The following is a 69,584-nucleotide window of genomic DNA, read 5'->3' as shown; positions in this document are numbered from 1 at the left end:
TTTGTCCCACTGCTGATCCCCTCTGAGGCGTCTGCACAGGCCTGCAGCCTAAAGGCCCCTAATGGGAACAAAAATGTACCGCGACAACCGTGATCACAGCATCGGAGTGTTTTAATCATCGGCCTACAGGTGAGAAAAAACGTAAACAGGTGCCGCATGTCATCCACGACCTTCACACATCGCTGGTTATCAAAGGAGAGCAACTATGGGAAGCATTTCTGAGATGAAGGACGCACACGCGGCCCACATTCCAGCCACAGCCTGCGCACCTCGCGCTGCGTCGCAAGTGAGGCGACTGCAGGCTTTCTATCGCAGTACAGTAGCTGCAAGGCGGTCTGCAGCCGTCCAACATGCCACGTGTCCGCAGGGCCGGCCAGCCGCCATCTGCCTCCAACACAAGACGGGCACTAATTCAGCTGGGACAGCGAACAGCTGCTGAATAAGTTCTCTTGCACCATAACAAGGGGTGTTTTCAGGGGAATGCAGACCTGCAGGAGGATAAAAGCGAGTTGGAAGCGTGTGTCTTTACAGGTAAATCCGTCAGCAGGTCTTGGAAGGGCCGCTGTAATAGACGGTTAATGGTTAAGTGTTGCAGTCCAACGTGGTGTTTGTTTAAGGAATGTAAGAGTGCAGCTCTGTCTTCATGGCACTCTGCTGAGAGAACAGCGGGGGACAGAAAAACAAACCAGCAACGCTGGGGAAGTGAGAATGACAGAAACTGATGCATGCCAGCATCTGTGTGTGTGTGTGTGTGTGTGTGCACGCAGAGGCACACACACAGACACACACACACCATGCTGCTTGAATCTTAATCGAATCCTCTTATCGCTGCTCCCACCTTTGCTCCTCGCTCTCTTCCTACACATCCTTGAGATTTCAGACTCCAGGTGAACTTCAGTGTCACAGAAGCTAAAGCAACGCAGGCGCTGCAATCTGTTCGTCCTCTCAGCCGTGTGTGTTGGTGTGTATGGGCCTGTCGACAGGATGTGCAGTGATTGCTGAGGGGGCCAGGCCTGTTCATCTGTCTGGTGTGATCATGGCTCTCGGTTCCTGGGCCCAGGCGCGAGCGGGCTCCCTGTGATCTCCCAGATAAGAGTCATCCATCTGCTGTGTGGATCTGTCAGGGCCCAGGCAGCGCCTCTTATCGCTGCACTCGCCCATTCCCCTCAATCATGCCCACTTTGTTCTCTTTTCTCACTCTTCGCGGTTTCCCCTCCCGTCTCTGTGCCGCTCCGGCGCTGCGCTTCATCTTGATTTGCTGACGAGCAAACGATCACATTTACGTGCACTGTAGCATTAAAGAGACCCGCCGGTCTGTGTGGGGGGTGTGCCTCCTCAGTCTCACGCATGAAAGAACGCAAGCCTTTATATACGAGACAAAAGCTTGTACACATGTGCAAACACACACACACACACACACACACACACACACACACACACACACACACACACACACACACACACACGCGGTTAGTTGGCATTCAGGGGCCCAGCTCAGCCTCTCAGATGATCTATAATAGAGGAGAGCAGCACAAGCCTTCCTCCTCCTCCTCATCAGTCTTACAGGTGAACAATGACCCGTTTTGTTGTCCTTTCATTTTTCATTCTGCCGCTAAAGGCTCCGAGACATCAGAACCTCCTGAAAATACAGAACATGAAGTGGCACGTGTGTGCAGTAGCAACAGGAGCGTAGCCACGCTGCACATCACCAAGGCCCCACAGACCACCAAACAGCCTGGAGACACTTTTTCAGTCCTGGCAATCTGTTCTTACTTTGTCACAATTAATATTGTAGGAAGCAGCCCGATAATTAATTCATCATACCTCACGAGACACCTCTGAAGCTGCTGCTCCCAACAGGAGGCAACGCCGTGTTTAACATGGGATCACTTGGTGGGGTCGATGGGCTTCGTCATCAGTATTAATAGTAAAGGCTCGTCCTGGGCTGCATGCTCCGGGTGCTGCCGGGCCCACGACACGACAGGTTTTAGCTAGTGGAATATTTATAGCTGTGCATTAAAAGCAGAATCAAGGGTTTAGGTGTACCGTTGCAACAGAGCTGCTGCTCCTTTGTCTGGGCCTGTCCAAAAATGCCCCCCCCCCCCCCCCCCCCCAGGCTATGATCACTGCTGCACTTAAACTCACAGGGTTATCACACTTGTGTCTCCGTATCAAAGACGGAAATCATTAGGGGCAGCTGTTTCACTTCATTCTATTGCCCTCCCTCTCTTGGCGTGTTCCAGCTGAACACGTCAGGGTCACACGGCTATGTTTCTGACACGACTGAAACTCTTACACACCTGAAAACCTGCCTCAAACGTCAAACACAAACTGGTTCCACCAGTGGTCCAGCTAGTCTAGGAGCTTAGCGACACTGCCACCTGGTGGTTAGTTTAGGCAAACGTTTCTAATGGATGCACCTTAGTACAGGTGCTGGCCATAAAATTAGAATATCATCACAAAGTTGATTTATTCCAGTCATTCCTTTCAAAAAGTGAAACTTGTATATTAGATTTATTTATTACATGCAGACTGATATATTACACATGTTTATTTTTTTCATTTTGATGAGTATGACGGACAACAGCTGAAAATCTCAAATTCTGTATCTCAGAATGTAAAAAACAGGTTCAATATTGAAGGCCTCTGGTGCCACACTCTAATTAAATAACTCAGAACACCTGCAAACGCCTTTAAATGGTCTCCCAGTCTAGTTCTGTAGGTTACACATTCATGGGGAAGACTGCTGACCCGACAGTTGTCCAAAAGACGACCACTGACACCACAAAGGTCATCGCTGAAGAGGCTGGCTGTTCACAGCTCCGTGTCCAAGCGCATTAACAGAGAGGAGAAGGGAAGGGAAGGACAAGATGTGGTAGAAAAATGGGACAACAATGGGATAACCGCACCATGGAGAGGACTGTGAAACAAGACCCATTCAACAATGTGGGCGAGATTGAAAGTGTGGACTGAAGCTGGAGTCAGTGGCTCAGAACCCACCTCTCACAGACGATGGTATCAACTGTTGCATTGCTTGTGTCAATCCACTCTTGAACCAGAGACAGCATCATAAGCATCTCACCTGCTGCTGAGTGGTCCAAAGTAATGATTCCTGATGAAAGTAAAGTTTGCATTTCCTTTGGAAACCAAGGTCCCAGAGTCTGGAGGAAGAGAGGAGAGGCCCAAAGTCCACGTTGCATTAGGTCCAGTGTGGAGTTTCCATAGTCAGTGATGGTTTGGGGTGCCATGGCATCTGCTGGTGCTGGCCCATTGTGTTTCTGAGGTCCAAGGTCAACACAGCCATCTACCAGGAAGTTTTAGAGCACTCCCTGCTGCTGACCAACTTTACAGAGACACAGATTTCATCTCCCAACAGGACTTGGCTCTTGCACACAGCACCACAGCTACCGGTGCCTGGTTTAAGGAACATGGCATTCCTGTTCTTGATTGGCCAGCAAACCTGCCTGATCATAGAACATCTACGGGGTGTTGTGAAGAGGATGATGCAATAGGCCAAACCCAACAATTCAGAAGAGCTGAAGGCCACTATCAGAGCAACATGGGCTCTCGTATTATTATCTCATCATACATCAGTGACCTGATTGTTCCATACGTTCCTAACCGAGCACTTCGCTCTCAGACTGCAGGTTTACTGGTGGTTCCCAGAATATCTAAAAGTATGATGGGAGGCAGATCTTTTAGTTATCAGGCTCCTCTCCTGTGGAACCAGCTCCCAGCTTTAGTCCGTGAGGCAGACACCTTGTCTACTTTTAAGACTAGGCTTAAAACATTTTTATTTGATAGGGCCTATGGTTAAAATCTGATGTTAGCCTAGATCGGGACAAGTGGGGGAGTAGAGGGAGGTGGAGTGTACAGTCGGTCTTTCTTCTACAATCTGCTCTTTAACTGTATTATTTCCTGCTATTTCAGCTGTTAACTTTATTTTCTCTCTAAGTGTTTTTCTCCCCAGAAGAAGCTACAACGATGTTCTGCTGAGCTGTGGTGGCCTCATGGAGGGGGCCATCGTCTAGCACACTGCTGCTAACCACTTAAACATTCTCCCTCTCCTGATAATAACTTTTTACTCTCTTTGACATTGAATGTGCTACTACTAGTTTACCCGTTTAATTATAGATTCACTAGGATAAATATAAAGTTTATCTCTCACCAAATAGAATATTTACTAAGAAATCACAATATAACCATAGAAACATTACTTGGTATATATGATGTGTGTGTGTGTGTGTGTGTGTGTGCTCTGTCTTCTCCATCCCCAGTGAGTCGTGGAGGATGGCTGCTTATACTGAGCCAGGATCCTCTGGAGGTTTCTTCCTGTTAAAAGGGAGTTTTCCTCTCCACAGTCGCTACATGCTTGCTTAGTATGAGGTTTGCTGTAAAGACTCTGACACTAGTCAGTGACTCGATGCAATATGCTGGGTTCCTTATACAGGAAACTTTTGACTGATTGGCTTAATGAACTGACCTGTGTTGGAATGTTTACTGTGTGAAGGTCCTTGAGACGACTCGTCGTGATTTGGCGCTTTATAAATAAAGTTGAGTTGAATTGAATCATAACACCTGAGCAGCGCCACAGACTGATGGACTCCACGCCACGCTGCATTGCTGCAGTAATCCAGACCAAAGGAGCCAAAACTACATAATGAGTGCTGTACATGCTCATACTTTTATGTTGGCCAACATTGGTAACATTTGCCTTGGTCTTAACTGATATCTTAATATTATTCTGAGATACTGGATTTAGGATTGTCATTGGTTGTCAGTTTATAATCAACAATAAAGAAATAAACTTCTGAAATATATCAGTCCGTGTGTAACGAACAGATTTATTATACAAGTTTCTCTTTTTTGAATGGACTTACTGAAATAAACCAACGTTGTCCTGATATTCTAATTCTACGACCGGCGCCTAGAAGGAAATCGCAGAAAGAGCCAGATCAAACAGTCTGTTTAATTAAGACTGATCCAACAGGTGAACATTTATGCAAATAAAATCAACCAAAGCAGCAAACGAGTCAGTCTACTAAACCACACTGGTCTAAGAAACAACAGCACACAAAACATAAACGTGTAACGTTTGAAAAAGGAGATCCAGATAAAACTAATCATTAATGATGTTCCGTCTTATCAAAAAGACACTGCAGACGTAGTATTTACAGGGCCATGACTAAACAAACAAAAACTATTCGTCAGTGCACTCCATGATGCTGTGAATAACTCCGCTAAGCCGCTTGTAGCTGCTAATATTATCCCACCCTACGGTCTATGCTAAAAGGCATGCCATCTTGTGATTGTGTGGAAAACAAAACAATAAATACCAACATCTTCATAACTTTAAAGACATTTACTTGAAAACGAGGTTGGGATATTGATGTTTGCAAATAAAAATAGGAACATAATCTTTGTCGTCGGGGCACAGAGACACGAGCCAAACTAGAGCGTAGTGAAAACATACCAGCGATGGGTTAAAGGGCACGAGACGTGACAGCACTCGTAGAAGACGGAAAACACAGGTGGGCTATTAAAATAATCATTATTCCTATTTACTACAGTAGAGTACACGCTTGTATATACAACCAATGAGGGTGTACGTGTTCCAAAATTAATATTTGTTTTAAATACAACTCACCACCATCATCATCCCTGAGAACACATTTGGGTTCAGTACTCTGTGCATCTGAAATGTACTCATCACACATTTACCCATGATGCATTTCTGCAGCCACGAGTCGCTTCTGAAACAAAAGACCGGGTCTGATCACGGCGAATGCCTCGGAGGACTTCAGTGTTTGGAGAGAGGGTTGAAAGGTGAACGAGTACATCAGAAAACACACGACCGCCTGTAGAAAACGGAGGGGAGACATGCTGCCTTGGCTTTACTGCTGCGGTTGACCCTGATCTGAGAAGCTTCTGAGTGTTTCCGTATAAAAACAAAGACCAATAATCTGAGCATAAAAATCAGGAAGAACTTTTCACCAGTTTGTTTCCGTGAACGCAGCCTCCTCTGGTCCCTGCGGCAGCTCGCCCTCTACATCATACAACATTAGCCACAATATTAAAACCACTGACGGGACAGTGCCAGGGGTCCGGCGGCCATGTTGGACATTAAAAAAGGACCAAAACAAGACCAGCAGGAGGTTTTAATGTTGTGGCTGATTAATATGCAGCTTCTTTATCTTCAGCGTCGCTCTAGGCTGCTGCCTCCTCCTCCTCATCCTCCTCCTCTTCCTCCTCCTGGTCACTTTCATCAGAAGCTGTAAGACAAAAACAACCCAGCAGAAATTCTAATTATTATTTAGATCCATAAATGTCAACGTTTAAAATCAAACTCTGGTTTAAAAAGAACGATGAATTACCATCAATAACTATTTCTCCACCAGCATCGTCTTGCTCCTCCTCCCCTTCCTCCCCCGCGCTCTCATCTGAAAACCCAACAGTGTTATTTCAACAAATGACCACATGAATGTGTTGGCAGCACTTGTGTGATGACACAAAGAAAGTTTGGTATGATTGAGAACTTTATAGTAGAAGTTATTAAAGTTTGAATTGGATGTCGGGGCGCCATGGGGATTTAGACCAGGTTCACCTACTATTTACAAACAGTTCTTTCAGGGCCGGCTTCATGTCCACTGTAGAGATGTAAGAAAATATCGATATGGCAAAATATCGTGATTATTTTACAGCGATATATCGATATTCAAAAGCTGTGTATCTAACTTTTGGAAGAATTTACATGCAATTATTTGTGTATTTTCTTTTCTTTCGGTGTAATTCAAACGCTGACCTCTAGTAGGCAGCAGTGTGCGGTGGGTTTTGTTTCCACCACTGAAACGTAAAGCTTGGTTTATGCTTGACGCGTTCACTTTCCGCGCGGTGATGCGGCTCGTGGATGGAACGCGCTTCACAACTCGCAGCGTTTATGGTTCATGCGGCTCGTCTCTGCGGTGAGCCAATATTCTCCCAAACTGTAGGGGGCAGCATGGAGCTCTACGGCATGCATCCAACACTACACCATAGTAGAAGTAGAAATGACTGTTTACAACATGGCATTCCAGATTTTTAACAGCGTCCTCGTCTTTTCCGACTGTGCGAGCTATTTCTCTCCAAGAATTATTAACAACATGTTGATCACGGTGATCTCTGAGAGCTGAATCATACAAATGTCTGTATTTACCAACCTCTGCCATACTAGTTCTTGTCGGTCCGCCATGTTTTTCCGCGTCCGACCGTCCGCGTGGTTAGAAAATTTCCTAGGTGCACAGTGCGGAAATTTTGGGCCGTGCGGAGGCGCGGTGGAGGGGCGTGGTTGTTAAAATGACGGAATTTCGCAGCGCGGAGCCGTGCGGACCTCGCGGAGCATAAACCAACCTTAAATCCCTCTGTTATGGTCCAGACACCTCATGTTAAACATGTTATATATCAGTTTGGACTCTTTATTGCATTCTTCTACATTAATTCTGTCTAAAACAATCGCCAATATCGTCCGACTGAATGTGTCGTCTTCCCTGTATCGTGATACGTATCATATCGCCATCATTTCACCTACACACATCCCTAATCCGTCGTGTTCAAATTGGTGCAGATCAGAGAATGTAGGTCAAATTTAACACCAAACGTAATGGGAGGGATGTTTATGTGCAGTTTTTTGTTAGCAACGTTGCCATGGAAACTCAAAAAGCTCAGATAAGTAATAGCACACTTCCCCCGACTGAGCCGGTAATTTTGAGGGGTGCACACTTTTGTTTGAGCCGCATTCACGAGCACAGAGTAATAAAAATAAAGAGACCACTTTGTCAGAGAAGAACAAGCCTCTTAAGAAAACAATATTTAACACTTCTGTTGCTGCACTGACCTCCCCCTGCCGCTCTGTCCTCCTCCTCCTCCTCTTCCTCCTTTCTGCCCTGGCCTTGTTTCGTCTCACCAGCTTCTTCACCGGTATCTTCGTCTGAGTCGGAAATCACCACGCAATCGTCTCCGTTCCCATTATCGGCAGCTCGGGCCTCGGTGCTGCTGCTGCAGAACACAAACAAGGACAATTTTAATTCTTTAGGAACTCCGCAACCATCTAAAGCCACCATGGGTCTAACCATGGTTTAATCCTGGAGGTCTTACCTGCCGTTCTCTCTGGGTTCCCAGAGGGGAGTGAGGTAGTACCTCAGCGGGTCCCTGTAGAGGTCATCTTTAAGAATCTAAACAGAGCAAAAAAATGTTTTTTATTATTTTTTTTGCAAGTCTTTAAAGTAACGAAGCACCACGGACATTCCCAGTACCTAAAGAAAAGTGTTTAGGAAGCATGTAGGGTACGTGCAAAATGTCTTCTTACTGCATCTTCTTATTAACCTGTCAGCAACACAACTGGGTTTGTAACTTTAAAAGGAAAATAAAACAGAATCTGTGATATTTTTAAGCTACAGAAAGAACTGTCAAGTTTTCAGACACATGCCGAGATCAGACGTGTCGCTGCTCTCCCTCGTCTACAGCAGAGATGCTCTGTACTCGTTGTGTCTGCGTTTAAACAAACCTACTTCTGTTTAAGGACCCTCGCTTTAAGAAAAAACCTAATGTGTGTGTTTGACTCACCAATTTGGGAAATATCCAGAGTTCACATTTTAGAGAGCGTGCAGCTGCTGATTCATGCCACTAGGTGGCAGAGTTGTGGTTTTTGAAAGGGACTAAAACTCCTTTTATCCCACTAGAAACATCTTTTAACACCCTTTTAAAAAAAGCTTCATGTCGTTCCAATTTAGGATAAGAAACTAGTATTTTGTATTACTCAGATTAGTTTAAATCTCATGTAGAGACTGACTACTTAAACTTTGATCAGTCACATGAAAACGTGGATAGACAGTGCTGCTCTAAAAGCAGAGAAGAGCTGCTATAGGAGCCCAGATGCCCTAACAGAGCCACTTAACAAAAATGTGTTTTGTTTTTTTTTCTAGTAGGAGAAATGATGCTTGCAGATAAAACTAAATGGAAACTTCACACCAGAGTGTTCAGGGTCATGAATAAAACCTGTGGTACGATTGCTGCCGCAGTGTTTTGCATTTTCCATTTGTGCCAAGTTTTTAAAACACAGCCAAGTTTAGCATTCACATTAGGACCAAGTGTTTAACACGTGTGACCTGATCCACAGCGGTCCACTTGTGATGCATTTAGTTACCAAGTGTGATCACGCCATAAATAAAAACAAGAAAAAAGGCTAAGTCTTCTGTACCTGTGCTACATCGTCCTGTCCTGGGCTACTATGGTCACTGAACCAGCTGAAGAAGGTCTCATAAACTCCTCGTGATGACTTCCTGGGCTCACTGTTAGCCGTCAGGTTGTGTCCACGGTGCCAGAGTATGGGATTAGAGAAAGACTTGGGCGAGCCTGAAAGCATGGTCAGCAAAGATCAGAGGGCAGCTCAAAATATAAAAGCCTTGCAGAGTCTAAGCAGTCAAGTGATAGGCGATGGTATGCACGTGCGGCGAGTCTGATTTTTATCCAAGCTTTAATTTCATTTCTTTATCTCTAAATTGCAGGAATAAATTCCACGACGAATCTTGGACATGTACCTCCCATCCCAAGGTGCAGCTCCTTCATGATGATGTTATTTTGAAAATATGGGTTTCGTCTGAAGTGGAAGCGGATTCTGTAGCCCAGTTTGCTATTTTTGAAAGACTCGACCTTTAAAAAAACCAAAGAGACAATATAATTGCTGTATTTTGCAGCTTGTGGCTAAGATTAATACGGCACAATATCTTACCTCCAGGTCGGTCATGTAACTGAGAGCATCTTCATCCGTCTCATCAATATGAGCTGAGAGATGAGGGTGGTTTAGCAGCTAGCATATTAGTGTTAAGACAAACAATGAATGTTCACCTCAGATAATAGAAAAGCAGGAGGCGCATCTGATTTAAGGATACAGCCGTCACCCAAAAGCCAGGGATGGTTTTTGTGATGGAGCTTCTCTGATCTAGATGTGGACGCCTCTGACGGTTGATCTTCTGCTCCAGCCGTTGGTAAAGGCGAGCGCTCTTCTTCTCGAAAGCTTCGAGTCTCATCTGTACTTGTGCTAGCAGAGCCACCGACTGTCTCATCTCTGGGGCCATTTTAACCGACACAATAGCACACTCCCCATCTTCGTTGTCAGATGGAAAAGAGGTGCTCGGCGTTGAGGAAGACCCAGATCCAGATTCATCCCCTTCATCTGCCTCAGGAGCACCCTCTCCATCTTCTCTGTCAGCACGATGCACCGACGTGGAGCTGTCTGCAGCTGCTGCCTGTGTTTTCGAGCCAGCTTTTAAGGACTGGTGGCCTACCCGTTGTTTGTACTTACTGCCATGTCTGACCTGTTTACCCTTGTCTGAGGAACATGGTGTCTCCTGACTCTCTTTTCCATCTCCTCCAGTGAGACTGGCGAGGGCTTCAGCTGCTGCTATGGCTGCTGAGTCTGACTGATCCACGGGAGCTGAGAGACGCCGATCGGATCCTGCTGTCTTTCCTGCTTCCTCTTTTGACGCTATGGATGCGTGTGCGTCAGGGGCCTGCGGTTTGTCAGTGGGGTTGGCACCGTGACCGCCTGCTTTGGAGCTGTTGGCAGGCTGCACACTGCTGCCATCGGGACCGTCTGAGCCCTGATCTAGCTGCAAAGCAGCAGCTACACTATGTTTTGCCTCCGTTTCAGCTACTTCTCGGAGTTCAATCTGAATATTTCTGTGACTTTTTGATGCAACCTTTGTTGGAATGGCATCGTCACTTACTTTAGATGACTTTGGGGGAATCGTGTTCGCTTCATCCTGGTCGGGTGATGGACACCGTTTCCGCGACGCAGAGTCAGCGGACAGTTTGCAGTCCGTCACTTCACTCATGCTAGCAAGCTAGTTAGCCCCGAAGCTCTTCTAATAACAAGTGCAGTGGTTTACAGCGCAGATCTAGCTGCTTCGGTGTCCGTTTTGCGTAGAAGACTTGTTTTGTAAGCTACATTCTCAGGAAAGCAACAACAGGAAGCAGATCTTGTAATTATTCGCGGCCTTGCGGAACCTTCAAAAATTAGCTAGCTAGAGCTAACTTAGTTAGCTACCAAATTCTTATGTTCTCGCTTTGACGACGGAACCACATTTTTACGAATGTAAATCCAACAGGAAAGGTTCGGCCCAGTTACTTAAAACCACCGGCATAATAAAGCTAGAAGCAACAAACCGCGGTCATTATATCAGTTTATATTTGCATTATCCGCTAGCTTACTATCCGTACAACGACTAGTTAGAAAAACAATCTCCTGATTGGCTGAAGCCCTCCGCGCTAAAACGTCTCCACCAATCACCGACAAGGGTGTGTTTACACCGTTATCTACAGAGGAGCGGACCACTCGGAAGTCAGAGAACTCTCTCATCATGACAAACACATTTGGAAGACAACGTAAACGTACAGATTCCTAGCTTAATTTCAGGAATAATCGTGGTTAAGTTCTTAGTTTGCATAAAATGTTAGTTTCCCGGTTTATTAACCCCCAGAGACCCACAGTTGTAATATTACAACATCAGATTTAAATCTACAAAAATAAACCTTCCCCTTTTTTTTCTTTTTACAACCACATTTACATTGCTAATAGGTCCTATTGTTCAGTTCTGCAACACTATTGGCTGTTAAAATGTGTAAATAGGCCCGTTTATCTTGCCTCCTAGAACAACATGTGAAAGGTTAAAAAAAGATTTAGCAGTTGTTTTCTAAATTTGGGTTTCCGGGGGTAAAGAAATAAAATAGCTCTGATGTTGTGAAGTCGGAGATTTGCACCAAAGATTCTTTATTTAATCAGGAAAAGCTCAGCAGTTTGCTGACATTGTTTTGTTTCTTTTCAGCATGAGGAATCTCTAATGTGGTGTGGTGTGTGTGTGTGTGTGTGTGTGTGTGTGTGTGTGTGTGTGTGTGTGTGTGTGTGTGTGTGTGTGTGTGTGCCTGGAGAGCTCTGGGTTTCACAAAGTGCTTTTGTGATTTTTCAGCACTCAGACCATCTTAAACACTTAACTTATCTCAATCTAACCAGCTCAGTTCAGTTTGAAGCAACAGGCAAGGATGAACACGCACGATCCACAAAACTCAATGTCACACCCTCATATAAGACATTTATTATAGGTTTTAAATAATTAAAGGAATAAACACAGAAACATTGTGGAAAAAATGTCTAAACAATATAAAATTTTTAGGAACATTTCAGGAATGCAACAGTACAGGGTGTGAACTGCTGATTTAATGTTTTTATAGGTAAAAATGAATGTTTGTACCTACTGCATGTGAGGAGTGTGCAGGGAGGCTGAGAGCACACATGTAGGGGCCCTATGGATGAGAGTTTATTATAAGACCCCATTGACCCTGAATATTTGTAGCCTACATGTTAGGAAGTCCAAGCTCTACTTGACCAGGATCCAATCTAAAAAAGTGCAAGAGCTTCTTTGCCAAAACATTTAAAGGAATTGTGTTAATAGCTGATGAAGAATCTACAAATGTAAGCCTAGTGTGTTTTATTCCTTTCATTAGTTACAGCAGCAGGTTAAGCAGTTGCAGTAGCATCCTCCACCCTTTTTCACCACAGGATTTTAAGGTTGCTGTAATCAAACCTTCACTTAAGAAGCCTCCCCTGGATCCAGATGACCCAATGAATTACAGACCAATATCTAACCTTCCATTTTTATCCAAAGTCCTGGAGAAAATAGTGGCCATCCAAGTATGTGAGCATTTAAACACCAATGCTCTGTTTGAGGAATTTCAGTCTGGTTTTAGAGAGTATCACAGCACTGAAACTGCATTAGTGAGAGTTACAAATGATATTCTCATGGCCTCAGATAAGAATCTTGTGTCTGTTCTAGTCTTGTTAGATCTCAGTGCTGCCTTTGACACAGTTGATCACAATGTTCTTTTAGAAAGACTTGAACATGTTGTAGGAATCAAAAGAAACAGCGCTAGGCTGGTTTAAATCCTGCCTGTCTGACAGATTTCATTTTGTAAATGTACATGACAAATCGTCTTCATACTCCAGGGTTACTTGCGGAGTACCACAGGGTTCAGTGCTTGGGCCAATTCTTTTTACTATATATATGCTCCCAATTGGTAAAATCATTAGATAGCATGGGATAAACTTCCACTGTTATGCTGACGATACTCAGTTATATCTATCCATTAACCCTGATGAACCTAATCAGTTGGGTAGATTACAGGCTTGTCTTGAGGACATAAAAAATTGGATGACTCTTAACTTCTTGCTTTTAAATCAAGACAAGACAAAAGTTCTCATCTTTGGACCTGAAATCCAGAAAAGGAAATTGCTTAGCCAATCACCTGACCTGAATGGCATTACATTAATCTCCGAGATCAAAGTAAGGAACCTTGGTGTTATCTTTGACCAGGACATGTCATTCAAATCCCAGGTTAAACAGGTTTGTAGGATTTCCTTTTTCCACCTTCGGAATATTGCTAAGATTAGAAGCATCCTTTCCAGGAGTGATGCTGAAAAACTAGTTCATGCATTTATTACATCAAGACTGGATTACTGTAATTCATTACTCTCAGGAAGTCCACAGAATGTAGTTAAAAGTCTTCAGCTTGTCCAAAATGCTGCAGCTAGAGTTCTGATGAGAATTAAAAAGAGAGATCATATCTCTCCTGTCTTAGCTTCCCTACATTGGCTACCTGTTAAATTCAGAATAGATTTTAAGATCCTTTTTCTCACATATAAAGCTCTTAATAATCAAGGTCCATCATACATCAGTGATCTGATTGTTCCATACGTTCCTAACCGAGCACTTCGCTCTCAGACTGCAGGTCTACTGGTGGTTCCCAGAATATCTAAAATTAGGATGGGAGGCAGATAATAATAATAATAATAATAATAATAATAATAATAATAATAATAGCCTTTATTGTCATTGTACAGGATACAACGAAATTGGGAGTGCCACTCCCTTGGTGCACAATACAATAATACTTATAAATATAAAAGGTCCCCCAATAGTAAGTACAATATATACTGAATAGCACAATATATACAGAATAGCAGCTAAAATATCATGTAAAAAATGGCATTAGAATAGCAGCATAATAGTTGACGGTGACCTTGACAAGTCGCTAAGCAGTTTTAATTGTTTTATGCTTATTTACTACAGAGATCGCCCTGGGAACAAAGCTATCCCTGAATCTGTTTGACCTGGTTTTATGTGACCTGTACCGTCGACCTGATGGTAATAGTTGAAAGACTTGATTGCTGGGGTGAGACTGGTCCTTGATGATATTGCTCGCTCTGCTGAGGTACCGAGAGTTTGCAATGACCTCCAGGCTGGACAGAGAGCAGCCAGTGATCTTCTGGGCTGTGTTGATGACCCTCTGCAGTACTTTCCTGTCTGCAGCTGAGCACCCTGCGTACCATGCTGTTATGCTGTACGTTATGATGCTCTCTATGGTGGCTCTGTAGAAAGTCACCAGCAGCCTCTCCTCCAGGTTGTTCCTCCTGAGCACTCTCAGGAAGTGGAGACGCTGCTGGGCCTTTTTTACCACTGCCGTGGTATTTGCTGTCCAGGAGAGATCCTCAGAGATCTGCACGCCCAGAAACCTCATGGAGTGTACCCTCTCCACACAGTTCCCATGAATGTACAATGGGGCCGGGTCTGCTCTGCCCTTCCTGAAGTTGAAGATAAGTTCTTTAGTTTTTGTGGTGTTCAGTTGGAGGTTATTTACTGAACACCACTCCGTCAGTCTGTTGACCTCATCTCTGTAGTCCGTCTCGTCCTCCTTCGAGATGAGTCCGACCACGGTGGTATCATCCGCAAACTTTATAATGGTGTTTGAGAGATGGATAGGGGAGCAGTCGGATGTGTAGAGTGTAAACAGGAGAGGACTCAAAACACATCCTTGTGGAGCCCCGGTGCTGAGTGTGATGGTGCTGGACAGGTGTGGGCCGAGTCTGACAGACTGTGATCTATTTGTCAGAAAGTCCTTAATCCAGATGCAGATGGGGGTGGAGAGTCCCAGTGAGACATTTTCTGGACCAAGACCTCAGGGATTATGTGATTGAATGCTGAGCTGAAGTCCAGGAAGAGCATTCTCACATAGCTTCCTCTGTGCTCCAGGTGACTCAGCGCAGTGTGGAGCGCTATGGTGATAGCATCCTCGGTGGATCTATTTGTCCTGTAGGCAAATTGATGGGGGTCCAAAATGGGAGACAGACTGGCCCTGATGTACTGACAGACCAGCCTCTCCAGGCACTTCATCACTACAGGCGTTAGTGCAACAGGCCTGTGGTCATTTGGGCTGACCACTGCTGTCTTTTTTTTAGCGACGGGGATGATGGTGCAGGTTTTGAGACAGGGCGGGACGGTGCTTAGTGACAAGGAAAGGTTGAAGATTTTAGTGAAGACTCCGGTCAGTTCGTCAGCACATGCCCTGAGCACCTTTCCATGTATTCCATCAGGACCTGCCGCCTTCCTGGGATTCACTGACCTTAGAACACACCTCACTTGATGCTCCCCAAGTGTCAGTGTGCCGGTGCTGGGGACGGGTGTAGTTGGAGTTACATCTGAGGGCCTGGACGTCTCAAAACGGGCGAAGAAATGATTTAGATCCTCAGCTCACGAGGCATCAGTACTAGATGTCGCCAGGTTATTACTTCTGTGCTTGGTAATGTGATTAATCCCCTGCCACATTTTTCTGGGGTCGATGTCAGCAAAGTGATCTTCAATCCTTCTCCTATAGGCAGCCTTAGCTTTCCTGATGCCTCTCCTCAGGTCTGCCCCGGCCGCCCTATACGCAGCCTTGTCCTCTGACTTGAAGGCAGTGTTGTGACTTCTCAGGAGGGCTTGCACTTCGCTATTCATCCAGGGTTTCTGATTTGGGAACACCCTTACCCTTTTGTTGACGGTGACATTATCAACACAGTTCCTGATGTACGAGAGTACAGTGTCCGTGTACTCCTGGAGGTTGTGGCTGGAGAATATATCCCATACAGTAGATGAGAAGCAGTCCTGCAGTTGAGAGAGGGCTCCTTCTGGCCAGGTTTTTATTGTCTTTGTCTGGAGCTTTGTTTTTCTCCTCAGAGGAGTGTAGGTGGGGGTGAGGGAAATGCTAAGGTGGTCAGATCCAGCCAGGTGGGGGAGGGGTGTCGCTCTGAAAGCATGCCTTATGTTTGAATAGACCCGGTCCAAAGTGTGTTCACCCCTTGTGGCAAAGTCCACAAACTGGCCAAATTTAGGAAGCACAGACTTTAGGCACGCTTTGTTAAAGTCGCCGGCGACAATAAAAACCCCTTCAGGGTGGGCAAGCTGTTGTTTGTTTATGGTGTTAAGCAAGAGGCTGAGAGCCGTGCCCACGTTAGCATCCGGCGGTATATAGACAGCTATCACAATAACCACTGCAAACTCCCTCGGAATGTAAAAAGGTCTGCACGAAACAGCCAGAACCTCCGAATCAGGAGAACAGTGTGTATGAATGATTCTGCTGTTACAACACCACTCATTGTGCACGTAAACGCATAGCCCCCCTCCTCTGCTTTTGCCTGAGTTGCTGTTCCTGTCGTGTCGGTGTAGCGTGCGGCCTGCTAACTCGACTGCAGCGTCGGGAATCAGCGGGTGAGGCCACGACTCCGTGATAAGAATAATGCTGCAGTTATGTGCAAAGCTCGTGGTTGCTATATGTAGCTCCAATTCGTCCAGTTTGTGGGTGATGGATCTGGCGTTCGACAGGAAAAGGCTTGGAAGTGCTGGCCGGTGTGGTTGTTTGCGTAGCCTAGCACCAGAGCCCGACCGGCATCCCCTCTTCTGCTTTCTCTCCCTCCGTCGCCTTCTGCGCTTGCTGGGCGGACAGACCATCCACGATGACCCCGGCAGCCTCGCTATCCTCCAGGATGTTGTGTATTCGCTGATTGTCGCCAGAAACATGCAAACTGTATTTAAAACCTAGGTCAATTAGGTTCTGGCGACTGTAAGAGACGGTGGCGTTACAAACATATATACACGATAAAAATAGAAATAAAAACGAGCACCAAACTGGAGAGCTAAGAGCCGCTGCACCCGTGCGCGCCCCCATCTTAGCTATCAGGCTCCTCTCCTGTGGAACCAGCTCCCAGCTTTGAGGCAGACACCTTGTCTACATTTAAGAATAGGCTTAAAACATTTTTATTTGATAGGGCCTATGGTTAAAATCTGATGTTAGCCTAAATCTGGTCAAGTGGGGGAGTAGAGGGAGGTGGAGTGTACAGTCGGTAAAGACGGCTCTCCCTTGCCCTGCCTCCAACATGCCTCCATCTAAAAGGCTATGTTATCCAGAGTTATCTCTGTAGTTATGCTGCTATAGGCTTAGACTGCTGGAGGATACACTGACCACTTTCCACACTCTACTACTTTCTTCTACTATCTGCTCTTTAACTGTATTATTTCCTGCTATTTCAGCAGTTAACTTTATTTTCTCTCTAAGTGTTTTTCTCCCCAGAAGAAGCTACAACGGTGTTCTGCTGAGCTGTGGTGGCCTCATGGAGGGGGCCATCGTCTAGCACACTGCTGCTAACCACTAAAACATTCTCCCTCTCCTGATAATAACTTTTTACTTTCCTTGACGTTGAATGTGCTACTACTAGTTTACCCGTTTAATTATAGATCCACTAGGATAAATACAATAAAATTTATCTCTCACCAAATAGAATATTTACTAAGAAATCACAATATAACCATGGACACATTGCGTGGTGTGTGTGTGTGTGTGTGTGTGTGTGTGTGTGTGTGTGTGTGTGTGTGTGTGTGTGTGTGTGTGTGTGTGTGTGTGTGTGTGTGTGTGTGTGTGTGTGTGTGTGTGTCTGTGTCTGCTCTGTCTTCTCCATCCCCAGTGAGTCGTGGAGGATGGCTGCTTATACTGAGCCAGGATTCTCTGGAGGTTTCTTCCTGTTAAAAGGGAGTTTTCTTCTCCACTGTCGCTGCATGCTTGCTTAGTAGGACTGCTGTAAAGACTCTGACACTAGTCAGTGACTTGATGCAACCTGTTGGGTTCCTTATGTAGGAAACATTTACTGATTGGCTTAATGAACTGACCTGTATTGGAATGTTTATTATGTGTGAAGGTCCTTGAGACGACTCTCGTCGTGATTTGACGCTTTATAAATAAACTTGAGTTGAATTTGCAAATTGCAGTGGTCTAGTCCTGTCCCATACCCTTTTACCCACATGGATTTGACCCGTCTAAAGTCTTTGAGCTGTGCCCTTTTCATTCTAAAAGGAGACCACATAACCTCATGATCAGTTTCATTAAATGAGCAGTTCCCAAACTTTTGTTCATGAGGACCTCCAACCCCTCCTCCTACCCACATACACACATTAAAATTGATTAAATTCAAACTTACAGACATAGCGTTACAGCTCTTATTCAGAGTTCCAAATATAATATTGGACGTTTCAGTGGGATTGCATTTTTTACTAATATAATCTACGTAACCTCACAACCACAGCATAGACAAAACTGTGGGGAGCTTCTTGGGGGATCACGGGCCCCCAGGCGGGTAATCACCAACTTATCCAGTCTTTAATTTCTTGTATCATCCTCTTTCTCAACTACGGGGCCTGAAGTGAGTCAGATGGAGAAATTATTTGAAGGTGGTAAAATCCGTTTTCTCAGTTTAGTGAACCTTGGGCATGGATTCATAATCAGTTGCTGTGCCAAGGTATTTGTCCCTGACAGAAAGTGTTTCCTCTGCTTCAGGAGAACACTCTGAGCAAAATTCACTAAGTTATGGTTGAAAAGTATACTCCTCCACACAGGTAAAACAAAAACTGAACGATAAGAATAAAAAACAGTACAGCAAAAATGATTTTAGCATTAAAATAACAACAAACTGTTAACAAAAAAAAAAAAAAAAACTCCACACGTGTAATGGACCTATAGGGCTTGTTGGGAAGTGCAACGGCTGCTGTGATGAAGGCTCCACGATCATGTAGACACCAGGGATGCAGCAGCATGTTTCATTGCAGCTTTACAGGATTTACAGCCTTTTTTTTACTTTGCAAGCCTCCAAGTGGTGGTGTCCTGACCCCTGACCCTAAGGGCCCGTGTGGAAACTTAGCACAAGACTGAGAAGACACTCATTACCAAGGGTCTACCGTCCAAAATTTGTTTATAAATAAATGAATAACTAGATAAAATAAATAAATAAATAAGTTATGAATTTCCATATGAAATTATAAATATAAGTTCTCTTCATTGTCACGATGCAGGTGTGGATGACGGCGGACCATGTGTGGCAGAGCTGACCAGGAGGTAAAAAATGCAGGCTTCAGTAAAAGTAAAATGGTTTTAATGGAGGACTGGAAACGCCAGGAACAAAACACAAGGACTACAAGCAACAGTGATCTGACAAGGGTCAGGAGCAAAACAGGTGGTATAAATACAGAAGGCTAATTAGGGAAACATGGGCAGGTTAACGAGGGACAGGTGAGAACAATACGAACTAATCAGGGCAGGAGAGAAACCCAGTCAGGAGGGCAGAGGCAGAACGTGACATTCTTTGACATTGGCATGACCTTGATCAACAGGCCACACACTGTCACACACACACATCTAGTGTGATTCTATAAGTTGTCAGATAAAAATTAATAAGTAATTTTAAACAAAAATAAATTAGAAGACAAACGCACAGTTCAGCAATCCCATGAATCCTTAATTGCGCCTGAGGATGAGCCACTGTCGCCCCCAGTGGTTCACCAGAGAATGTCTATGCCTAGGTCGGCTTCATTCATAGAGGAAGGTAGCGGAGGCTACTGCTGCAGCTGCTGCTGGTGTGCAGGCTCCACCATCAAAGACCCCGCCTGCAGTACACCTGAAGCAGATGTGGTCAGCCCAAGCGGCTGGACACTGGCCACACATTGCAGGCGTGTCCTACTGCGCATCTGTTGGCGGAAAGTCTGTAGAGGAGTGGAGGGAGGAGATGAAGAATAACACTGGAGGGAGATTGGATGTGTTGCGGAGCTGAGGCACCAAGACAGAAAAACTGTCTTGACTTTTTTTGGATTTTTCTTTTATTTCATCTGAGGCCTTGAGGATCAGGGTCCCTTTCTTGGCCTTTGTAAAAGTTGGATGTTCCATCTAAATAAAGGAGGAAAAGACTGGATGAGGAGCTGCAGGAAAACCAGGTTTACAGCTCAAACAAAACCTGAGCAACTGCTGATCAGTAACAGATTATCTTATTTTTCATTAATGTTATTATTAGTTTACATGACGTGCTGTCCTGTCTTATGTGAAATAAACAACAAAATAAACAAACACATTTTCTAGGTAGCCAAAAGCTAATTAGCAAACCCAGCTATTGGCTGGATTTTCTATAAGTGAAGATAAAGCTAATCAGAGCCCAAACATGCATGATCGTGATGATCAGCAACATGGTTGAATAAACACTTACACGTGTTTTTTAATACAATCAGGATGGTGTTCATTTAAAAAATTGCTTAAATACATGTAGATATTAGTTAACAGCAGCGTAATTCAGCAGCAAGCTAGCTAAAACAACATTGACATTTCACGACATTACGGCAAAATCTAAATCCTGTACCGTCTTAATCCGCCTAAACGAGCTGTAATGCTTTTAATTGTTTTAAGTTTTTTTTAATTACAAATAAAAATGATAAAAGATAGTTCCTTCTCATCTCTCAGATCTCGGAGCGGAGCAATGGCGGATCGCTCGGATAGGCTGTGAGCATCCCGCTCTCTGATTCGTCGGCAAAAATGTCAGTGTAGAAAAAATAAAAAAAATACGGCCATTTGATTGGTCAATCTAATGGTACAAATAGAACAACAACTGCCCCTCACGTGAGAGGCACGGTGCGGACATTGGTGCGGCCGTTAGCTTTTCCTTCTGCGACGAGGAGCTGACGCAGCAACATCAAACTTTTGTCCTGTCTGCTCATTTGACTGTTTTAACAGGTTAGTATCATCTTATAAGAGCGATAAACGGGTGAAAGCCGTGTGAAGACGTGTTAATCGTTTTTGGGGAAGTTTTGTTCTTAATGTGTGGTTAATGAGCTGTAGGCCCGCCTGGCGCCCCGAAGGCGAAGTTGATATGGCGGCGGCGGCACATGAACTGCGTCATGTTGATTTGGGTTTTATCCTGTGTGTAAAACGAATGGCGTTGCTGAGAAAGAAGTGTTATTTTGTTCATGTAGGTGAAATAGTGAAAATAGGCAAGGTAGTTGATGAGAAGGAGTTGTTTAAACTGGTTTACGTTTATATTATTTTAAAGCTCACGTGGAGTAGAAATATTTTATTAAGTTTGTTCCATGAGTGTTTTATTATTTTATGAACATGTAGTGATGAACCAGTATTGCAAGAACATGTCAAATGCAGTAAAATAAGTGTCTGACTATGAAAGGTAGAGAATGTGCTGCTTGACATGGTTAAAGGTGTTAATATTAATTCTGCGACGAGGAGCTGACGCAGCAACATACTGGTGTCCTGTCTGCTCATTTGACTGTTTTAACAGAATCACCTGTTGCATGGTCACATAGCCCCTTTCTAGACAGGCCATGAAAAACGGAAATGTTCCGGACGAAGCCCCTAGTAACAGGTCCGGACATGTTACGGACAGGGTCCTGGCTGCTTCAGAATGGTGAGGTAGAGTTCCGGACGAGGGGGAGGGGAGCGGGGGACGCTGTGCGCACCCAGATAGCCCGCTGCTGTAGCATGCGGCGAACCACGGCAGCTCGCCTCCTACGGTACCGTCTAGACGCGCGACGGAGCGCTTCTCACCGCTTCAGTGATTCCTTTAACCATTGAGCTTCATCATCCAGGTCTCTTATGCGTCTTCGTGTGCGCAGAATTATCCGACCCGACCCGACCCTCCCCCCCCCCCGCCGTCAGACTTCTGGAACTTTTCCCTGCTGTGTGAACGCAGCCGAAAGGACAAGTTCCGGTACAAAAGTGGTGTGTCTGAAAACACAGTTCCGGTTAAAAAACGGATTGAATTGTCCACAAATGTTCCAGAATGTCTTTCTGAAAAGGGCTGGCACTGGTTTCATAGACGGCGTTCGTGTGGCTTTGGTAGGATTTATAAATTATAGCAGTCTGACCGCGACCTCTGGTGGTTAGTCAACGCAATTACAGTTTTTCGTGTGGCTTTTGGAGGATTTATAAATTATAGCAGTCTGACCGCGACCTCTGGTGGTTAGTCAACGCAATTACAGTTTTTGAAGTCTGTTTTGTTCTTTTTTTCCACCTACGACAATCCACTCGAATACGCCTTTACTCTTCGGGTAATTAAAAGAGGGCAAACAGCTGTTATGCGTTTAACTCAACCGATATAGTAAAAACAAGCAGGTTTGTTGGTAATGGACCAGACAGATCGTGTGTGTACTGTTTAAGAGTGCTGAGAAGTTGGTCAGCGGGACTAAAACCAACAAATACCATAAACATTCAGTGTAACACAACGAGTTAGGTGTTATTGTTTATCACGTGTGCAGTGCTAGAGCCACGGTGCTTTCATAGCGTAACTGAGATGAGTTAAACACATTTATCCTCAACATTTTAGCCGGCACTTCCGCTTAGTCCGCCCACTTCTCCCATAATGCAGCTGGGTCCTTTGATCGGCACCATAAGTTACTACACAAACCGAACATTGAGCTCTTGAATCCGGCTCAGAAATCGCTCTTTTGTCGTGTTAGCTCGCTAACACATATACTAAAATTGGAACGATACAGAGAAGATTAGCATGGCCCCTGCGCAAGGATGACACGCAAATTCGTGAAGCGTTCCTCATTTTTATTTTTTAAATAACATAATAACCCTAAAGGACACTGTTATGAAGCAGTTAGGAGCGTGTCCCCCTGCTCAGATCCAACATTTGACCAATCAAATGACTGGGTTGTTCCAAGCTAGAGAAGCAAGGGTTTTCAGCATCTAAATAGAGAGCTGGACTGTTTCAACTCTGAAATAGATCCTCTTTCACTCCGAGCTGGCGTTCCTCCGCTACTGAACTGACTGAGACGTACAATTGTTACTTTAAAACAACAATTAGACTTTTAACATGTTAAAAAACAGTTTGTTGTCTTACGAGCGATGTTTAAGACATGGTAGTATTTTCTTCTGAACTAACAAGGAGGAGAGTAGTGTGAAATGGTCTTTCACCACGTCCCCAGTTGGCACAAAGTTCTCTATTTTCTGTATTCTGAGTGTAAAAGCATGTTTCTAACTGGTATTTCCCTGTTTATGTTCTTTGTTTAATGTGAGATTATACTGATCTGCTCGTTGGGAAAATTATTCCACATTTGTACATCTGATGCCTGTACAGCGCTCTCACCATTCCTTTTCACTCTGCAGGCTTCCAGAACAAGTCGGAGACCTGTCATCTGCAGAAAGACTCAAGACGACTCTGCAGTCGTCGGGTTTATGAGGGATGGTCAAGAGTACAGAGAGCTGGCGGACCACTTTGTGGCGTGGTGTGGGGACACTCACATAATCTTGAATGTGAACAAAACAAATGAGATGATTTAGAAAGAAACGGGAAGAGCTCAACATGCATTATTGGGGAGTAGGGGGAGGTGGTGGAAGATTACAGATACCTCGGTGTTCATCTGGACAACAGACTGGACTGGAGACACAAGCGTGAAGCCTACAAGAAGGGACAGAGTAGACTGTATATCTTGAATAATAATTTAGATCCTTCAAGGTCTGCAGCAAGAGGCTGCAGATCTTTTACAGGTCTGTTGAGATCTCTTGGGCCACCAGCTGTTGGGGCAGCAGCATCAGAGCCTGCAGGGACCTAAAAAGGCTCAACAACCTGGCAACAAAGGCTGGTTCTGTTCTGGAGACGACTGAGGACCATGCACTGGAGATGATGGTGCAAAGAAGGACTTTTCATATAATCAATAACATTATAGACAACACTGAGCATCTTCTTCAGAGCTGCTGTAACGCAGCAGATCCTTCCTGCCCACAGCCACAACCACTCAGATTTCCAACTGAGCTCATTATTATTACTTGTATTTATTTTAATGACTGCTTTGAAGAATTAGTTAAGACAACACTTAACTTCCTTCTGAGATTAATAAAGTCATTTTGGACTTTAAACAGAGACTGTGGAGTCGACAAAGAAACCCAATAATGAACCGGTGACACTGCTGAACTCAAATGTGTTTGTGATGTTCTCTAACGTGTAATAAATGTGGCTTGTATAAAATCCACTCCACCGCCTGCTGCTCAGCAGAGTTTCTCACGTGTGACGAGGTTTTCGCTCCACGTTTGCTGGCTGTTTACCTGTGAACCACACCTGGTTTGTTGTTGGGATTTTTGTCCTGTCACGATTTCTAACCTTTGTCCTCAGTGGTTTATGAATTTCCTCACCCAAGCTCCTGTTTTCCTGTAAACTCCTCCAAAGATGTGCTATTTACACCTGATAAGGACGGGAGATTGGATGCGTCGAGGAGCTGAGGGACCAAGCTCTTTTCTTCTGTAAATAAATGATCTGACAAGAATACTAACAATCTAAATGTGTTAAACAACCTGCTGTACACATGGACATGTAAAGAAAAGAACTTCACAATAAAAGCTCACTGCAAGAATTTAAACACTTATTTGAAGTCATGAGCTCCAAAGATAAGAGAATGTCTATGCCTAGGTCGGCTTCATTCATAGAGGAAGGTAGTGGAGGCTACTGCTGCAGCTGCTGCTGGCGTGCAGGCTCCACCATCAAAGACAGCCTGCCTGCAGTACACCTGAAGCAGATGTGGTCAGCCCAAGCGGCTGGACACTGGCCACACATTGCAGGCATGTCCTACTGCGCTTCTGTTGGCAGAAAGTCTGTAGAGGAGTGGAGGGAGGAGATGAAGATATATATATATATATATATAAACGAAAAACATTAAATCTGAATTTTTTTATGATCCTGGACACAGATACATTTATTACATGTGTTTTATAACATCACAAATATATTTCAACACATGCATTTATTCATATATATTCTATAATTTTACATGTCTATTATCACAAATATATTTCACAGCTCAGTGGTTCTTCATCACAATTATAATTAAATCTAAAGTGGTAATTGTGAAAGATTATTTACATAATAATTAGTGTTATTATCAGATTTCGCATACATTTCCACTTTTGTATTCGCACCGACCGGGAATCGAACCCACGCACTTCGACTCCCGGACAAAACAGTTAAAAAAAAAAAAGAAACACCGAGAAGAATGAGAGGAGCAGTTTGTTGTTCCATTTCTTGAGACTGACATTTTTGCCAACGAATCAGAGAGCTGGATTGTCACGGCCTGTCCGAGCGGTCCGCCATTGCTCCGCTCCGAGATCTGAGAGGAGAAGTAACTATCTTTTATAATTTTTATTTGTAATAAAAAAACTTAAAACAATTAAAAGCATTACAGCTCGTTCAGGGGGATTAAGACGGTACAGGATTTAGATTTTACCGTAATGTCGTGAAATGTCAACGTTGTTTTAGCTAGCTTGTTAAACTAACACTGGGCAGCGTTCTCTGTCTGCGGTGGAAATGCAGGCAAAACTAAAAAAGATGGCGGCCGCTAAGCCTGCATTTCCATGTAAGTCTGTTTAATGATCTCGTTTGTATTCTTGTACTCAAGGTCAGCACATTGAGTGTTTCACACTCACGCTTTCTGGAGCAGAAGCGATGTTTGATGGTTTGATTTCCAGCCTCCTTCAGACCAGCTCGTCCACCCACAGCATCTGGGCAGCCCAGTGATGGAGAGCTGGTCCAGGCGGTAGCTGACCAAGGGCAACGTAAGTGACAGAAATGTGCTCATTTCATATGTTGTTGGTGACAGTCAGATGTGAACAGATGTCGACTCGTTTCTCGTTTCTCTCTACTTCAAGACGGCTGCCTTATTTCCGGTATAAACTTGCATCGTTGCTGACTGACTTCTTTAGTTGTTTTATTTAATTTTTCATAGCAATGATTCGTTATTTTCTTGTGAATTACTTTAATGGATCACCAGGTCACCTGAAGTTCTACACAATGTCTTTCTGAAAATTTTAAAACAATCAGACACCCAAATTCATTTCTGTAAAAGACAAATTATAGAGCAGTGAATGTTTTTGGGTTCTGATCTTGACTGTGGTGCAGGTAAAACATGGTGTGCAACACTCCAGTGACTAACCTCTCTGTCGCAGTAGTGGGAACAGCTCACAGTTAGGCTGGACATCTGGCATCTGATTCGCCGCTTCGCTTCAGGTGTCACCACAGATCCACGAGCTGTATCCCACCTTCATGAGGCAGCTGTCTTACTGCATCTTCGAGGTGGACGCCGAAGATGCTCGCCGTCTCGCGGGAGCCAAGCGGTCCGAGCTGGAGAGGACGCACGGGATGGTCAACCTGACGGACGCTGATGTGATCCAGCGGATCAGCAAGGAGGAGTGGAGGCTCCACTGCCGCAGGAGGACGCGTGGAGCCGAGGAGTCTACGCTCCTCATCCAAAACCTCCTTGACACCTTCTGAGGGTCCGCAGGACACAACACGCTGAACATCCCGTTGCTAAATGCTCTCCTCATCCAGGACATCTGGGACGCGCAGAGGCGCCGCCTCAGCTGCATCCAGGACCCCCCTGGCGTGCAGCTGTACACCCAGACGGGCAGTCTGCAGAAAGGAGGGGTCACACTGCCCGTCTATCGCTGCGCGAGGGGCTCCACTTCCCTGGAGTCCTTCCATCTCCACCTGAACCGCTTCATCCCAGGTGAGAAACCAGAGTCTGTCAAGAAATCTGTTTTATTTCTGTAAACTGTTCATTTTCAGGTGTCAGTAAAAGCTTGAGCTGATTTTCTCATCTAATCACGCAGGAACGTCGGCCAGTGCCAAGTACTTCCAGGCGTTCCTGATTGATGGACTGGTCAGGTGGAACGAGGACCGCGCAGCGGCAGCTGAGCGACACAAGGCGCCTCTGCTGTCCTACAGTGGCCACCTCAGGCACGCCCTTAACCAGAAGAGCCAAAAGGTGCTTGGTCCTCAGATGGTTAAGGACTTCACCAAGCCTGCTGCTTACACAGGTAGAGGAACAGAGGAACACCTTTTATTTACTCGTGATGTTTAATGACACTGTGCACCAATGCTTTGCTAAGAAGGGGCTTTGAACCGTTTACATCTCCACAAACTCTCAGGTGAGCTCATCGGGGTGGAGTACCTGTTCCAGCAGACAGGCCGCGTGCTTGAGGACGTCAGCATGGACCCTGACGCTCCAGACGAGGCTGCTGCCGTCACCGACCTGGACGAGGGCATCCAGGAGGACGTGGGCGACCACGTCGCCACCTTCGTTCATGACGTCCCGTCCACCAGCACTTCAGGAGCAGCCCAGTCAGGGGATCCAGCTGTCGCACCCGGGTCTGAGCCAGCACATCCTGCCGCCCCTCCCGAGGTCCCTGGAAGCCAGACTCCTGAAGAGAAACACTCCTCTGATTCAGAGGTCTTTGATCCCCTCTGCTAATCATTTCACAGCCGATCAACCTAATTTTGTTTTTTCACGTATTCAGAGATATTTCAGAAATTTAACTTCTTTTTCCCATTTTCTTTGTTTCTCAGGAGGAGATCCAGGGTCCTGACGGCCAGCCAGGATACCAGCATGTCCTGAAGCTGGCTCAGGTCCTGGTGGAGCTCAGGAGTCTCCAGGGGCTGTCTGACAGCAGGGTAGACAGACTCATCGCGCTTTGGCAACGCCTGCCAGAGCGAGACAAACAACGGATCGTCTACCCTAGCAGATACCGGGAGAGGCAACCAAAGGGGCGGTTCAAGGCAGCGAAGGGGAAGGACACCTCCTGTCCAGGGGTAGTGAGTCTCCAGCGGTACGAACTTTTTTCCTGAGTCTCACTGTTCCCGTCGACGTGTTCTGTCCGTTAAAACAACTTCCCCGTCTTTATCTTCCAGCTGCCTTGGAGGAGAACCCTCGGGCGCTGCAAATTGGCCAGACGCCAGCCGTGTGGTGGAGGCCATGTGCAGCCAGCTCTGCCGTCTGCACCCTGCGGCCGGTCGCGTGGACGGGGTCAGCAGGTCACGCTGGTTCCTAATCTGCAACGACTACATGGCCGTCAGACAGGTGGTGCTGAATTGCCCGAGGCTGATGGCTCAGACCCAGCTTCAGCTCTATGAGCTGAACCAAAAGACCATCTCTCAATGGTGAGAACTGGTAGATCTTTGCTCGTGTTTCAGACTTCAGGTTAAAGCTTGCAGCCTCAACTCAGCTCATCCTCTTGTCCTTCCAGGTTCAGCTATAGACAGAAGGGGTGGGAGAAAGGTGTGCTGGAGCAGGGAACTGGCGCCGTTTCTGCTCCAACTTTCTCCCACCAGCCCATCCCTTCTGCCAAAGGGCTGTCCTCCGTACAGGTGGGAAGAGGACAGCCCTTTACATACAACCTCCCCGAGGAGCAACATCCTGGTCCCTCCTCCAGGGGACTGCCGCCGCCACCACTACCTCCACCTGCTCCTCATCCCGGTCCCTCTACCACAGGGTATCCGCGGGTCCTTAAAAAGTCTTAAAAAGTCTTACATTTGCTTTTCCAAATTTAAGGCCTTAAAAATCCTTAACAATGACAAATAATCCTTAAATACAGTTTCCAAAGGTCTTATTTATAAAAATTTTCATAAATTTCTAGTTAGTGTTCAGCATTTTTTGTGTATGACGTTGGCGTAAGCAGAACCGTACACATTCAGTTGGTTGTGAAAGGGGCCTATTTTTAGACGAGCACATTAGCTGGTTAAGCTAGTGGGAGCTTGCGCCATGGGCATGTGAAAGTTTAATGGTAACTGGATAGCTTATCCCACGTTGGCAACATGGTTAGCACCGGTTCCAGGCGATAGCTGGAAATTATAGCTTAAAGTAAAAAAAAATTGCTTAAATTTGGTCAAAATGGCCTTAAAAAAGGTCTTAAAAAGTCTTGAATTTGGCTCCCTTAAACCTGCAGATACCCTGTACCAGCTGCAACCTCCCTCCTTCTTCTGCTCAGAGCCTGCACGCCACTCGTCCCTGCCTGGGATCCACTCCGCTGACTCCTCCTGTTCTTATGCCTAGGACGACAGCATTTAGGAGGAGGAAGGCAGCGGAGGCTGCTGCTGCTGCTGGCGTGCAGGCTCCACCATCAAAGACAGCCCGCCGGCAGTTCACCTGCAGCAAATGTGGTCAGCCCAAGCGGCTGGACACTGGCCACACCCGCATTGCAGGTGTGTCCTACTGCGCATCTGTTGGTGGGAAGTCTGTAGAGGAGTGGAAGGAGGAGATGAAGAGCAAGACTGGAGGAGGGCCAGAAAAACAGTGACTTTTTTGGGACAATCCCTCATTTTTTAATTTTGGGACTTTAACTTTTGTAAATGTATATGTAAAAAAATTGGCTAAACATGTAAATAATCTTTAGATTTTCTATTTTTTTTATTATTGTGATTTTCAATATTAAAATGATACACACTTTAAATGTCAGACTATTTTTACGACCTTGGACACAGGTACATTTATTACATGTTTTATATAACATAACAAATATATTTCAACACAGATGCATTTTTTTTCATATATATTCTATAATTTTACATGTGTATTATCACAAATATATTTCATAGCTCAGTGGTTCTTCATCACCTTTATAATTAAATTTGAAGTGGTAATTGTGAAAAAATATTTACATAATTAGTGTTTTTATCAGATTTCGCATACATTTCCACTTTTGTATTCGCACTGAGCGGGAATCGAACCCGCGCACTTCGACTCCCGGACAAAACAGTTAAAAAAAACAAGAATGAGCAACAACCGCTGGGTCTAGTACCAAACCAGAGTATGAGCTCCGTGTTCAAATCCTGATTTCCACCTGATCATGTCTGTAGGAAACCTTCCGCAGAAGCACGTGACTCTGGTTGGTGTAATGAACTCATATCTGCATGGTTTATTTGAGAGGCGCTTCAACCAGACCGAACCAAGTGGAACCGGTCTCAGGATTAAACCAATTTCAAAACAGATATGGGTCACGTGACCCTGGCAGGTCAGTGCTATAATTAGACGCTGCTGCTTTCGCGAGAGCTGCCAATCGATCGGGCCAGCATAAAGTCGCTCACACCGGGAGACCCGCCGTCACACAGGCTGGCAGGAGTCCGGTTTTCCGTGGTGACATTTAACGCCTCACGCTGACTGAAGCGGATCCGTGCGTAATAACGCAGGAACAGCGCTGGATCTGCGCTGCGGCGCAAACTCCAGTATACGCTAGTGACCCGAGACGTCACATGTCCTCTCCCAGGCGTCTGCAGACATGTCCTTTTTAACCATACCGAGCCAGGAGGGCCTTTTCACCGGGACGAATGCTGACGCGTCAGCCGAGGAGGCAGCAGCACGCGCGGACGCGGACAGCGTCAATGATGATGAAGATGAGGAGGATGACACGGAGGACGCCCGGCTCATCCCCAGGTGCTCCCCGATACCCCGAAAGCGAGGCGCGTCCATCTACGACGAGACCGCCGAGTACTTGCGTAGCCACTTGGCTCTGTCCGCCGGGAAGAGGGTGTCATTTTCCGACACAACAGGTGGCGACCTGGTGGATGTGCGAGAATTCCACGCCTTCGACTCGGACGAGGAGGAAAATGGTGCCAAGTGGGAGGAAGAGGAGGCCAAGTATCGCAAGCCAGAGCGGGAGCCGAGCTATAAAGTGCACCCGGAGTTCCAGGCTCCTGAAGGCAGCCTCCTGCTGCAGGCGGTGCGCTCCAACAAGGTGGAGGTGGAGCACATTTGTCCATCAGAGGACGACCCTCTGGCCTTCAGCGGGCTGATACGAGTCCTGAACGTCTCCTTCCACAAAGCCGTTTATATCAGATCCACCATGGACAAGTGGGCCTCCTACTTTGACTACCCAGCTGAGTACGTCCAGGGGTCCAACGACGTGGACACCGATCAGTTCTCCTTCACGCTGTGCTTCACGCCACCTTACACCACGCACGGCTCGCGCATAGAGTTTGTGGTGCGCTATGAAACATCCGACGGAGATTACTGGGCCAACAACTCTAGCTTGAATTACGCTGTCACGCTGCTCCTGTCTTACGAAGATGAGAAGGATGATCCAGCTCGGACCGACATGAACGCGCAGCAAAGAAGAAGCATCCTGAAACCCCCCAAAGTTCTCAGGTAGCTGGCTGTGGGGCGGGAGGAGAGCAGGGGCCTCCACGGGCTGCCTGCCTGCTGGGATTCTGGTCAATTTAACAGTGTGTTGTGATGAGCATGCAGCCTGAAAACACGGATTTAGACTTTCAGAAAAGCTTCTAAATGGTTTCTGGTCTGCACCTTCACAGGGACGATGTTTAAAGCATGGCTGGTTTTGTTCTCTTACCAACATCTTTCTGCTGTGAGACATAGAAAGCTGTTGCCAATCACCCAGTGGTCTGCAAGGAGATCAAAATAGGCGAGAGGCAGGTGTCGCTTTTAGCCCCACGCTAAAATTTACCTCTGACCTTTTCTATCAGTCATTGGAGATCAGAGTGATGTCAGAGCGACAGATTGGCACCGTCCTGCGTGTAATCAAGAGCCTGGCACACTAGAGTGTTGCCTCCCTCTGAAGTCTAAAGCAGCTATTTCCTCTAACATCAAGGCGGCACACCTCCCAGTGTTTGGTCACACAGGCAGAAGCTGTGACTATAGGCCTCCAGGCTCGTGCCTCTATGAACCAGGAGTGGGTGGTGTTTTGCTGTTTGGACCCTTGCTGCTCTAGAGGTGTGGAGGCATTTGATAAGAGACGTTTAAAAAAATAAAAGTTTAGAAAGCAGAACATGTTGCAGCACACTCTCCATGATGAAGACAAAACAGGTTAACGTAACATCTGAATATTTTTTATGGAAACTTTGAATGTTACAGATGCATATTATGTTAGCTTCCTGAGCTTCGTCACTTTGGAGGAACAGAACTTGGTTCTGCCCAGACTGATGATCCAACACCAAAGTGGAGGATTGTTCTGCTATGTGAATAAACCGCTGACGATATTGTGACTTGGGCTTTTTCATAACAGCAGTTCAATATAAATGGCCTGTATTTGATATAGCGCCTTCTAGAGTCCTGGAACATCCCCCCCCCCCCCCCCCAAGGCGCTTTACAACACAATCAGTCATTCACCCCACATTCACACACTGGTGGGGATGAGCTACGATGTAGCCACAGCTGCCCTGGGGCGCACTGACAGAGGCGAGGCTGCCGAGCACTGGCGCCACCGGTCCCTCCGACCACCACCAGCAGGCAACGTGGGTTAAGTGTCTTGCCCAAGGACACAACGACAGCGACAGACTGAGCGGGACTCGAGCCAGCAACCTTCCGATTACGGGGCGAGCACCTAACTCCTGTGCCACCGTCGCCCCAATATAGTCTTGCTCTTACTAGCTGTTAGCCCATCAATCCAATCACAATGAATCTGTGCCTCTAAATTCAGGCCTTCTAAAGAAATAGCTTCCACAGGTATGATATTATTTGTGTATAAGCTTCCTGTAGAACCCTACATTCAAAGATCTGAGCGGTTACTTTAGGAGCTGCAGGAGCAGCCATGTTGACAGCATATCCGTCACACACCCTCTCTGTCCCACCAAAATACTTTTCCTCGAGGGTAAAGTTCAGGCCGAGGTCCGGGGTTGTCTCAGGTCAGACTTCTCCAGCTTTAAATGGTCCATCACGACGAGCTGATTCTTACTGGAACAACAGCGGAATGTTTCATCACGGTTCGGGTGGTGAGCAGCTTCAGATTCCAGATCTGCAAAGACCAAAAGTCCCGTGTACCCTTTAGATCTAAACCAGAGCATGCGATGAGCAGAAGGAGTGCGGCCAGCCACGGGAGCTCCCTTCACATGCTGGTCACTTTTGTTAAGCCTCTGGCATCCTTCACTGGGCTCCTGGCAACATTCTGTTCACGCCGTTTCAAAAGATGAGCCCTCTTACATTTCTGTAAGACACATTGAATTCACGTATTCCTTTGGTCACATTACTGTCAGTCTTTTAGGGTCGCCATCACTTTTGTCCACATCTGCATATGGAGGGGATGTGGCCGAACTGAAAATTGTGATTAAGTTTAGTTAATTCATGGTTTAACAATGAGAGAAACAGCAATTTAACGTCGGCTGGTTTACATGGCCTTTCCCTTAATAAAGGAAATAATTAGAGCATTTTATATTCAATTCAATTCAAAAATGCTTTATTAATCCCAGACGGAAATAGATTGCTGTAGCAGCTCATAATAATAATAATAATAATAATAATAATAATAATAATAATAATAATAATAATAATAATAATAATAATCAAGTCATCAAAGAGTTGTTGTATATTACAATGGCTGTTGGCAGGAAGGATCTCCAGTAGCGGTCAGTGTTGCAGCCAAACTGAAGAAGCCTCTGACTGAAGACACTCTTCCGTTGTCGGACAGTCTTGTGAAGAGAATGCTCAGGGTTGTCCATCATTTTCTTGATTCTCTGGAGAATCCTTCTTTGTATTATCTCCTCCAGCGGTTCCAAAACTCTGGCCGAGTCCTTGAAAGGGCTTGGAGTTCCTCCATCTTGTTGGCCAGTGATCTCACATCGCCCGTTATGATCGATGGAAGAGATGGTTTGAATTTCCTCTTTCTCTGTCTCCGTTTTGCTCCCGCTCTGCACCCACGCTTCTTGCGTTTTAGCTCATTTGGGATTTGTGGCTTCAGTTGAGGTATTATTTCAGCCTTTCCAATGTTAATCAGCTGCTCCCGATTGCAAACCATTTGTTGCCATGGTTACGCATCATAACAAATGCTCAAAAAGTGTAAAAAGCTTAAAAAAATAGCAGTAAAAATCCTCCAAGCTTCACAGCACCAGAAACAGAAAAGTAAAATGTCCAAAAAATACAGTTTTTCTTGAGAAACTAGAAGAAAAAATGCCCAAGAAAAGGCAAAACTTACATCTAGTCGACAGAGCTACTCCAACATGCAGCCACCCAGAGCAGCGCCGTTCCGGGAAGGAACCATTAAACCATTTCCTTTGTCAGACATTTGTTTGTTGATCTGAAACATTAAGTGTGATTAATGCAAAAACAGGAGACTTCTGTAAGGGATTGAATGTTTTTTCACATCTTTAAATAAGAAGTAAGAAGTGGTTTGAACTCTTTGGTTTGTGACTCTCATTTTTACACGTTGCATGAACAAATGTTTTCAAACTGTTCACCAGCCGGTGTTTTTGCCTGTGTTGTGATCCAGATTTGTTTCTTTTCTTTCAGTTTGAATGATGATTTAGCTTCTGAGGGTCAGGATGAAGAAGAAGGTACAGCATGCATGCCTGCTATTGCTTCACTTCTTTATGTGCAGTAAACAGAAGACACAACAGATGGGTAGAGTTTAGTTTCGTACCCACTTCCAAGATTTAAATGAAAAGACGGAGACTGTTCTTCGGCTTTCGGTCTCCCACTACGTGGGAATCTGATTATTAATTTGGTGTAAATGACCACGAACCTGGTTCGCTATGTGGTTTACTGTTGACACGCTGTGCAGGTGTGTTATTGTCACGTGCTTCATGGTTTAAAAACACCACTGCTGTTCAGACGGCTGCGAGTTTCTGAGCTGATGTGTGTGTTTTACATCAGCAGGAGAACCGGAGAGCTCGGAGTCGGGACTGCTCAGGCCCACAGCTGGGCGTCCTGTCTTCACACAGCCAGAGATCGATATAGAGGTAAGGCCAGACATGTTAAGTAAAAGTTTTCCACTTCACAAACGAGAAAGAAGATTAGTTGTTTTAACTGTTAGTTAGCTGGTCATCGTTTAGACGACCGAGGCATGTTTACGCAGGGCAAGGCCATCTACTGAATTCATGTTCCTAATAAAACATAACAAACACTTCTATCCCATTTTAAAGCTTATCACCCTTGGCTTGGTTGTTTATATTGTTCACAGCTTATTGAAGCTTCAGCAACAACCTAGGTAATGTCTCACCTGTCCCTGCTGCAGCATGTCCACTGTGTGTCGTCCTCGTCGTCCCTCTTCTACTCCCGTTAATATGACGAAGCATGCTGTTCTGTTCAGATCCCAACCTGGTGTGTTTTATCCATTTTTATTTGAGTTCATTTGTTTTTTACTTGGAAGTTTATAAAAATCTGATTTCACAACTAAAATGTTCGAACGGTAACACTTTACAATAAGGTACGTAAAATTCTGCTTTGTTACCGGGAACCACTAAGGGGGTAATGAGTGAGGAAGCAGGGAAGAATAGGTAGTTAACCAGTAGTTACTGGTGAAAACGCTCATCAGTCTTTTTCAGGGACTAATAGGTAGTTATCCATGAAAGCAATAAGGAACAAATCCCAGATGAATGTCGACTCTCTTTTGTAAACTTCATGAAGGAAGCAGATCATTTACAACATCCCTGTTTCATCCTGATTTCACTCGTCTGTCACTTCGTCGTCCGTCGTCGGCGTCCGACCGTCCGTCTCGAGATGATGGAAAGTGAAGCCTCTTCCCAAGTACCTACTGAGGAACTAATCTGTACTTACTCAATACTTAACCATTACTTATATGTTGTTACACGATCATTTGGCAGAAATACATAGAGCTGATTCACACATCATTTTCCTTCATCGTGTGTGTGTGTGGTGATACTCCAGAGATGGGTGACCAAAATCCTGCAGGTTACAGTGGTACCCGGCTCAAATCCGTCACTAACAACATGCTCAGTGTTTAGGGTACTTTTTAAATAATCAGAGAAGTACACAAAAATAAACGTTTACATTTATAAACTTTGAAATCAACATGTAAAAACACTCTAAAACCACCTGTTCCTCCCTGCTTCGCTCCCTAGTAACAAAGCACAAATGGATAACTACCTATTAGTCTCTCAGTAAGACTGCTGGGTGTAAACCAGTAGGTATCGACTAACTACGTATTAGACCATGAAACAAGACTGATGAGCGTTTTCACCAGTAACTACTGGTTAACTACCTATTCTTCCCTGCTTCATTACTCACTACCCCCTAAGTTGTTCCCTAGTAACGAAGTACAGTTTTGCGTACCTTGTTATAAAGTGTTAGCGTTCGAACTTTTCAACTCTCCAGCAACAACGGTGTTTATTTCTACAACCAGAAACTGATAAAAGTAATTCACTCCTATAATAATCTTATAATGAACTGCATGATATGTTAATCTCATTAATGTATCTTTAACCCTTTGATGCATAATGGTCACTACAGTGGACAGGTACTCAAAATTGTAATTTATTTATTTTTTGCTATTCAGCACAGCTGTTGAAGACTTTATTGCATTTCTCCACTTGGACCTCAGTAAGTCAAGCCGACATATTTCATGCTCAGAATGCACGCTGTCCACCAAGGTGGACATGTAATAAATTATTTGTAAATTACAAAATTTAACAAAAAATATTTGTTGAAATTTGTTTCATTCACACCTAAAGATGAATGAAAAAAATTGTTAAAAAGATCATGGATGAAGATTTCATAATTCATGCATCAAAGGGTTAAGATGTATATACATCCATCTTTTTATCTTCCAGCTGAACAGACAGTTTAAGTTGACCCTGTGTGCAAACATTCCTGAACAACATTCCCACAGCTAGGACCGTCTTTTCTCTAGTGAGCTTTCAGTTGTGCAAAACGTTTGGGTTCCTTAAGGTTTTATCCCTTTAATGGCTGAAAGCGTTTAACCCTGTTTATTGACTGATGCTGTTATAATCACAATATACACATCAGTTTTAATTTTTGGGTAGTTTTATAACAATATAACCTAAATGAAGAAATAAAATAGGCCCTTACCATCAGTAGGTCGTCCAGCAGGGGGCGGCAGACAGGTACCGGACCGCAGGTGCTTGTTGATAGCTGTAGACCTGATTCTCCTTCTGGATGCTTCAAGGCCAGAAGTGGCAGCATTTCTGTAAAAAAGCCCCCCTGAGTGAACTCATAGTTATACTTGCTAAAAGAAGCTTCACACCTCCACACTTTGTGTTTATGTTTCTCTGTAAATGCATGAACAGAAGTCTTAACTTATTCATTCATCCTTGTCTCACTATCGTAGCATCTTCTCCCTGACACTCTCCTCTTCTATCCCAGCCTCCCTTTTGGTGTAGTCAGCGATCTGACCTGGGATCTGTTTCTTTGGGTGTTGTTTTTTTTAATCAGTTTCTCTTTCTCGTGGTGAAACCGCCTCAGCGTGGCCTTTCAGGAATAGTTTGATCAGGGATCAGCTCTGTAGTTTCTCGTCTCCAGGCCCCTGGAGAAGTGTAGGACCTGCAGAAGGTGTGGAAGAGAAAGACAGCAGCTAAAGCATGCAGGGCCTGAAGAACCAGGATTGAAAAGCCTTTTAGATGGAGGTGTCTGTTCAAACGTTATTAACAACTAACGATGTAATTATAGCTCTTTGAACAACTTCAGTTTGGAGAAATAGAGATTAGTTTTGACCTTCTAGACACGTCACAAAGACTAAACGCAGGGCTAAACAATAATAACCCACAGCATTGTAAAAGGTGCGATGGTGGGAGAGGATTCAAGTACCCGCCCTATAACCAGAGGGTTGCAGGTTCGAGCCCTGCTCAGTCTGTCCCAGTCATTGTGTCCTCGGGCACGGCATCCTCCTTGCCTGCTGGTGGCGGTTCTGGGTACTGGTGGCACAAGTGTTCAGCAACCTTGGCGCTGTCAGTGAGCCCCAGGGCAGCTGTGGCTACGATGTAGCTCATCACCACCAGCGTGTGAATGTGTGGGTGGGTGGATGACTGGTTGTGTTGTAAAGCGCCTTGGGGGGCGGGGGTTGTAGAAGGTGCTATATAAATACAGGCCATTAAAAAGGTGTGAAATATTTCATTTGCATGAACCACATCGAAAAGTTGTTTTAGAACGGCAGCAACACATTACCTAGCCATTAGCTCATCAGCCACGTGAATCCCCTTTTCCTTAAACTGAGGTTGTTCAAAGCGTTATCTGCAACCATTTTTTTTTGTTTTTCTGCTACAAAGACCCGGCGGATCGTCTAAGCCAGGGGTGTCAAACATGCGGCCCGCGGGCCAGATCCCGCCCGCAAGCGGGTTAAATCCGGCCCGCGAGATGGTTGTGTAAACTTTATTTTCATACTTTACAATGTAGAGTGAAAATAAACGTATCTTTGTGAGCAAGTTTTCTCTGTAATGAGTCTAAATAAAACAAAGCTGCGCTCAAGGCTCACACAAGAACGTGAGTCCCATCCTGAAGATGGCCGCCACTCAGGATGTGACTTCTGATATTGATGTTCTGGTGAAAGCTAAAAGATGTAAAGTAAAATGAGTCAAATATACTTTAAGTGCTGCTTGAAACTCATCTAGCCATGTGATCTTTAAGCTCTTTGAATCACTAAGGAATGTCTTTTTTATTTGTTGATTTATTTATTTTTTTCAAATTTTCAAGTACACTTCAGGTGTTGTACTTGTACTACACTGTCCTCAGGCTCCAGCCTTGTTTTATATTGATTGTATTAAAACAAAGAAAACAATCTGAATTTTTTTTTATTCTTTTATTCACCGGTCCGGCCCACTTGGGACTAGATTTCCCTCGATGTGGCCCCTGAGCTAAAATGAGTTTGACACCCCTGGTCTAAGCGTTTGCATTAGCATCGCTGAAGACAGAGTCTCTTAAACGTTTCCTTTAGAAACTGTGGAGTGAAAAGGAAAATCTGCACATTTCCGTTTCTGTCCTAAGTTGAGAGCAGCTGAATGAACCCTTGTTGTTTTAGATTCTTTAGGTAAGTCAGCATAAGAAGGTCCCGGAGAGCCTGGCCATACATTTGTGTTTGTGCCACATCACAGTTTCGGTGTCAGCATGAGGCCCGCTTCACAGAAAAGCATCAGCGACATGCTTTTCCTCCTACAGCGTGCTGTATCACTGTGGTTAAATACTTTTATGTCCCTATTTTCTGGCCTCTTCAACTTTTCCTTTTTTCTTCCTGGTTTTTATTTTCTACAGACTGCAGTCCAACCGCCCGACTACGAGCCTCCGTTTGTTGACAGCACACAGTCCACTCACACCATGTTCCCGGGTGAACCTTGCATGTCTTCTGACACCGACCTTCAGACTAATTCACCCTTTGTAGCGTTCGCTGTTGAATCAGTGCAGCTAGACACAGCACGGGCCTCTCCCATACTCCAGGATGAATCGCAGAGCGTATCAGAGCAGTCTGTGATCAGTGCCCCCTCCACATTTGCACCGCAGGAGTCCCAGCAAAGATCATGTGAATCCCAGGATGCTAGAGTGACAAACCCAGCCTCAGAAGCTTCTGCTCTGTGTTCTTCTGTGGCGGAGATGAAGCTGCTGTCAACAGCAGGGGAGGAAGGACCGCCCAAACCTCCACTGCCTGCTGAGGGTTTCCCCTGCATCAGTGAGACTGAGGGCATTGAGCCAGAGGTTGCGGCTGGATGGAGTGAACTCACCAATCAGGGTTCCACACCGTCTGCAGCACACGACACCGACAGCACCCCTAAACCACCGTCTCCAGCAGAAAGAACTGTGGTGTACATGGGAGCAGAGCCCCTCTTCACTGAGCTCACAGACAGCCCCTCGACGAACACCAGGAGCACCGCCGTGAGCCATGACACAGCTTCACAAGATGCCTCACCCAGGAAAGACGAAGACCGTCCTTCCCAGGACGGTGTAGTTGAGACAAAGTCAGACACCTTGTCAGGTGATAGGTCTGAGTCTGACATCAACATGAATCTGATGCCATGTGTTTTCTTTCTGAGCGGAGTTGTCTCCCTCTCAGTAGTGATGCGGGAACCCAGCGCCCTCTTCTTTATCGGATTGCTTTTGGTTTTGCGTCGTTTGTGATTTTTGATCCTCAGAAAGTTTCAAGTGCCTTGCACCGATTCAGAGATAGGTCAGCAGGTCTAATGCACGTGTCTCTTCCTGGAGTTGTGAGGTTTTTATGCAAGATCAAGCTAAAGATTGGTCTCTATAGCACTACACTTGCTATCTGATCATAGAATGATTATGTATGTGGTGTCATTCAATAATTGCTGGATTGCACTTTTTATTGGTGCTGTCAGCGTGGTTAATGAGGTGGTGTAACCCGTAGACTGGCTGAACGATGGCTGAAGCCCTTCGCTTTTAACACAAACAAAAGTAAGGATGGACGAAGGGTTGAGGATCACCCAACTTGCACTACACACTCTTTCAGGGTCGGCTAACATGAAGATAGCTCCCTGTTTCTTGTCTGGACTAAGCTCAGCCGAAGCCCAGGACCCAAGGCTCAACCACCAGAGGCTCACCAACCACCTGACCAGCTTCTCTCCCAGGTCTGACTCCAGCAGGGGGTCCTTCATGGTCCTCCCTCAAAGTCCCGACTTACTCTGACACCTCCCCTGCTCCCTCCGGGTTGTAATGGAGTATTTTTCTGGTCTTTCAATGACACGGTTCTGCCTAACAGTTTGGTACAGCGTGGTTCAGCTCATCTGAGTCTAGTTGTGTTTCCCTGCCAGCTCTGTGAAAGAAAGTGGCTGCGGCCCTCGTAGGCGCGGGGGCGCAGCACTCCCGGGGATGGGGTGGGGGGTGTACGTGATCTTTACTCCACACAGAAGTAGCATCAGGTGATCAGTAAACAGTGCGAAGGGATCTCCGCAGAAACACACCTCAGCAGAAAAACGGTGGTGTTGTTCTGCTCAGCTTTATGGCTTATTGTCCGACTCTAAACCAGGAAATGGCTGCAGGCTGTCAAGCAGCAGGCAGAAAGCTCCGAAGCCACCTGTGACTCCGCCCCCAAGCCAATCAGTGGCCACAGATGCTGCAAAATTCCCTTTACGAGTCCATCTATGTTCCAACCCCCCACCTACGGCTGCAAGATGCAGATACAAGTGGCTGAAATTAGCTTTCTCCATGGGCGAGGCTCAGCCTTAAATCTGAATTTTACATGTCTCCATCAGCTCAGGTGTGGAGTTGCAACTGAGACATTTTGATTTTAGACTTCTCCGTTGCCTGGGGAGTTTTGCAAAGCGATTCTCTGCCAAGGCAGCAGCCCTTTTCAGGCTTGACATAGAGCCCTTGCATCAACGCATCATGGCGTTGTGTCTCTCTGTCTCAGATCAGACTAAGAGGAGCACAAATCAGAGCCGCTGCTGCTGCCTCGAACAAAAGAAGTCAGCTGGAGTGGCTAGGCCATTTGATTGAAATGCCGCATGATAACCTTGATCAACAAGTTTCCCAGGAAGGATAGTCCCTCGAGAGATGATATGTCTTCTCCTGCCTATGACCACCAGGGGGTACGAGGGCCTCCCTGGATTCCTTACCTCTGTAACATGAGATCAAACGTTTTCACCCACTCCAGTTGTAAAGAAGAGGAGCCACGGTTTTACGGGTGTGTTGTATTTCTGGGGTTAGGGTTTCAGAGTCACTCAGGAGCTCAGGCTGAAAGACACGCCCACTCACTTTCGCACAATCACTATTTTCTGAGCATTAAATGACAATTTTTTTAAACAAATTTGAAAAATGAACAATGAAGCAACAAAGGACGAACTGTGTTAATCCACCAAAGTCAACAGATGGAAGAACTTGTCTTAGATGTGTTTTATTCTTTAGTTAGAACAATTCTTTTACAGTGACGAGCATGGCCCAAGACATTCTAGCAGCCAGCCACTAGGGGGCAGTTGTATGATTTCAGCTTCCACTTTTGTGTTTGTTCGCCTGTATTTTTATGTGACGATAGCAGAAACAAGATGGCAGTTAGAAAGTGCCTTACCTGTCTTTAAATTAATTTACATAAACAGATTAAAAGAGATTTTTCTTCTTTACTTTCTTTTGAATGATATCACCTAAAGTAAATGCTGGAAATGTGTAGTTTTTGACCATTTAAGGCAAAAGTTGTGGTTTTAAAAATTCTCCAACGCTGATGTGGGCTTTTAAGTTTGCCAATGATCTCCGGATGGCCGAATAGCCAATCCCTGACACATAAACCATTTTTTGCCTTAGTTTACTATTTACACTCTGCAACCTACTAGATTTTAAAGGAAAAAAAAACAATGATCAAAGAAATGTTGACGCCTGTTTAGCAGAGATGGGAACTGTAGCATGAACAAGTCAACTCCGTGCCATGGTTGTGTTCTGCTCAGCGACTGAACCGGGTTCATTCACTGTGCTGACTCAAATCTCCTGGTTTAGTTGCTGAACTGAGGCATGGAGATGACTTTTTGATGCTACGATTCCCCATCTCTGCTCTGTAGGTCTAGTAACAATAAATTCGAACTAATTCAGCGCTTTGGGCTTCCTGACAGGGTTGCGGAAGGCGCTTTATAAATAAAGCTTTGATTGATTGATTGATTGATTGACGTTAAAGTCTGCAGGAGTTGTGCCAAAAGACGGCACCCCTGCAACATAGATATGCATGTAGGCATGGACGTAATTTTCACTTTAGAAGTGGGGGGGGGCATGGGGGGGGGGGGGGGGGCTTCAACACAAACGGTTGTTTTCCGCTTGGTCCTAGAGCTCAATCAGTGTCAATCTAATATAGCGTAATATTGTTTTTGGATGGTAAAAAGTGCAGGGGTCAAAACTTGACTTTGAAAAAAGTGTGTGTGTGTGTGGGGGGAGGAGACAGGGGGGTCCCCCTGTCTCCCCCCCCAAAATTACGTCCATGCATGTAGGTTAAGACCATCTCGTTTGTTCTGGCCGGGCCGAAGCCAGTTTTAAATCATCACTCCAGTTAATCACCTGAAACAGTCGTCCTCTGCTCTCGTGGCTGCAATAAGACGTTTAGCTCTCACGCAGCTTCTGAACTCACTGCATATCTGCGACACCTAAAAGCTCCTGTCACCTGTTGTTTCATAGACTCGTGTGACTAAAGTCAACGTGTAAGCGTTAGTGCTAGGCTATGTTGCATAGTTAGTCCTCGTGTTAGCTGCTAGCTTACTTCACTACCTGACGTGAGTCTCTAAATGTTATCGTTGAGCCAAAATACAAACAGAAAGCCTGCATGACATGTCCCAGACTAACGTGTGCCAGTAATAAGGCTTCGCTGCTACATGCATGGGCTACGTAGGCAGCGGTTAGTGAACAAAGCAAAGGGGAATTCAGGTTTTTCTGCTCAGTTAAAATGATTTGAAAATATGCATAATAGTTGGGAGAGTGTCTTTTCTTTAATATCATGTAGTTGGTGAATCCTTTCACTCAGAAGTTTATTTTTTGTAAGTATTAGCTTCCTGAGGCCTTTTGGGCACGTAGTGCAATGTTGTGGTTGTAACGGCTTCTTCCATTATGCCCTAGAACTCCTTACTTGGTGCACCTAAAGTAGTGTACTGATGTTGGACATGACACCGGTAGAAACAGACCATAATGCATTGGGCCTGCAGCCTGGACTGACAGAGTAAGCTGTCCCTTATTTCTGATTTTAAAGCAGTTTTTTAGACTTAAAGTAGTTTTCTAAGCATCTCAGCTGTGAAGTAACTCATGTCCTGTGCAGGACTCATTTACGAAACGGGTTTCAGATTCTTGCCTTCAGACATGTTACAGTCATAACCCTAAAAGTGAATCACATGTTCACTGTTGTACTGCAGCATGGGTTGATTTTTATTATTTGCACAAAAGTAAAAAAGCGGAAACGAGTTGTTTTGCACAGAAATATTCAAAGATGCACCAACACTGGGTTTGATGGCGATACCAACGTTCGATTCTTGTGCAGCTCTGGTGACACCAGTGCACCCGGCTGTCACTTACGGTAAACACGGTGTCTGAGTAAAGTTTAGCAGGACTGAGCGTCTCAGTGTCCTGCTTAAGGCACAACTCATCTGGCAGAGACGTGACTAATAAACACGCTCCTCCGTCTTTTCTAAACAAGGCCACTTCAGCCTCCCGAATACCAAGATAGTAACAACTGAATGCCAGAATCATCTGTGGCCACATCTAGTTCGTATATAGCTACAGTCTGTGGCCAAACTCCACTGCAGGGGATAAACTGGTGTTTCAGGACAAAAATAAGGCTCAAATTTCTATGTTAAATGGATTTTGTAAACGCATCAATAGTAGTTTGTAAACTGTGAGTGACATTTCTTTAGCCTTAATTAGTCATAATGAAAATGGATGCTGCAGACTGACACACCAAACCTGATGAACAGCCCCCCCCCCCATCACCAGAGCTGCCAGCTGAGTGTCGACATCACCTCAAACTGTTGTTGGTCCATCAGACGTCTAGAATCCATCTTTGTGAATCTCGTAGACATTTTAAGCACAAAATGACAAGTTTGATGTGGCGAACGTTTTGCAGTGTTTCACCATTAAACATGTTCTCACGCCTTGTGCCACATTGTGTCCTTGTTTTATTTGATCTGTTCTACAAAGGAGCCACCTTCACAGCCCCTTTATGCACACCAGTGCTCTTGCACTGCAGAGCAGACAGCTTTATAGCGGCTGACACACTTTTAAAATAACATCTGAGCATTTAGTGTCTCCGTGGCCGAGGCGTGTACAGCTTTAGTTGAAGTGCAAACACACAGATGGCAATATGAGCCAAAGGTCAAGCATTGCTTTGGAGGCATGGTGTCCTCAGCCATTGTAAGCTGAGATAAGGGTATTAACACTGATTTTACCAACTGGGACAAACAGCTTTTGCTGGTTTGTTATGTTTTAAGCTGATTTAATCAACAATAAATGTACTGTTGCTGTTGTGTCTTTGATTAGTTTTTTTACATGGATTAAATCTTCCAATTAAATTATCGATTGAAGCACATTTTCTCTCCATAACCTCTTGCAGAAAACATAGAAGTGATTCGATTGTGTGGTCACATCTACCCTACTTACTCACTAAGTAACAATCTAGACAGATAAAATCCCTTTAAATACACGATTTAAAAAAGAAATGTTAACAAACAGCAGACAAAAGGATCCTGCCTGCTTCCATGCCCACAGAGACATCAGTCCAACAGGGCGGCTGGCTTGTTAGAACAGAGATTTTTCATCATTGAGAACCTGCAGGAGAACCAGCTTTGACAATAAAAATCCATCACGACAAGACTTGTGGTTTTATCTGTAATACCCCTCATGTGTCACCGTACTCTACGGCCCGTGGATGTTTATTCTTTTGGTCCATTACGGCTGGCATTTAACTCACGGTTGATTAGGAAGTGCTTTTGTTTGGGCCAAACTGCTGTCTTCGTTTCTGACTGAGAATAAAACAGTTTTGTATGCAACGGTTGATCAAAACCAAACAAAAGTGCCTGCTTGTGTTACTGAAAACACATCTGACAGTATTTCATCTAAATTTCAAACAAATCCCAGTTTCATCTAAATCAATAGTCCTTCAGACACTACATAAGTGCTGCAGGTGGATACACCTCGATGCGACAGTCACTTTGTGTTCTGAGGTACTGACAGTAAGTCTGGCTCCTGGTATCACACCTGATATGTAAGAATGTTGTCTAATGTCTCAGTCAAGTTATGCTGAAACAGATTTCCCTCTCAGCCAGCTGGGGGGTTGTCAGTTTTCTCCTTATAAAAAGGCAGAAGGGGGGGGGGGTAGTCTTTGTTTACAATCTGTCCGTTCTCCATACTTCATATATGGTTCCAGAGCGAATCCTTTTTGAGCCTAAAGGGTTGCCAAGTCTGCAGCGCCAGCATTTGTAACGGCCGACAAAGAGCAGCAGCGTTACTTCCAGGCTCCGCCATGACGTCAACAGAAAAAGCAAACTTCCTTTTCTTCTTCTTGTGCTTTTTATTGATGACCGGCAAACTGAAAATGCTAACCGCTACCTTTACAGCTAACAGCCATGAAGCAGGTAAAGAGCGCGCCCCCCCTAGGACACCTACACACTCCTCGAAACTATCTAATACAATTTTTTGGTCAGCAGAGTGATGTCAGATATGATATTACCAGCTACCGGACCCACGCACACCGACCACAGACACAGCTTCTGTGGAAGACAGCTTTAATAACACCTGCCACACAGGTACCACGTAGCCGCCTCGCCGAGGCGCAGACGGGAGCTCACCGAGCTCCTCCGGTCTGCTTCCGCTCTCTCTTCTACACCTGCGGCACCGTCCTTTATAATCAGACTGTGGCTGATTGCTGATCACCGCCCGGTGCGCACCGGCGGGCTCCCAGCAGCCCCACCTGTGTGCATCGCCACAAGAAGCATGGCTTCTGCAAGAAGAAAGCTCCAGGTCCAGATGGGTTTCCAGTAGAATTTCATAAATAATTCTGGATCATTCTGGTTCCAACATTCTTCAGAATGATGAGAGAAATACAAGAGATTGGCAGGCTACAGCCGAACAAGAATTCAGCCAACATATGTCTCCTGCTAAAACCAGGCAAAGACCCTTTATTTCCTGCCAGCTATTGCCCATCCATCCATTTGCAGAACCCGCATTGTCCATGTAGGGTTGCAGGGAGTGGGGGGGGGGCTGGTGCCTATCTCCAGCGGTCAATGGGCAATCAGGCGGGGTACACCCTGGACAGAGAGCCAGTCCATCGCAGGGCAGCCAGCTATTGCCCCATATCCCTTATTAATGTTGATCTCATAATAATTTGTAAAACTCTCACAAAAAGATTTAATAACCCCTTTCATAATACCCCTGATCAAACTGGTTTCATTAAGGGGTGGCATTCGTCCACAAATGAGTGTAGATTACTTCATTTGATAGACTTTTCTTACTGTAGAAACATGGAAACTAGTAAATTATGTCTTGATGCAGAAAAGGCTTTCGCCAGAGTTAACTAGAAGTTTTCATTTGCAACTTTACATAAAATTAGTTTTGGGAAATTCCTTCATAAACTGGTTAAAAACACACAGTTCACCAACAGCACGTGTCAGGATAAACGACCAAACATCAGCCAGCTTCTGTCTTCAGAGGGGGACCAGGCAGGGATGCCCACAGTCAGGCAAACTACAGGTATTAAAGGCATAAAGAGTAAGAGCATAGAACATAAAATCAGCCTTTATGCAGATGATGTGTTACTTTTTCTCCAGAATTCTCACTCCTCTCTCTCCCAAGCGACTGAATTGATAAACTCGTTTTTAAGAGTTTCAGATTGTTCAATAAACTGGTTAAAATCTACAGTTCTACCAATTAATTTCTCTTTTCTCAATTCCCCTAATACACAATTGGAGTCGGGGAATGTTACATACTTGTGCATTCATGTCTCTCCCAGCCTGGCAGATTTAACAAAACGAAACCACATCCCACTTTTATAGAAAGTGGAAGATGATCTTGCCGGAAGTCTTTGCCGATTTCACTCATGGTTGCCACAATTCAGATGATGGTTTTACCGAGAATCAATAACTTATTTTCAATTATCCCAAGCAAGCCACCATCTAACTGGTTTAGGTCTCTGGACTCCTCCATCACTAAATGGAAGGACAAACCCCGATTCATCAGCTCAAACATAAAAAACATGACAGCTTTAAACTGTCATGAGCCGGGGTGAGTACTCTTCACACTATTCACCATCTCTGAGTTTCTGATTGCAGGAGAGGGAGCAACAGCTGATCCTCATCAGCAGGCCGGCTTTATAAGGAGGAGGGTGACCATGCTTCGACGCTGGATTGATTGTAGTGTCTACTCGATGTCCCTAAAAGCATCTTCCCGTAAGTTGTCCCCACGTTTTATTGGCCCCTTTAAGATCATTGACGTTCCCTCTCCGACCACCGTTCGCTTGGACCTCCCTTCATCCCTCCGTGTCCACCCTGTATTTCATGTGTCCCTTGTTAAACCTGTGATCTCCAGTTCCCTCTGTCCCACTCCCCCTCCTCCTCCTCCTGCTCGTCTCTACAAGGGTGGTCTGGTGTACACGGTGAACAAGATTTTGGACTCACGTCTTCGGGGTCGTGGTGTCCAATACCTCGTTGATTGGGAGGGGTACGGTCCCGAGGAGCGCTCTTGGATCCCGGGTTCCTTCACTGAGGATCCTTCCCTGATCAGGGAGTTCGAGGCTGCCTCTGCTAGGACACCAGGGGGCGTCTGTTGAGGGGGGGTACTGTCATGAGCTGGGGTGAGTACTCTTCACACTATTCACCATCTCTGAGTTTCTGATTGCAGGAGAGGGAGCAACAGCTGATCCTCATCAGCGGGCCGGCTTTATAAGGAGGAGGGTGATCATTCTTCGACGCTGGATGATTGCTACTAACTGGTAGTCTCTAGCCCCTCGAGTTTTCTCTTGCCTTTCGATTCATTTTTGTGCTTGGTTTTTGAAGTTACGCTTAATGTGGATATTTTTCACCTCAGGTTGCTGCATCTCTGGATACTCTGCCAATCTCTGGAAGAAGTTTCTCCGGTTCGTTCCTGCATCACCTCTCATTCAGCCGACCCGCTCTCCACCACGCTCATGCTCCCTCTCCGAATCAGCCTCCTCAACTCAATCCGTCAACACTCATCCTCCTGGACTGCAATCTCGCTCTGGATATCACCCCAGCTCACTCCCCCTCCATTTTCCTGCCTTACTTCCCGACTCCAAACAATTCCCTCAAAACTACAACTCCCATACTCACCCCTATTTTCCCTTTAGACGCCGCTTCCTGTTTCTCATCTGCTGGACCCCAGTGTGCCCTTAGTTCTCCTGTTCAAAAAATAAAATATTTTATTTTTTACCTTTATACTCGCCTCAGTCTCTGATTCTGCATGTCTTGGGTTAGGCATCTACCTCAGAACATGACATAAATGTATTAATATCAGCACCTCTCTGGCAGCATGGTGTGAATAACTAAAAATTACCCATGCAGCCGCACCCACCTGGAATAGCATGTGGGAGGTGTGGGTACTGTAAGTTCAGGGGGTGCAGGTATAGTTCCCATTATTTTTAATTTGCACGTTTAACACACCAACGACATTCCATGCAAATGCATTTAGGGTCTTGGGGGTGAGCACACTCGATGGCACCTGGAGGGGGGGATCGCTTCACTCAGCCTCACCTTGGGTACCGGTGCCCACTTCCAATTTTAAGCTGCACCTAGACACTGAGAGTTCCGGGGGGAAGTGAGGTTGTGTGCAGGCACCAGCTGGTGTAGGCCAGACGATGCCTGCAGAATGCACTCTAACGACACCCATCAACATCACATTGGCGCAGGCAGAGGGAGACTAGTGGTCTTCTCACGCATCTTCTCATTTTGCTGCTCAGGGCTGGAGGAGAGGGAGCTGGCTGTCTTGTTGGGGTCTGGGTGGTGGGTCGCTTTGCTCTGTCTACTCATCATTACCCCAGTAAGAATGGGACCAGCTCTTGTATCTGGGAATGGTTGTGCTCTCTGCATAGCAGTACCAGGACCAGAGCGTGTAGGGTGTGTATGAGGGGCGTGAGTGAGTGTATGATGTACAATTTTGGGTGTCTTTAGATTGAACATGCTTATGTGTGAGCATGTGGGTGGCAGTGTGTGACAGTATCTGTCAGGTAGGGACTCAGACATTAATTTGGACTGCCGGAAAAGACACAGGAAGAAAACAAAGCTAACCAAACAACAGCTGAGACCAATGTTAAAGCTCTATCTTAGAGTAGAAAAAATAACTATCAGTGAAGTAACCAAGGGGACATTCTGGTCTGAATTTTATGAAGCTAACATGGAAGTGACAAAAATTGCAGTTCCAGCCTCTTCCGCTAGGGGCATGCACCAAAACAGAGCCAGTTCTCATTTACTCAGGTCTTTGCTTTTTGGCTGAAACTGTATGGATGGATGGTTTCAACCATGTTCCAACTGTAACAGCCCCACACCTCAGCCCCACCTGTGTTCCCTTTTTGTGATTGACTAGGCGTGACGAGATCTGTGACACGGCCAAAACGGCGGTGGTGAGAACCTCACACTTGCCTTCAAAGCTGCCCCCCACACAGCAATGGGCGGGGTATGTTCATCCTTTTTATATGTCGATGGTGTTAACCTAAAGCTTACTAACACAGGAAAGTGTTTGGGATATGTTTTGTCCTTTTCAACTATCTCACTTTTTAATCAGCTTTTTGAACACCAGATTAGGGAGATCCTTCGTTCTCATTTGAGCCAATGGCCTGTCTCAGTGGAGCCAGGTAGAAAGTAGATTTGGACCCTTACTCTAATCCTTGCATCAAACCAGCCTTTAAAACAACTCTAACATGTCCAGAAAGATTATCTGAATAATCATTCCGTCTTAATTTCAAACAAATTAAATTTTATTTCCAACCTATGTCCACTGAACTTGGACAAGGACAAAAGGCTTTTTATTGCTAATTTAAATGTGACAATAAATCCTGACCACAGCTTTACTGACATCACACAAAAAACAGCTGAAATGATTCTTGTGAAAGTTTGGAATAAAACACGACATTGTAGCTTTATGACGAGCATCTGTCATGGTGGACCAAGTGTGGCGGAGGGTTCCAGGAGGCAGAAGAGCAGGCACGGATGAAATAAAAATGGATTTAATAGCAACGGGAGCGACAGGACCAAACGAGACATGCACATACAATGATCCGACAAAGGACAGGAGCAAAACCGGTGGAATAAATACACAAGGCTAATTAGGAAAACATGGGCAGGTTAACGAGGGACAGGTGAGAACAATATGGACCAATCAGGGCAGGAGAGAGACACAGTCAGGAGGGCAGGGGCAGATCGTGACAGCATCATGTGCAGTCAAAGACGGTGTCTCCATCACACTAATGTTACTCCTATGATCTGGTTACGTATTTAGTTTCCATTTGCTACTGCTTTAAAAAACATTTAATTTGAAGGTCTACTAAAATAGTACAGCAAGTTTTGATCTCACTTCCTAAATCACAATCTGTCATTTGGGCTCTGAAGTCTGTGCTGAAACAGGGAAAGAGGCATTTAAAGACTCCAGACGATGGAATAAGATACATCCTGATCTCGGTGGCTGTCTTACTCCGGACATTTAAGGAAACTTTAAAGGAGTTTGAAGAAGGCACATCTGTTTGTCCGTGACCAAAGAAATACGCAGATGTTTTGTGCTTCGTTGGTTAACCTCACTGAGGTCTAGCCGGAACATTTAAGAAAGGCTGAACAGTTTATGGCTGCACCTGTTTTCCTCCTTTGTTCTCAGCCGTTCTAGCGATACACCCCCAGAATAACCAGGTTGTTGTTTCTAACACTTTCTGTTGGATCGTCAAGGTTCTGTTCACAATTTGAATTTTTTTAGATAAAGTGCTGTTCCGGCGTTCCGGAGGTCAGAGAGCTCATTTGCATCATTAAAATGGAAATCACTTCGGTAGAACCTGTCCGATAACAGGAAGAAAGCCAAAGAGGTCTAAGAAAGCAACAATGTGCCCCGTCCTAGAAAGGTGCAAGAACACAGTTTATTTAATCGTCGCCACCTATCCAGGATCAAGCAGCCAGTGTCGTGAGCTCATTTGAAGATGGTAGGGGTAGTGTACCAAAAAGCCGAGTATTTCCTCCATCTCAATGACTCCAAAACTGACTTAATCGTTTTCAGTCCTAACAGTATCACGGCTACTCAACAACCTGACCTCAACTATCTCTCACCTAATGTATCCTCTGTAATCTCCAACCTTGGAGTAAAAATGGACCAGGCTCTGAAGATGGATGCCCAGGTCAATAACACAGTTGAATCATGTTTTTACCAACTAAGACGCATCTCAAAACTAAAGCACATCCTGAGTGTACGTCTTCTGAAATCTGTGGTCCACACTTTCATCACTTCAAGGCTGGATTACTCTAAATCCTGCTTATACGGCATCAGTAAAGCAGCTCTTTCTAGACTTCAGCTGGTCCAGAATTCAGCAGCTAGGTTGCTGACTGGAGCTGACAGAAGACAACACATTTCTCCAATTCTGAAATCTCTCCACTGGTTGCCCGTGCAGTTCAGGATAAACTTCAAAATTATGCTTCTCGCTTACAAATCCTTGAACCATCAAGCTCCTCCATATCTGTGTGAACTTGTCCATTACTACAACCCGCCGCGTGCTCTCAGGTCTGAAGATAAGCTCCTCCTAGCTGTTCCCAATGCACGTTTAAAAAGCCGTGGAGAGAGGGCTTTCTCTGTCTGTGCACCCAAGCTGTGGAACGCATTACCACTGCTAGTGAGGCTAGCACCAACAGCTAGCTTTTTTAAATCACGCCTGAAAACTCACTACTTCAACCTAGCTTATACAACATAATTATGAACCTCACTGACATCTGCACTGTTTAAAAATGGACTTCACAATTATCGACTTCCGTATTATTGAGGTTCTTTGTAAAATATTTTTTTTCCTATTTTTATTCACCCTGTGTCTTATTGATTTTTAGCTGTTACTTTTGGGAATTTTGTTGTATTTCCTTTTTATCTTTTATCTGTGTTCGACATGTTTGTATAACGCCGGTTTAATTAACCAACATTTTTAGTGTACAGTGCCTTGTTTGGTTGTAATGCCTTGTGAATGCGCTTTATAAATAAAATTGGATTGGATTTCATCCCTGGTGAGTCCAGGGAGGTAAGTCTTAACTTGGTAGGTGCAGGGAAAAGACTTACAGGAGATGAGGGGAAGCTCGGGAATGAGGGAGGGCAGGTTGAGAGCCGGGATGTATCCAAGTGTGGGGGTCCAGGAGAGGTAGCGTGAGGTGAGCAGGAGAACGGGTCGGTCAGGACTCGAGGAATGGAGAATGGTTCAGAGCTGTGTCCAGAAATCCCATGGGCACGAGAGAGTAATCCTGAGGCGTCGCTGAATCCAGGGACGTTCCAAAAACCTGGAGGCAGGTAATCACAAGATCCAAAAGTCACAAGAGTTCAAAAACCACTAGAAAATCCAAACCAAGTCACTAGGAGGGCTGGAAACTACCAAGCTGTAGTAATCATCCGGCGTCGAGGCGTGTTCTCCATCCTCCTTAAATAGCAGAACCCGCTGATTGCAAACCAGGTGCAGCTGAGAACCTCCCCCTCCTGCAACACACAACTCAAAGGTGGAATATTGAGAGGAGTTCTCACACCGGCTCACGACAGTGTCCTGTACGGTACATTAATGAATGATGGGTTATAATGAATATTTCTCCTGTAATGATTCATTTCAGATCTTAAATTACACCAGATCAGTAGTGTTGATTCTAGTAATTTAATCTATTAATATGAACACAATAATATCATAATATTATTATTATTAATGTTTAACACCTTCACTCCACACTAAGAGTTAACCTCTAAGCATCTGAGTGAGGGAGTGAATCTCTGAGGTCTTTGGTAACGCCCTTTAAACTTGTCAAATTCTGATTTGTCTAAATTTGTCAACAACATTTAATAAACACAAGGATCACTTCCTGATCTAGTCACACACGGGTATCAAAAGGCACTTTTCGACTGCGTAGGTCCCGTAGGAACCTTTTCAGATTGCGTTTGCACAGCGCTCAGGAACCTTTTGGAGGCGGGCATGACGAAAGCGCCTGCGACAGTGTGACGTGTTAATTAGGAGCCGGAATTACAACAACAGAAGCTAAGCTCACGGCTAAGCTAACGGGGCTCAGGAGGCAACTGTGCTCATTACCTGCTTTATGAGACTTAAAATCTCAGGTATCACCTCGACATCCACAGCCATGTTGGACGTTTGGCAGAGAGAACATGCGTGGAGACATGAATTCACACTATTAAAGATAAAATGTTCCTTTGGAAGTTGTCGCACTGTTCAAAGTGATGTCTTTATGCTAAACAAATATCCCATTACCTGACTCTAAGCTTTGTGTGAGTATTGAAGTCACTAGGAAACCTGCAGCAAGCCTCTGAGATGACAGAGCATCACTGAAGGTGTCATCTGCGACTGATGGGTTAGAAAAAGGACGAGACTTTCTAAAACGTGTCACATGTGAGGTTAAAACGTAGAAAGTAATGTGTGTGTGTGTGTGTGTGTGTGTGTGTGTGTGTGTGTGTGTGTGTGTGTGTGTGTGTGTGTGTGTGTGTGTCTTCTCCATCCCCAGTGAGTCGTGGAGGATGGCTGCTTATACTGAGCCAGGATTCTCTGGAGGTTTCTTCCTGTTAAAAGGGAGTTTTCCTCTCCACTGTCGCTGCATGCGTGCTTAGTATTGACCCTTTGCACCGACGTCACCTAACTACGTGGGTCCACCATGGTGGACGGCAAAAGCATGTAAACAGCGAGCGACACGATATAAACAAAGGGAAAAGTAGAGCCTGAAATTGTTTTTGCGATCAAAACAAAAACAAAACTCCTCCAGCATTCCTTCCACTAGTTCATGCCCAGTTCAGTTATCAGAGGAAGTCGCGCATCTAGCGGGGCTCATAGAGAGCGGTATGCTAACTAGCTTACCAACGTTAGCTTACGTTCTCTCTGCAGCTGTTCACCGATGTAAACATGTTGCTGACTTTGCCTAAATTCACCCCTCTGGGTTTATAACTTTGTTATAAACAGCGTTTCACTTTACACCAAAGCTGATTGTTAAAAAGTCCGGATCCCTACCAGCTTCTGCTGCTGGTGGTGTTACCGGGTTCAGCTGCTGCTCTCACACCGGAATGAGAAGCTCTCTGAACGCCGACGCTCATATAAATAAATAATGTAATTTTAACACATGTAATCATACATCGGAGCTTTAATATTGTTAATAATAATTATCTCGCTTTACACTACAGTGGACGGAGCGCAGCCTCAATGGTGAAATACCCGTCCATCAGGATTATCAGTAACTAGTATAAACACACCACATTTATTCCTGTCCCTGTCTTCCTCCTGAAATAAATGAACGTTAATCTTACCCGCTAAAAACACGCTCGCTGCTAATCTGAGGCCTGCTAGTCCGCTTGATTGATCTCTGCAGTTCATCTCCGTCCTCAGTCTCCATCAAAGTTATTAAGAAGAAAAAAACGAGTTGAGTTTACGTCCTCGTCTGTTAGTGCAGCCGACCACGCAGCAAGCTAAAAGCATTTTACTGTCAAATCAACTCAATAAAAGCCATAAAAGGCTACAAACTGGCTTGTTTTGACTAGCTTCACTGGAGTTTCTACGGGTGTAAACGGTCTTTTTGCCGTCCATCATGGCGAAGGCGGCGGTCACATGAGTGGCGTGACGTCACATGCAAAGGTTCAATGAGGATTGCTGTAAAGACTCTGACACTCGTCAGTGACTCGATCCAACCTGCTGGGTTCTTTATATAGGAAATTTTTTCTAATTGGCTTAATGAATTGACCTGTGAAGTGCCTTGAGATGACTCTTGTCGTGATTTGGCGCTATATAAATAAACTTGAATTGAATTGAACATCAATACTACTACTACTACTACTACTACTATTACAAGTATAGTTGTTGTTGTTGTTATTATTTTGTATTACTATTATTATTATAATGATTATTGTTGTTATAATAAAAATAATGATATTATTATTACTATTATTATTTTTACTAATATTATTGATTACTGTTCTTGTGTTCTGATGGGGGCGCACCATCATCCCCACTACCCCAGAATCCCTCGCTCCGGCCCTGTCGGGCCTGTTCGCGTCATTGCGTCCAGTCAGCCCAGTTTGTCTCCGAGGACAGGAGGACACCGGTGGGAGACTGTTGACAGCTGGACCTCCTCTCTGCACCCATGCAGGGGGAACCGGGCCCGTCTCACCGGATCAACGAGAGTTAGGTGTCGTGGCCCACAGCACCGCACAGCAGGTCCGCCTCCCTCTGTCTCCCCCTCCTCCCATCCTGTCTCGCTCCCTCTCCCCCTCCGAATGAAACCGACGCTTTCCGCGAATGTGCGAGCTGCCTCCTTGCAAGCAGCCAGAATTGGGATTATTCAGGAATAATTCGCCCGATCCTGCTGCGCTGGTTGTTTCCCGTTGTGTTTGTTTCTCTGCTGAACGCGACCACGACCGCGTCCGCGAGCTGGATCTGCCGGGGCTTTTATTCCATCTGTCATGGAGGAGGCTTTTCCTGAGGAGGACCATTAAGATGTAGTCCACCTTCGCAGGGAGCAAAACAAAGACTGCATAGTGACAGTTCGGGGTAAATGCATGGCGCTGGGTGTTTTGGGGAGGGGGGCTGAAGGATGGGAAACAGAGCCGTACCGAGGCTGCTGTCTGTCCTGGTGCCACTAGCCATTGTGCTCGCCAAGACCATTCATTTAGGGCATCTGCGATCCCTTCTCCGCTCTCTAACGACTCTGGGTGGGTTTTTGTAAGCCTTGAAAATCCGACATCACTTGGATTAGAGGAGAGGAAAATATCAGATTGATGTTTGTGATCGCGCTTGATTCCAGCCCCCGGGAGTCTGGTGGTCCTCGACGTGCTGCAACATAAAATCTGTTTTCTCAGATGATATTCAAATGAAGGGAAGCGGCAGAAGGGTGGCGGTGGATCTGTCTTCTCCTGACACATTTCTGCTAAATGTGACTCAACAGCAGAGCCCTCGTCCTGGACTGTTTGATCAGCTGTTGATTATTCGACAGCCCGAGCCGTCTCATGTTTGTTACATGTTCTTCGTCTGTTCGATCGCCTCTGCGATGGATTTATGCATAACAGGTGTTGTTTGAGCCCGAGAGAGCAGGAAGCTTTATTATGTGTCTTTCTGTCCATCTAACCAGCGGTGAGACGAAGCCTCTGGGAGCACTTCCTTTGTTTTTTTGCAGAGACCAAAAACATGAGGGGATGAAAGGTAGGTCTGTCATCCATCTCTGGCTTCATTTTTCACTCTCTCACACACACACACCCATAGAGGTGATTCTGACACCTGTTTGGTTTTCACCCCACCCCTGGGTTTCAGGCCTAGCTGACATGGCAGCCGTTTAATCGGGTGAAATGATATTCGTCAAGTTTGCAGCGGGGTGTTGGATCGCGCTGCAGAACGAACAGATCACAGTCACAGGGGATGGTTTTGCGTTCCCGGCCTACATTGACAAGGCCCAGCCCAGAGCAGCATCCCTCTGCTTCGTTATCACCCCACACCCTTAAAACGAGTCTCCGAGAGTCAAATCTGGTTTGCTCTTTTGTTTGTGCTTGCCGTCGCTCTCTTTGAGCTCGTATAAGGGCTATGGCTTTAACCACCGATTCTGCCAGCAATGAATAAAGTCTCTGTTTCATTCTCCTTTTGAGCAAACGGGCCTTTTTCACGCAGACGCAAGGTGAAAAAAAGAAAAGGATTGGCCTGCTCTGATGTTTTATTCTGGATTTTTTCTTGCGGTGCCATGAATGGCACAGATTACACCCCCTGCTTTTCAACTGGCTGTCACGCACGTGCAGGGGAGCAGAAGGAAAGCATAAAATGTTCTTTGCACATTTACAACATCTCCGTTTGTTGGACATGCCCAGTGTTGGTTATGCTGTGTCTGCTCCACCCCCCCCCCCACACCCTGTACACCCCCATGCATTCACTCAAACACCCACACTTGCACAAAGTATGTGAGCTCTAGTATCTTAGCAACGGGCTAGGTAATTACTGAGAGAGCCAAGGAGCTGGCGTGCTGTAGAGCTGCTGATCGGATCCCAGCGTTAGAGAAACAGGAAGGCAGAGATTTGAGCTGTGTTGTCCAACACGACACGTCCACACCCACGCTGTCTTAAGTTTTTGTAGCTACCCAGTGCTTTAACAGTCAGCTCAGACATCTTTTTTTTCTGTCTGATAAATGTGTGTCTCTGTTCACAGGTGGTGAGACTGTGGGCAAAGAGGGAAGATGATTCTTTCGTGTGGAAAAGATCCGTGCCGCCTCTCGTTGTAAAGACCAGGGAGCTGTGGGAGACGACGGCTGTAGGAGGATCGCGACTGCGTTTAAAGGGCCCGCTTCAGGCAGGCTCTCCCGTGGGAGCTGATAGAATGGCTAACCAGAGCTTTGCCATCGACGGCCCGGGCAGTTTACTGGCTGTGCTGGCCTCCCAGAGCGGACTGGCAAAGGGTGGCAGCAGCAGCCTCGTTGATAGCAGCGCTGGAGGGATCTCTGCCACGGATGTGTCTGCCTACTTTAAGCTGGTCTTCTTGGGCTTGATCATCTGTGTCAGCCTTGTAGGAAACCTCTTGGTGTCCATGCTGGTGCTGAGAGACAGGACACTTCACAAGGCTCCCTATTTCTTTCTTTTGGACCTGTGCCTGGCCGATGCAGTTCGCTCTGCTGCCTGCTTCCCCTTCGTGCTGGTTTCTGTCCACAACAGCTCGGCCTGGACTTACAGTGCCTTGAGTTGTAAAGTTGTAGCTTTCATGGCTGTCCTGTTTTGTTTTCACGCTGCCTTCATGCTGTTCTGCGTGGCTGTCACCCGCTACCTTGCCATCGCCCACCACCGTTTCTATGCCAAACGCATGACCATCTGGACCTGTGCCGCCATCATTTGCATGGTGTGGACTCTGGCAGTCGCCATGGCGTTCCCGCCCGTCTTCGATGTGGGGACTTACAAGTTCATCCGTGACGAAGATCAGTGCATTTTTGAACACCGCTACCTGAAGACCAACGACACCCTGGGCTTCATGCTCATGCTGGCCGTGGTGGTCCTGGCCACTCACGGCTTCTACGCCAAGCTCCTGCTCTTTGAGTACAGACACCGCAAAATGAAACCTGTCCAACTGGTGCCGGCCATCAGCCAGAACTGGACCTTCCACGGTCCTGGGGCCACAGGTCAAGCTGCAGCCAACTGGATTGCAGGGTTTGGTCGCGGCCCCATGCCGCCCACTCTGTTGGGTATTAGGCAGAATTTACACAATCAGCACCGGCGGCTGCTGGGTATGGAGGAAGTGAGGTCAGAGAGGAGGCTGGGCAGGATGTTCTACACCATCACTCTGCTTTTCCTCGTCCTCTGGGCGCCCTACATTGTGGCGTGCTTCTGGAGGGTCTTTGTGAAGTCCTGCACCATGCCCCACAGGTACCTGTCCATCACAGTGTGGATGAGCTTCGCCCAGGCCGGTGTCAACCCCATCTTCTGTCTCCTGCTTAACGAGGACCTGAGGAAAGTGCTGAGGGCTCACCTGCCTACTTACTGGAGGACTAAACAACACCTGCCCCAGGATGAGGCCTACTGCATCATGTGAGGGGAAAATGGGTTAATGCAAGGAGTGTTTCAGGCTTTACAACAAGATTTAGGGCAGAAGTGTATCGTTGCACTCGGATTAAACGTTGGTGTCTGTTTTGTTGTTTTGCACAACAAAATTAAAATCCTGCTAACAAATTCAGACGCAGCGTTTGAAAAAATATTTATACTTGACCAATAAATGGTGCGGTGCGAAAATTTGAGCAGGGCAGCAGAGAAAAGAAATGAGAGATCACAAAAACCAACGCTGGTAATGAGGGATAGACCGGAGAGACCACAATAACCACCACCCCAGTTAAGCATGACAGGTGCCATTTCAAAATAACGATGCCTTATTTCAGACGGACACGCTGCCGAGCTTTCAGCTGAGAACTGGTTTTGTGAGGCACCGAGCCGAAGCGGACCTTAAAGAAATGCGCCGTGGACTGTGAGTGGAAGGGGCTGATCAGAGCGTCTCTAACTCGGAAACACGTCAGAGAACTCAAAGGGTCTGAACGGAGCGACGGACCACTCCGGACACCTTTTCGTGTAATTCAAAGGAAACTTGCAGAATATTAAGCGGACCCAATAACCTTGGACACATTTAAACAGCTGTTGTGAACCCAGAAGCCCCTAACATGCTTGATTTTTTTGGACTTTTAGGGCGAGTCAGGTTTCTTTGTATCATAAAAGAAAAAAAAAGAATTGCCTGTTTTGCTTTATTTGTAAACTATACATGTTAAGCAGATGGCACTATTTTGAAATATGACTTGATTTCATATTGTATAGACTGTAGAGGAATGGCCATTCCTGCTTGTGTGTTTTTATAAAGCAATCGTGTGTGTGTGTGTGTGTGTGTGCGCGTGTGAGCGGGGGTGGGGTGGGTGGGGGTGGGGGGGCTGAATAAGTTTCAGTGAGTCAAAATGAAAGAAACCACATTTTGTTTCACGATCCTGCTAAATTGGGAAATCATCATGTGGAATTTTATTCTTTAAATAGATTTCTGCAGCTGAAAATGTGGTTTGTTGTTTTTGTTTAAAGCTGACGTGCAAGTAAATGTGAAATGTAGAAGGGTGATGGTAACAATGGGACAGGTTCATTTGTATATTGCAAACAGGCCATAGATAATAATGACTTGAATATTGATGTATGTGTATTACATCAAATGAAGGAAAGAGAATGAGAAAATGTACATTTTTTTTGCAAACGAAGCTCTTGGGAATGTTTCAAAAATGCTGAACTGTTTCCGTGTGCTTTTACCAGAATGCACCTTTAAAGAGGAAGTGATGCGTCCCCATATTGGGAAGGAAATTTGAATGTCAACTTGACCCTCTTTATATTACTGCTCAATTAAAAATGTTGCCATGCGAGTCTGGATCACAGGATGTTTTTCAAATCTTAAGCAACTTCGCGGAATTGTTTCTCCAAATTAAGATTCGTGTGATGCAAATGTCCGACCTTCGGTGCGTTAGGCATAGATTTCTACGTGCGGTCGGTTTTTCTCTGTGTGGACACTTGCACAGCATACTGTTCTAGCATGCATTCCACTGCGTTTCATAGAGTCCAGACCGGCTTCTGCAACTTGTACAGATGTGGATGTGGACGGATGGAAGTGAAGAAGTGAACAGAGGTCCATAATTTTTATGTCTGGCATTCCTTGGCGAGATGATATTCTGTAACTGTACAGTTTTCCTGAGGTGGTTCTTTTGCCCACTCATCAATAAAGACTCTACTTTTGATGCATTCTGAGTTCTGACCTGACTGGACCGCGGCGTGGAGGTGGGAGGAGTTTCGGGAACAGCACGTCTCACGAGTTAGACCTGATTATAGTTCCTGTAAGTCTACCGAAGAGCTGCATCTGTGACGCACAAACCCGTCAGAGGGTGTGACTCTTTACATCAGTGGAAAAGGTTTCAAGCATGATTTAAAAAGAGTGTTTTAGTGTGTTCACCTTATAAATATTTACTGTCCCTGTTGGAGATAGCTCCCTGAACAGGGGACTGATAAGCTAACAGCTAGTCGAACTAAAGCATTTTGCTGCCATTTTAAAATAGCTTTAACCGCCTGAATTTGGCAGTGATTCATACAATTACACCACGGCCATCACTTTTCACATCAGGTTGTTTTGGTTGAAGTATTAGGAACTTCTTGTGTATCTAAGGTAGCGCTTCGCTGAGTCGCTGCGTGATACTTGTGCTTGTAAATCACCAGAAAAACCCACATAACTATGGAATGTGAAACAGATTTATAAAATGTGGTTTTCTATGTTGGGGTCTGATGCTAAATAGTAGGATCTAACTCCTCCAGGTATTTTAGAAACAAATGTCCCCCATTAGTCTGCAACTCCTGTCCTCACACAAGCGGATTCAATGCAAGCTGTGGAGCTTTTGATGATGATGCACCTAATGGTGAAGAGGGGATATTTCAGTGGGTTTAAGAGAATAATAATGATAAAGATATTGTCAGAAATGGAGAAAAATGTGTTAAAAGATCATTGGAGTCATGTAGATGGATAAACACAACTCGTTCACACGCTGCAATATGTGAGTAACCAGTAGGGGGAGTTGTTAAAACAAGGGAGACACCGTCGCAGTCGTCACCCCGTCTCTGGCTTAGAGGTCGTACAAACAGAAACAGCTGCCGTCTTTTTTCTGTTATGACCTCAAAATTAAGCAGCTGCTGATCCCATCTACTGACGCCATGTTGTTTTATTCGTATACCTGAGTTCTGTACTGCACCCCTAGTGGAATCCTCCAGTACTACGTTGAGTACAGCAGTAATACGCGAACGAGACCCCGCTACTGGCGTCAACCGGAGGTTAAAAGAGAGATTGTTCCCAGCCTCAGTCAGAGGGTCATGAGCGATACCCAGACTCAAACTGTAAAATAAATCCTCACATGTAATTAATTCAAATGTAAAAAAAAAAAAAAAACATTTTAAACTGTATTTTTGTTATTTCCCAGGTTATTTAGCTTTGTAGTTTACTTCATACGCGTTTAAAAACATGACCGTTTAGAGATTTCAGCATTTGGCCTTGGCTGCTTTTTAGCCGCTGGCTCATCAGTCGTGTAGAGTGTAAACTTTATTTCTCTGAACTGAAGATGTTCAGCATCTGCATCCGGTAGGAGAGTAAATATTTATAACTTTTACACTGGAGCACACTTCACAACGGCCCTTTTATCATCTTCAGGCTGAGGCTCGCACGGACGAAACTGTGCAGCAGTAAAATCTTCGTAGAGATCTCTGTGCTGTGCAGAAGTCAGGACAGCACAAAGTCAACAGACCGTTTCTTTTCTCCTCAAGAGGAAAGCGGTTACTTCTCCTCACTTACAGCTTTATTTCAGGTGAAAGTAAAGATTATGCAAACTTTCACATCAAACCGACTGACTTAAAGACAAAACCAGGAAAAACCAAGCTACCAGTCGGGTTGCAGCAGCTGCAAAAATGTGGCCGAGATCAGGAAAATGCATTTAGACTTAAAAACAAACAGCAAGTCAGATTCAGTTAAGATGGAATTGGGGTTTTAATTGATCTGGAAGATACATATTGATGAGAATATCGCTAATGTGAAGGATGTAGATTGTGATTTCCAACTTCCATCACTAAGTGGTGACGGGATCAGGAGTCCTCAGGTTCTCCAGAGATGTCAAACAAAGTCTCCAATGTGTCCAGAAATACTCACACCCCTCCACGCTAAAACAGTTAGAAAACCGGTTCCCACATGCTGCTGCCTTATGGGACATCTATGCTTTACGTTAAGATGGAATGGATAGGATGGGAGGAAACACAATGCTTCTATCTTAACTAGAGCCTGACTGAAATCCGGCCGCTGGATGGTCGTGGAACCTCTCAGAAGAACCAAACAACAACAATCATGTTATATTTTGAATTTGAATGAGATCATTTTCCATTGTGTGCACTAGTGCACTCAGACTGTGCATGTCGGAGATGCTCCCATTGTGAACAGCAGCAGCATCATCCGTGAGCACATCCTCTAAATATTCCTCCTTTGACAGGTTGCATCACCTCTCTGTCTCCTCAGAACTGATGCTGAAGCCTCATCCGACGACTTATTTTTAGTTCCCTTCCCACCTCTCTCCAAGACACACCACAACAACGCCGTCTTACTCATTTGTGAGAGCTCAGCTGCTGTAGATGTGAAGGGTGCACAGAGAACATGTTTTTGTTGGCCTCGTGTGCCGGGTTTCCTTCCTTTACTGGACATGTGCTGACAGTTTAAAGTAAGGCCCCGTCCTGGCCTTCACCGTTTCCCTCCCGCACACCTGCGTACATGCCACACAGCTAATCAGCCTTCAGCAGCCTCATGCATGCATGCATGCCTTCATGAAGCGTTACAGAGACACCCCCACAAGATTTAAATGATCTCTTTCTCCTGCACAGGTGTGACGCAAACAGGGTGAATAAGCGGTGAAATAATCTGACAACCCTGCTCTGAATCACCCACACCACCATCCTCAGCTGCTTTTTGATCCACGTCAGTGACTTCCAGTTGTCACTACATCTAATATCTCAACAGGCAGATTTGATATAAATCGGACAATAATTTCAATGAAACATGTTTAGATGGCCAGACCAGACGTGTTCAGTGGTTAGATACAAATATCTGTAAGGAGGGTTTTTAGAAGAAAAGCTGCTCAGTTCATTTAAATTAAAATTCCTAATCTGACTGGGCTGGAAAACATAAGCAGGATAAATAAATAAATAATGTTTTAGATATATTACAAGGTAGATTTCTAATTTTATTACATCACTGTCACCATTTTTTTTACATTGGTCTGATAAACAATCCATCCATCCCTTTTCGTCCGCTTATCTGGAGTCGGGTCGCGGGGGAAGCAGCCAAAGCAGAGAGACTTCCCTCTCTGAAAGCGTTCCTTGGCCATCTGAGAAGCATGTCCAGCGTGTCCTGGGGGCTCCTTTGGATCTCATTACTCTCCAGGAGGAATCTTAGCCAGATGCCCGAGCCACCCCGACTGGCTCCTCTTGACATGGAGGAGCAGTGGATCTATTACGAGCCCCTCCCGAATGATCAAGCTTCTCACCCTATCTCTAAGGGAGAGCCCAGACAGCCTGTGGAGAAAACTCATCTTGGCCGCTTGTATTCACGATCTCGTTCTTTTCTGACTCAACTCAACCTTTATTTAAATAACTCTTTACAAACAAAAACAAGCCACCAAAGGGCTTCACAGACACAAGCAAAAACACATAAAATCCTGCATGAGTTCACTAAAGCTACACAAGCAAATAAAGCCATAAAATAAAAATTAAATAGCAGCGTTCTTTCGGTCACTACCCAAAGCTCGTGACCATAGGTGAGGGTAGGAACGTAGATCGACCGGTAAATCGAGAGCTTCGCCTTCTGACTCAGCTCTCTCTTCACCACGACAGACCGGTACAACGCCCGCATCACTGCAGACGCAGCACCAATCCACCTATCGATCTCACGCTCCAGTTTCTCCTCACTCGTGAACAAGACCCCGAGATACTTAAACTCCTCCACTTGGGGCAGGACCTCATCCCTGACCCGGAGAAGGCTTTCTACCCTTTTCTGACTCAAGACCATGGTCTCAGATTTAGAGGAGCTGATTCTCATCCCAGCTGCTTCACACTCGGCTGCAAACCGCTCCAGCGAAAGCTGAAGATCACGTTCTGATGAAGCCAACAGGACCACATCATCTGCAAAAAGCAGAGAGCTGATCCTCAAGTCACCAAAATGGATGCCCTCCACACCTTGGCTGCGCCTAGAAATCCTGTCCATAAAGGTTATGAACAGAATTGGTGACAAAGGGCAGCCTTGGCGGAGTCCAACTCTCACTGGGAACGAGCCCGACTTACTGCCGGTAACGCGGACCGAGCTCTGACACCGGTCCTACAGGGACCTAACAGCCTGGGCCGTATCAAATGGCTCCACTCCAGGAAGCTGTACACGTTGCAGCTAATGGGGATTGAAATACACGATAAGGACCGGGTACCCCATACTTCAGAAGTACCCCCCAAAGGGCTTCCTGAGGAATGCGGTCAAACTCCATCTCCAAATCCACAAACACATGTAGATTGGTTGTGTGAACAACCACGCACCCTCCAGGACCCCCCCTAAGGGTATAGAGCTGGTCCAGTGTTCCACGGCCAGGACGAGAAACACATTACTCCTCCTGAATCTGAGGTTCGACAATCTGATGGACCCTCCTCTCTAGAACCCATGAATAGACTTTCCCAGGGAGGCTCAGGAGTGTGATCACCCTGTAGTTGGAACACACCCTTTAAATAGACAGAGACCGCAACCCTGATCTGCCAGTCCAGTGGAACTGCCCCCTGATGCCACGCGATATTGCAGAGCCGCATCAACCAGCACAGCCCTATGGCATCTGCCTATGAACTCGGGGCGGATCCCATCCACCCCGAAGTCTTGCCACTGAAGAGAATTTTGACCACCTCAGTGATTGGAGAACGCAACTAAAAGACCCCAAACTCTGCTTCCTCACTGGAATGTGCCGGTGGGATTGTGGTACTCTGCCCACCAATCCACAACGCCCCAAGCAGCATGCCATCACCACTATAAACAGTGTTGGTAGTGCACTGCTTTCACCTCCTGAAGATGGTGGACCAGAATCCAATCAAAGCCTTACTGAGGTCTTGCTCCATGGTCACGCCAAACTCCTCCCAAACCGGATAGGACTCTTTCTTCAGCCATCACTAACAGCCTGTGTCCACTAGTGGGTTTGGAGGTTGCCATGACAGACACCAATGACCAAACTCTGGATGGCCACCTTGAGTGGAGTGTAGCCTCTGGAAATGGTCTGTTTTTCCATCTGCAGGTCACCTCTTCAGTATCGGGTCACATGGAGACATAAGTCTTAACTGGTGCTTTAATCTGCAAGAAAGATACTGTGCTTCCCCAAGGTCTCTCCGAGCTCCCTCTTATCTAAGACTGGTTTTTATTCACAGCACAAGACGGATGAACTTTCAAAATTCAATCATATAATGAATAAGATGAGTAAATAATCATATGGTTGAATGAACAATAATGGTTGATGAATAATAACAATGTTTTGATTAATCTGTGTTTAAATTACTGAGGTTGAAATGAATATTGTCATGTTATGATCAGTGAAGATAGATTTAACAAGTGAATCACTTTCTTCTGACAGCTCACACACTCACACACATGATGATGACAAGGTTAAGCTAATATCCTGACACATTGCTTTCTGTTCCACCAATCAGAACTCCTGTATCTGACGCGAGGCGTGTTTTCTGAGGTTTGTTAGTAAAAACCCTTTTTACACGTCAAATTCTGATTTGTTAGTAAATCAAAATATGACGATCATTAAAACAGAGCTCACTTCACCGTGAGTCAGTTCTTGAGAAAGCTTCGGACCGGCCATCCGGAGCAAAACCTCTTTAACCCAGAGCACCTTTTGACAAGCTGTCAAAAACCTGCTGCACGCGACAGCTAACCGCAAACGGTTCCTCCAGAACAAAGCTGAACCGACTTCAACTCCTTCAGTTATTCCTAAGACGCAAATAACAACTGTCGTGACCTGGAGACATCCCGAGACCCGTCTAGTCGGCACTGCGGTTGCTTCTACGGACTTCGGTACCTCTGGTGTCCCCGGACCTCAACGCATTCCGGATCTACCACGGGGGTCTTCGATCAGGGTACGTAGACTCGACGGATTGCGTCTGATGTGTTTTTGATAAGAACCAACTTTGTTAGTCTATAGCAGACCAAATTCACTCCCACTCAGAACTCATAACATCACATTCACACATCTTCACACCTCACATTCCATCCACTCAGATCCAGTCACCACATAAAGTGGTCCCTAGTTGTCATGTTTTTAATTGTTTAGAAAATAAATTCTTACTTTTTATAAACCTGACTCTCGTCTTGAATTAATACGAAGTGTCTTACAATCCCTGAATACACAAGTAATTCTAAATCTTCTGGTTAAACATTCAAAGATCAATCAGGTTGGCATTTCCGTATTTATATAGAAATTCATATCATATTGGTCAAAGTGTAGGGTAGCATATCAAGCTTTAAAAGCACCCAAATACATACGTATGTTACTCTCCTACAAGAGGCACAGAACACACACGGCCCACTTGGACTCAAGGTTCTCCACCTACCCCAGAACATTTTGGAAGTTCTGTTAGAGGTGGGAATTGAAGCTCCTTCACACAGGAGACTCTGCCAGACATTCCCAGCAGACCCTCACGTTAAATTTGGGCCTCCAAGTTCTGACCGGCATCCTCCCCCACCATTAAAGCCAACTGACCACCAGGTAGTGGTCAGTTGACAGCTCCGCCCCTCTCCACCTGAATGTCCAAGACGTGCAGCCGCACTCTGGTGAAGGAGAGGTAGCCTCCCTCCACCTGTGTAGCGGGACAGGTCCTGACTTGTTTGCGGCCCAAACTACAGGTCGGACTACCCGCCCTTTTTGGAAACCTTGGAGAGAGCGCACCTTCTGAGGACTCCCTCATTCTGTAGGGGGTTAGCTCACGTGGGAAACGACAGTGAGACATGGAGGTGTGCGGTGTGGAGGAACGGCCCCCTGATCTGAATCCGAATGTGCTCGTCTTGGATCGGCCATAATGAACACCATGTTCAGGCATAATGGTGTCCATATGTGCTCTTGGCACCAGGACACCTTAGGTCGCCGCTTGATACCGTCGTCTCATCTGATAAAGTTAAAGTCCCATTAGTTGTCACACACACAGGTGTGTGTGCAAAATTTGTTCTCCGCATTTGACCCATCCCCTGGGGGAGCGGTGAGCTGCAGACACAGCCGCGCTCGGGAACCATTTGGTGGTTTAACCCCCCAATCCAACCCCATAATGCTGAGTGTCAAGCAGGAACTGGGGTCCCATTTTTTCAAAGTCTTCGGTATGACCCGACCAGGAATCAAACCCCTGATCTCCCTGTCTCAGGGCGGACACTCTACCACTAGGCCACTGAGCTGGTAAACAATAAACAATGCAACTGAATTGTATTGTGATGGAAAAGCACAAAATATAAAAAATAATGGAGCTATTTGACTAATTAGTCTGATAAATCGTTTAGTTCAAGTGTACAGTGGATGATAGCCTACAAATACTTTGATCTTCGTCGGTAGAGGAAGCATCATCGTCCAGCGATCCTGAATAACAGCAAATTTGCTTTCATTCCCTCACGTCAAGTGGAACGTTTTAGAACATTTGGACGTTTGAGATCTCTGCAGTTTCTAGTTCAGATCCAGGTTTTTAACGGCCCTCGTGTTGAGGCGGGGGTGTGGTCCCGTGTGAATGCACACAAAGCCCCCAGTGTCTGCTGACCTCCATCGCAAAAGGCAGCTGATTCGATGGAAGCTCATCGCTGTTTGAACAGCTTCACAAATGTGTGGGTACAAAGAAAAACACACGGACAATCACAGCAGTTTATTAGTGTTAAATAAATTACAGGATCTGCAAACAGCATCGACAGGGCACACATGTACAAACACGGAGAAGTGGCGGGATGCCTTTGTGACGGACTCAAATTTCAGGTTCATGCACAGAATCTCAAATGTAAACAGGCAGCAGAGAGCAAACAGGGCTGTTTCACAACACTTGATTACACCGCTTGAATAAGAGTTACATAAATAGTGAACTAGAGCAATGCCAGAGGGAACGTCGGTGCGATACACAGCGTGTGTGTGCTCCTCGGTGAGGTTACGCTGCATCCTCACATTCACACTAGCTGGAGGAAAGCCACGACGCATACGTGACTGTAGAGCTTTTTCTAAAACGCCACTTCTCAGCTGTAGGAGGACTGACGTGCACACACAACCCGCCTCTCACCCCATCCTTTCATCAGTATCACCTACACAAGATGATGTTCTAGTTGATTGCACGTGATCACAACAATAAACAGCCCGTTACGTTCCAGTGGAGATCTACAGATGGTTAAAGAGCAGCAGGCCTTTAAATATGCATATAGGTGGAGGCTTCCTGTTGGCGGACCGCTCACTTCTGCTCGCGCCTCCAGATGATGACCATGCCAGTGGAATCAGCCGATGCCAGCAGACTCTCGTCACAATTAAAACTCACATCTAAAACCGGCCCTCCGTGCCCCTGCAGCTTGTTGACGATGGCCTTGGTGTTGCGTTCCACATCGAAGAAGTAGACACAGGTGTCCTCGCTGCCAGTCACTGAGACACAGTTGAAGGAATGAAACCATGGGGAAAGATGAACAGGGTTTAACACAGTGCTCTTCAACAGTGTCAATGAGCAAAGTACCAAAAGGCAAGCAGTTATGGTGAAAAGTAAACTAAACAAGAGCATAATGAGCTGGGCCACGTTCAAAAACCATTTAAATCTAAACCACACATTAAGTCATCATTAATAGGGATGGGTACCGAATTCGGTACTCTTTAAAGTACCGACCGAGCACCGATTCATGTCATTTCAAACGGCGCCTCGTTTCGGTACCCGTCCTTCATAACGAGAACTTGCCTAGACAGCTGCGCATGCGCAAGAGCGTTATGTCGTCGGTCGCTGCGAGCCAGTTGTAAACAGAGCAGCATGGTAGAAAGAACGCACGCTAACGCTTGGGTCCACTTCACTAAATGTGACGGGTAACTGGGTGATGATGAAACCAGCGACAACGATCCAAGTGAGACATCCTCATCTTAATCTGCTCCGGTAGGTAAATATAATTAGCTTGATATGTTAGCTTCCGTTTCGCTAATGGTGCGTTCGCTTTCTCCTCTGAACTCCGAATTCCCG

At 45.5% G+C, this 69,584-nt stretch overlaps 6 protein-coding genes, 1 long non-coding RNA gene and 1 other non-coding gene across 15 annotated transcripts in view; 5 read left to right on the top strand and 3 right to left on the bottom strand.

Moving 5' to 3' along the window:
• Positions 1-5,982: 5,982 nt before the first annotated feature.
• On the bottom strand, positions 5,983-11,096 carry tspy (testis specific protein Y-linked). Its single transcript, XM_015967279.3, has 8 exons — positions 9,924-11,096; positions 9,764-9,841; positions 9,573-9,684; positions 9,233-9,387; positions 8,131-8,207; positions 7,871-8,031; positions 6,375-6,440; positions 5,983-6,272 (listed from the first exon to the last, which is right to left on the bottom strand). Exons 1-8 carry the CDS (start codon positions 10,866-10,868, stop codon positions 6,208-6,210), a joined length of 1,659 nt encoding a protein of 552 aa, XP_015822765.1. The 5' UTR covers positions 10,869-11,096; the 3' UTR covers positions 5,983-6,207.
• An 8,205-nt stretch (positions 11,097-19,301) lies between these two features.
• Positions 19,302-56,204, bottom strand: LOC107390516 (uncharacterized). 7 transcript variants are annotated; one of them, XR_011516666.1, is made up of 8 exons: positions 52,684-55,366; positions 52,377-52,591; positions 36,981-37,223; positions 36,753-36,868; positions 34,924-35,021; positions 33,901-34,002; positions 23,571-23,620; positions 23,330-23,468 (listed from the first exon to the last, which is right to left on the bottom strand). XR_011516666.1 is itself a non-coding variant. In XM_070544854.1 (6 exons), the coding sequence occupies exons 2-5, from the start codon at positions 36,986-36,988 to the stop codon at positions 33,916-33,918; spliced, it is 309 nt and encodes a 102-aa protein (XP_070400955.1). In that variant the 5' UTR covers positions 36,989-37,223; positions 47,747-48,364; the 3' UTR covers positions 23,571-23,620; positions 33,901-33,915. The 7 variants fall into 7 exon arrangements, 2 of the variants coding, with proteins under 2 accessions (XP_070400955.1, XP_070400954.1); XR_011516663.1 differs by adding an exon at positions 19,302-20,106 and having other exon boundaries at positions 23,309-23,468; positions 33,901-35,021; positions 36,753-37,223; positions 52,684-56,204; XR_011516661.1 differs by adding an exon at positions 19,302-20,106 and having other exon boundaries at positions 23,309-23,620; positions 33,901-35,021; positions 36,753-37,223; positions 52,684-56,204.
• LOC129164702 (uncharacterized) lies at positions 20,822-24,569 on the top strand. Its single transcript, XR_008564204.2, has 2 exons — positions 20,822-20,940; positions 23,329-24,569. It is a non-coding gene; the product is annotated as an uncharacterized lncRNA (long non-coding RNA).
• LOC129164841 (U6 spliceosomal RNA) lies at positions 22,667-22,772 on the top strand. Its single transcript, XR_008564328.1, has one exon. It is a non-coding gene; the product is annotated as a U6 spliceosomal RNA (small nuclear RNA).
• Positions 26,520-29,348, top strand: LOC107390515 (uncharacterized). The gene is made up of 7 exons (XM_070544584.1): positions 26,520-26,567; positions 26,609-26,743; positions 26,787-27,024; positions 27,136-27,437; positions 27,554-27,813; positions 27,896-28,144; positions 28,231-29,348. The coding sequence occupies exons 1-7, from the start codon at positions 26,520-26,522 to the stop codon at positions 28,502-28,504; spliced, it is 1,506 nt and encodes a 501-aa protein (XP_070400685.1). The 3' UTR covers positions 28,505-29,348.
• Positions 29,349-44,239, top strand: si:ch211-167b20.8 (uncharacterized). Of its 2 annotated transcripts, none has more exons than XM_015967275.3 (4): positions 29,349-31,124; positions 34,215-34,258; positions 34,581-34,663; positions 38,925-44,239. In XM_015967275.3, exons 1-4 carry the CDS (start codon positions 30,259-30,261, stop codon positions 39,780-39,782), a joined length of 1,851 nt encoding a protein of 616 aa, XP_015822761.1. In that variant the 5' UTR covers positions 29,349-30,258; the 3' UTR covers positions 39,783-44,239. The 2 variants fall into 2 exon arrangements, with proteins under 2 accessions (XP_015822761.1, XP_015822760.1); XM_015967274.3 differs by having other exon boundaries at positions 34,578-34,663.
• A 1,432-nt stretch (positions 56,205-57,636) lies between the features above and the next one.
• Positions 57,637-59,683, top strand: LOC107390513 (probable G-protein coupled receptor 173). The gene has a single exon (XM_015967273.3). It carries the CDS (start codon positions 57,637-57,639, stop codon positions 58,834-58,836), a length of 1,200 nt encoding a protein of 399 aa, XP_015822759.1. The 3' UTR covers positions 58,837-59,683.
• Positions 59,684-68,240: 8,557 nt separating this feature from the next.
• The window catches only part of wdr13 (WD repeat domain 13), a 19,695-nt gene continuing 18,351 nt past the window's right edge, over positions 68,241-69,584 (bottom strand). The window contains exon 10 of the mRNA XM_015967271.2: positions 68,241-69,007. Within this exon, the coding sequence (XP_015822757.1) occupies positions 68,823-69,007 (185 nt within the window). The 3' untranslated portion in view covers positions 68,241-68,822. The remainder of the gene's footprint in view (positions 69,008-69,584) is intronic.

This window comes from Nothobranchius furzeri, chromosome 15 (genome assembly GCF_043380555.1).
Source record: "Nothobranchius furzeri strain GRZ-AD chromosome 15, NfurGRZ-RIMD1, whole genome shotgun sequence".
Lineage (NCBI taxonomy): Eukaryota > Metazoa > Chordata > Actinopteri > Cyprinodontiformes > Nothobranchiidae > Nothobranchius > Nothobranchius furzeri.
This window is presented reverse-complemented; position numbering and strand designations above follow the sequence as displayed.

Excerpts from the sequence above, each read along its gene's own strand:
- tspy (XM_015967279.3), bottom strand. The coding sequence starts at position 10,868 with ATGAGTGAAGTGACGGACTGCAAACTGTCCGCTGACTCTGCGTCGCGG. Across the intron at positions 9,685-9,763 it reads GTTACATGACCGACCTGGAG|GTCGAGTCTTTCAAAAATAG; the intron begins GTAAGATATTGT and ends GTTTTTTTAAAG. Across the intron at positions 6,273-6,374 it reads TGGAGAAATAGTTATTGATG|CTTCTGATGAAAGTGACCAG; the intron begins GTAATTCATCGT and ends TTTGTCTTACAG.
- si:ch211-167b20.8 (XM_015967274.3), top strand. The coding sequence starts at position 30,259 with ATGTCCTTTTTAACCATACCGAGCCAGGAGGGCCTTTTCACCGGGACG. Across the intron at positions 31,125-34,214 it reads AAACCCCCCAAAGTTCTCAG|TTTGAATGATGATTTAGCTT; the intron begins GTAGCTGGCTGT and ends CTTTTCTTTCAG. Across the intron at positions 34,664-38,924 it reads AGCCAGAGATCGATATAGAG|ACTGCAGTCCAACCGCCCGA; the intron begins GTAAGGCCAGAC and ends TATTTTCTACAG.
- LOC107390516 (XM_070544853.1), bottom strand. Across the intron at positions 35,022-36,752 it reads TGCTGGACGACCTACTGATG|GTTGGGATCTGAACAGAACA; the intron begins GTAAGGGCCTAT and ends AAAACACACCAG. Across the intron at positions 34,003-34,923 it reads ACATGCTGCAGCAGGGACAG|ATCAACAAACAAATGTCTGA; the intron begins GTGAGACATTAC and ends TTAATGTTTCAG.
- LOC107390515 (XM_070544584.1), top strand. The coding sequence starts at position 26,520 with ATGCTCTCCTCATCCAGGACATCTGGGACGCGCAGAGGCGCCGCCTCA. Across the intron at positions 26,568-26,608 it reads CGCGCAGAGGCGCCGCCTCA|ACGGGCAGTCTGCAGAAAGG; the intron begins GCTGCATCCAGG and ends CTGTACACCCAG. Across the intron at positions 26,744-26,786 it reads CAGAGTCTGTCAAGAAATCT|CTTGAGCTGATTTTCTCATC; the intron begins GTTTTATTTCTG and ends TGTCAGTAAAAG.
- LOC107390513 (XM_015967273.3), top strand. The coding sequence starts at position 57,637 with ATGGCTAACCAGAGCTTTGCCATCGACGGCCCGGGCAGTTTACTGGCT.